This window comes from Sminthopsis crassicaudata, chromosome 2 (genome assembly GCF_048593235.1).
Source record: "Sminthopsis crassicaudata isolate SCR6 chromosome 2, ASM4859323v1, whole genome shotgun sequence".
In the NCBI taxonomy this organism is placed as follows: domain Eukaryota; kingdom Metazoa; phylum Chordata; class Mammalia; order Dasyuromorphia; family Dasyuridae; genus Sminthopsis; species Sminthopsis crassicaudata.
The window spans coordinates 7,565,969-7,638,057 of record NC_133618.1 but is presented as its reverse complement, the minus strand read 5'-3'; positions in this window follow the sequence as shown (position 1 = coordinate 7,638,057).

Here is a 72,089-nt window from a genome sequence, read left to right as displayed (position 1 = left end):
GTCTTCAGCCATATTCTTTTCTTTCTATATATTATTCACTTGATAATTAAATCAGCTCCCATGGATTTAAATAGCTCTACATACATGATTTTCAGATCAATGTAGCTAGCACTAATCTCTCTACTGATTTCCAGTTCTACATCCCTAATGGCTGATTGGATGTCTTAAACTAGATGTCTCCTAGACATCTGAAATGCAACATATTCATAACTGGCTTCATTACCTTTCCATAAATCTTCCCCTTCCAAATTACTTTATTATTATTGAAGGTACCATCAAACTCCTAGTCACCTAATCTCACAATCTGGTTGTCATCCTCAATTCCTTCTCATCCCACTACATGTCCCATTTGTTGTCCAAGCCCTACTTTTTCTACCTTTGTGGCAATAATAGTCTATTCCTCCCTTCTCTTCTGATTCAATTATCACCAAAGATCATCGATCTAGTGACATCACACATCCAGAGTCCAGCATTTTCATTAACTGATCTTCATACCTTCAACTCTCTCCTTCCTCATCTCTGTCTCCTACGTTCCCTGGCTTTCTTCAAAATTCAACCAAAGCCCTACCTTCTACAGGAAACCTTTCCTATTCCTGTTTACTTCTAGGAACTTCTCTCTCTTGAACATTCCCATTTTATTTTGTGTTGTTTTTTTTTTTATTTATCAGTTACTTGTTCCCAACCACTAACAAATAGATATAAGATCCTCAAGATCAGAGACTGTCTTTTGCTTTTCATTGTATCACAGGGCATAGCACAGTTCTTGGAACATAGTAGATGCTTAATAAATGTTTTTTGAATGACTAACATAAGAATCAAAAATTAAGAATTCAGTGATATCTGGTAACTTACACAAACTCAAACCAAATAAAGTCAATAGAATCAGGATGCAAATAACAAATAATTGCCATAATAGTCATGTAAAAAAGAAAAACAAATTATACTGAATGCTTGGTCTTAAAGAAGAATTGCAAAAAAAATATATAGATATAGATATAGATATAGATATAGATATATATTTCCTTCCCTTCATTGCAGAGATGGGGGCTCCAGTTTGGGGTACTGCATATAGTTATTCATCATTGATATGTTTGATTTTATTGAATTGATAGTTTTCCCAATATTTCTTTTGTCATCTTGGTCACAATGGATTTCATTATGGGGAGGGGAGGGCAATGAAATATATTAAGAAATGAATATATTTTCAAAACTCAAGGCATCCATAAAAATGAAATACAAACAATCTAGTCCATTCCACTGCTGAAATACTGTACTTTGCAAAATGGAGGTTAAAAGGAGATTTAAGAAAAAAAATAACAACAAACAGCATTCTACCATTCAGTTTCCCAGATGTGTTCCAGCCCTTTCTCCTCCTCCTATTTAAGCAGAGGCCCAGCTCATTGTACATCAACAGCTGCAGGAAGCTGGGACACATTACTGAACAGACTGAAAACTGCCCACTTAGTGGCTATAGTTCCACCTCCCCCAATCTCTCCTGAAAGCATCTTCTTTGCTTTGATAAAAGCGTGGCCAACGGGCCAGCCCTGTCAAGAGATTAAGGGAAATTAGAAAAGCACATTTTCTGAGGTTCCCTTTCTCTGTCAGCTCAGTTCAGCCTTTGTTTGTGAACCTTTTTGCCTATGTGGACAGCTCTGTGCTGGGCCCTGGAAAAGCAAAGATGCAGATGATGATACTGACTTTCCTCTGAGGATGCTAAATGAATAAACAAGTGAACTTAGGATCCCAATAGAAGACAGTCTTAACAAAAAAGAATATTTAAATGAGGATCAAGTAGAAAACACGACCCACATGGCACACAAGGATCTCAGATAATAGCTAGCATTACTAGTCCAGCATCAGACAAATTTCTTTTTTTTTTTAATAGTTTTTATTTACCAGATATATGCATGGGTAATTTTACAACATTGACAACTGTCAAACCTTTTGGTCTAATTTCCCCCTTCTCTCCCCCACCCAATGGCAGGTTGACCAATACATGTTAAAGTATAAATTAAATACAATATATGTATACATGTCGGACAAATTTCTTAACCTCTCTGGGCCTCAGTTTGCTCCTTGGTAAAATGATGGGTCTCTTTTGTCTATTCTAGCTCTATATCTATAATCATATACTTGAATTGAAGATAAATAAATTAATGGGTTTATCATAAGGTGAACTTTTTTCTATCATCAATATCAACAATCTGATCATAAATCGAAAGATCTTTCCTATTTTATAGAATAAGGAGATAATCTAAATTTGAATTTCCAAATCATACCACTTATGGAGTATTATTTTCTTGGCTGGATACATTTAGGAAGAACATTTACTCAACAAAGTGAATAAATGCCCAGAAAAGAGTAACTAAGTGGTTGCAAAGTCCATGTCATATGATATTCAACTGATGGAAAGATTTACCTTGCAGAAGAAAAGATGCAGGGGAATCATGAGAGTTGTCTTCAAATACTTGGACACTGTACTTCTTTATCTGGGCTCATGTTTCCTCATTCATAAAATGAAGCGGCTGGATTGGAAGTCTCTAAAGTCACTGCCAGCTCTGAATCACTGATTCTATGATTTAGGGAAAAGATTCAAAATGAACAACTTTCCTCCAGTTTTTTGGAAGAGATGATGAAATGGCAGCTCCCAGACTAAGAGGAACCATAGAGTCCCAGATACATAATCATTAAACCTGTGTCTGAATGAGAATTCTCTGTACAACATCAATAAGAAGTCATCATTCAGCATTCAATTGAAGGACACCAGCTCAGTGGGATCCACTGCCTCCCTGAGAGGTCGATTTCACTTTGGAATAGTTCTGAATGCTAAGAACATTGTTTGGGTGCTTGATTTTTGTTCCCCTTTCCTCTGGCCCCCAGTCCACATATATACATTAAATATAAATTTCACTGCTCTCCATTATCCCTTCTATTCAATACATTTTTTTCTTACCTACCTGCCCAAAACCGAGCATAATAGTCCATATATGTTCTGAGTGGGGAAGAATAGAGTGGGATGGTCACCTCCAATTTCCTAGACACTAGGATTCTGTTAATGAAGCTTAAGTTTTCACTCTCTTTCTTAGCTGCCAAATCACACCACTGACAAACATCGAGTTTGTGGTCCACCAGTCCCACCAGATCATGGTCTTAATTAAAAGAAAAAAAAAAGATTTGCAAACTAAACATCTTCCTTCAACTAATTAGCACAGGTCATGAAATTTAATCCTCTCGCTATCCTGATTAATCTCTACTGGATGTTATATGACTTATTAGTAATTCCTCAACTGAACATTGTTATTCAGTCATTTTTTTCAGTCATCTTAGACCTTTTGTGAACCCTTTTAGGATTTTTTTAGTAAAGATTCTAAATTAGTTTGCCATTTTCCTTCTCTAGCTCATTCTACCAATGAGGAACGAAGGTAAATAGGGATTTTACCCTATTTTAGTCGTTTTAGACTTGCCCGGGGTTCACCCAGATCTGTCTGAGGTCATATTTGAACTTGTGAGGATGAGTCTTCCTAATTCCAAGTCCCAGTGCTCTATCCACTGCCCACCTACCTGCCCAAAGCCAAGCATAATAGTCCATATATATTCTGAGTGGGGAAGAATAGAGTGGGATAGTCGCCTCCAATTTCCTAGACACTAGGATTCTGTTAATGAAGCTTAAGTTTTCACTCTCTTTCTTAGCTGCCAAATCACACCACTGACAAACATTGAGTTTGTGGCCCACCAGTCCCACCAGATCATGGTCTTATTTAAAAAAAAAAAGATTTTGTGACTCATAGATGGAAGATACTTTATGGCTCTTCTACCCTAAACCTATACTTTTCTTTAAAAAAAATTGAAGATAATAAAGAATAAATTCCTTGACCCAGAACCATTCAGGTTACAAGAAAGAGAGGCAGTATTAAAATGCATTCCTCTTGACTCCAATCCTAGAACTTGGTATTAATATGTTGCATCTGGTACCCTGGTGTGATTTGTTGGTAGATGAATCCTTTGGACCTTGAGTCTTTGACTATTGTATCCAAGAGAGGACTAAGAACGATCTGATTTTTCATGAGAAATTAATTACCCATTAATTACCTCTTTGGGGAATATCATGGAGACTTCTTGTCTTATCAGGACATCAACACTATTAATAAAGGGAAAGGAAAATGGTCCCAGGAAATCAATGGGCCCAGTCACACTCTGTAAGGAACTTCCCAACAGTCTCCTTGGCCGTGCCTTTTATTGATTGCGATTGACATGTCCTGACCTCACCTGTGGTTTCTAGTCTGGGAGTGTGTTCATTGATCCAAAGCTGTGTTTCTGGGGTGGGGGTGGGGAGGTGGGAAGGAAGAATGCTACAGGTTTGAGATAGAACTGTCCAGGAACTCAGGCAGACTGATGGTTCGTTACACAAGTGCATTTGCGTCAAATGTGTAAAAGGAAGGGGAAATGGAAAATTAATAATGGGCTTACATATCCTAGGAAGTGAGGCTGACTGGAAAGACAAAAAATATGTAAATATAATATAATAATATAATAAATGTTATATAATATTGATTTAATTTTTATATAGAATTAATATAATTTTATTATATTATATTCAACCTCAGATGTCCTGAGTCTTAGCTCTGCTACATAAATCACCTTCACCACCTTGGGCTTTTCCCAGAGAAATGTCCCTTTTTGCAGCCTCAGTTTCCTCTTCATTAAAAGAAAGGAGTGGTCTACATGGCCTCTAAGGTCCCTGCTAGCTCTGCATCCAACTTACACTGGATCTTGCCCAGAGAGAACAGAAAAGATCAGCTTCGTCTAGTTAATACAACAGAAACAGCATGAAAAAATGCCAGCATGAAGAAAGAACAAACAGGAAGTAACCTGGACTGGGGATGAGAATAATGACGACTATTATTATCCAATAGCCTTCCATGCATTCATTTGAAGGAAAACAAGCCTGGTATCATCACCTTTTGTGGACAGCTAGATGGTGCAGTAGATAAAAAATTGATCCTTGAATCAGAAATCCAGAAGTTCATACATCGCCTCAGATGCCTACTCACTATGTAATACTAAAAAAAAGGTACTTATTCTCCTTTTACCTCAGTTTCCCCAACTGTAAAATGAGAATAATATTGGCACCAGTTTTGCTGTCATTGTTTAGTAATTTCAGTCATATCCAACTCGTCATGACCCCATTTGGGGTTTGCTTGGCAAAGTGGAGTGGTAGGCCATTTCCTCCTCCAGCCCATTTTACAGATGTGGAAACAGGCTAATAGGATTGTGACATAGCTAGTAAAGTGTCTGAGGCTGGATTTGAACTCAGAGTTCTTGACTCTGAGTACCACCTAGCTGCCTTTAATAATAGCCTCTATCTCCTAGGATTGCTGACTGAGGCCCAAGGCATTTCTCCTCCTCCCTTCCCCGGCCTCCAACTATTCACTGACCTGGATTGAGCTGAGACATTCTCTTCTCTCCATGCATTTACCTGTCCAGTTCTGAACTCGCCACCTGACCCATTTCCTCAGTCAATTCGGACATACTTCCTTTATTACTTCAAGAATGTTTTCAGTATTTATTCCATAACCTGTGATTGAGACCCGGCAGCTAGTCAGCTGGCATGATTATGCTCCCACTGTGTACCAGCAATTATGCTATGTGCTGGGGATACAACAGAAACAAGCTCTTAAGGAGCTTGAGTCTAAAAGAAAAGACCACATGAAAACCACCGAAATACGGGCAGGAGACATTGGGGCTAGTCTTAGAGGGAAGCCACAAAGATTACAGAGGACAGGGAAAGACTTCTTGCAGGAGGCAAAATTTTAACTGAGAACTGAAGGAAACCAGGAAAGTGGGAGGAAGAGGAGAAGGAGGAGGAAGAAAAAGAAGAGGAGAAGAAGGAGGAAAAAGAGGAGAAGGAAGAGGAAGAGAAAGGGGAGGAGGAGGAGAAGGAGGAAAAAGAAGAGGAGGAGGAAGAGAAGGAAGAGGAGGAGGAGAAGTATTTAATATGTGCAAGACAAGGGACTAAAAACTGAGGATTAAAAAAAACTGGTTCCTATTCTTGAGTTTTCCCTCGAATAAAGGAAGAAAAAACATAAAAGGAAGGTTAAAAGGGAGGAGGGAAGATAGAAGGTTTTCTAAAGGGGAGCCAGGAAGCTGTTGTGGGAGTAACATGGCTGAGACTGAGTGGGAAGTAGAGAATAAAATTTGGTAGACGTGAAGAAACAGAGAGAAAGGGAGGGTTGGGTAGAGAGGGAAAGAGGGAGAGAATAGAAAGTGGAAAAAGTTAATACTTTCTTTTATATATGTGTATATGTATATGTACATATGTGTATATTATATGGATGTGTTTCCATTTTATATCTATTTATAAACTTGTTGTGCACATACTGTTTCCCCAAGAGAATGTCAAAACCTCGTGGGCAGACTGTTTAAAATGCTTCTATCTTTGAAAACCCAGCAGTTTCTTTCCCAAAGAACCTTTCCGATGTCATTTTGCGTCAACAAATGAATAAATAAACATCAAGCATCTAATATGTTTCTTACACTGCGTTAAGAGCTGAAGATGCAAAAAGAGGCACAAGACCGCCCCTGCCCTCCAAGAGCTTCCCATCTAATGGGGAAGACAACATGCAAAGAAATATATCCAAAGGCAGTTCTAGACAGGATAACTAGGAAATAATTAGCAGAGGGGAAGATGCTGGCGTGAAGAGTATTTGGAAAGGCTTCCTGTAGAAAGTGAACTTGCAGTTGGGACTCGACAGACAGAAGGGAGGTCAGTAGTTGGAGCAGAAGCCAGTGTCCAGGGGGACAGTGGGAGAAATGCTCTGGGCAGAAAAATGGACGGTCTTGTTTGTAGAATGCTCCTCTTCCCACACTCTATGGTCTGATGTCACCAGACTTCTCCCTGTTGATCACTCCAATGTTACCTACTTCCCATAATGGTTAGTATCTTCCCTTCCAGATAGCACTCTATCTAACTATATTGAAATTAAATTAGTTATTTTGTGTAAATTTATTCTGCATACATTGATAGAAGAACACATCGTGTCCCCTACTAGAATGTAAGTTCATGGAGGGCAGGGATTTTCTTCTTTCTTACTGCTCTTGTTTTTTGTTTGTTTGTTTGTTTGTTTGTTTTTGTATTCCCAAAGCATAACTATGTTGGTCCAGAAAAGGTGCTTAATCTTAACCAGTGCTTTTTGATTGATTGAGTAAATGAAGCATCGGCTGTTTGGGTCTTTTCTGCAAGAGCAGCCCACTAACCTGGAAGAGCTGGGGTGCTTGTGGGCCGGAGGGCCAGGCCTGTGGCTACGTGGCTGTGGCTCGTAGGTCTGTGTCATCCTCCTCTTACTTCAGGGACGCCCACAGGACCACTGGACCATGGCTGTGAGTCACCGATGCTACTCCCCCAGCGCGATGCTCTACTGGAGTCATCGTCTCACTTGTGACTTGTGAATGGACACAGCGCAGCAGGCCCCAGGAAGGCTTAGCTTGGAGTCATACCCCTGACATACACTGGCTGTGTGACCTTAGGCAACTCACTGACTTTCCCAAGGAAATCTTCTATAATTTTAAACTTCAGGAACGGTATCAACCTGCCCAGGCAGAGGGAGTTACTTCACTTGGGAGTTCCCCATACTGACAAAATCTCAGGGTCCATCACCAGCTAAGAAGCATTAAAAGCAAAACTTGCCCCAAGTGGGCACAAGTGGGCACATCCCATCGTACCCCCCTGCCTCTCCTGTCAATCTCAGCCTCTCCCCCTCCTGATCTCTAAATGGCCCCTGTCCCCGGGGTAGATGGTTGAGTCAGGGACTCTTGGACAGAGCCTTGGCCTTCAGTCTACCTTTTCCTCCCTCACCAGTTTCCATGGCAATCCCCCAGGACTCCGGCGTCCATGGAAACAGCCATGCTGGGTACCACAAATATCCCTTGGGCCCCAACCTTCTCCAGCGGCGACTGGGGGTGTGCTAGAGTGAGGGGGAGGAAATGAAGTAACAACATGCAGACAGCCCAAGTCAGCCAGGAAGTAGTGAGACATTTCACAAAGGCCACTTCCCTCCCAGAGGGTTTTCTCCATGACGGTGATGACCCCCACCCCGGGTTTTTTTTTTACTTATAGGAACAAGAATCCCCACACATCCTCAGTGCTACTGGGATTTATTTTTACTTCAGAAAACTCTTGGCATTTGCATCCCTGCAAACATTGCACAATCTTAATTGGTTACATAAGCAAACTTTGGCCAACTCATTCAGGTGGCTCAGCTTCCTTAGCAAAAGGACACCCCCTTCCAAAAGCCGGATTTAGTCTCTCCTTTTGTCACTGAAGTGCTCAATCAACCCAACTAAACTGCTACTTTTCCATTCCCAAGAAAGGGAAGTCGGAGCTTATCCCGTTCCTCCTTGGAGGAAAATCTCCTTGTATAAGTAGCATTGACCCACTCACAGAGGAGAACATTAGTCTTGCATAAAAGCATCCAGAGCTGCAGGGGGAAAGGGACCAGGCCCAAACCCAGGACTTCTGAGCCAGCAATCAGCATGATATATAAACACTACAAAGCTGGTGATCCTTGTTTAAGTCATTAACTTACCTTGACTTCCCATCTTGGACCAATCCCATCATACCTCTCTGGGTCTCAGTTTATTGGGGAAAAAAGGGATATTAATAGATCCTATCTCAGAAGATAGCTGAAGAACCAAATGAGATAATAAACACAGAACACCGAAAACTATAAACCTGCTTGATGTGCTAAAGAAATTTTAGTTCCTATTAGTCATCATCCATGGGACCAGTCCTTCATCACTCCCTGGGAAGTCAATGACCTTTAATATTTCTTCCAGCTCTAAAACTATGATCCTGGGATCCCATACTTTAATCTCTGAAGTTGTCAACAACCAGGAGAAAATATTTTGTGGACCAACATTCTTAGTGCAACGTCGAGCTGATGAAAACTGCATCGAGACTTTTAGTCTGCCCAGCATATCCTGAATTGTAGCTCTAAAAATGAAATCCTTCAGAAAGTTTATGCTTATATAAGTGGGGTCGTGTTAGTAGTTATGTTACATTCTCAAAGAGAACAGAAATGACATCATTATGTTGGGGACAAGGTACAGCAGCGTGTCTGACTGTGGCTGAGCAGATCGATACAAGCTCAGAATGCTCTGCCACAGAAATCGTTCCTGTGGAAATTGGGGAGGGGGGTCCTCTAACTTCGCTCATCTCATGTTTCTTCTGAACTACTTCAATTCTGTTTTCCTCCCATAGCACAGTCCCTTCTCTGAGAAGGACACGCCATCCTGGACAGGCCTGTGCCAGGGTCTCCTGTGTCATGAAATCAATTCTAAACTTTTTAAGAGAGACCTTGAAAGTGTCCTTGTAGCAGGGGCAGCTGGGTGGTGCAGTGCATAGAGCACCAGCCCTGAAGTCAGGAGGACCCAAGTTCAAATCTGGTCTCAGACACTTAACACTTCCTAGCTGTGTGACCCTGGGCAAGTCACTTAACCCCAGTCTCAGGGGGAAAAAAAAATGTCCTTGTAGCATTTTTTCTGACAACCACTTGCTCTGTGGGAGTTCTTTTGAACAAGTGTAGCAAGGTCATCCCGAAGGAGTTGTGCTCTCTGAATGCTTGACAACTTAGTTCCAGAAAGGACCTTCATATCTGGTACCTTGTCCTTCCTGGAGATCTTCAGCATCTTCCTAACACAATGTAAATGGAAACCATGAGTTTGCTGGAAGGCAATGGAATACTGTCCAGGTTTCCCAGGTATACAACAAGGAGGTCAACACAACGGCTCTGTAGACTTTCACACACACACACATATATATATATATATGTGTGTGTGTGTGTGTGTGTGTGTGTGTGTGTGTGTGTGTGTGTGTATGTATGTGTATATATATATATATATATATATATTATATATATATATATATATATATATGACAATACTACCATATAATAAGATGGTCCTTGTCCTTGCCAAAGCAAATGCCTTTGTGTGCACAAATTTATTCCATCTGATTTTCTCCAGCTCATTGCCCACCCTCATCATCACCTATCTTCAGTCTCTTTCCATCCTCCTCGTTACTTCCTTCAAACCCCATTAGATCTCTCTTATTCTAATAAAGCTCTCACTTGATTCATCGATCCCTACGAGCTACCACCAGACATCCCTCCTCCTTTTTGTGACTAACTTCTTTGAGAAGGCTATTTCTGAATGGTATCTCTGCTTCGTCTCCCTCACTCAGTTCTTAACTCTCTGCATTCTGGCTTCCAAGCTTATCAAGCAACTGAAATGTTTCTCTCCAGAATTGCTAATGATCTCTTTTTTATCATAGTTTTTTTTTTTCAAAATACATGCAAAGATAAGTTTTCAACATTCACCCTCGGAAAAGCTTGTATTTCCTATCTTTCTCCCTCCCTCCCTACAACTCCCCTCCTCTAGACAGCAAGCAATCCAATAGAGGTTAAACACGTGCAATTCTTCTAGACACATTTCCACGTTTCACATGCTGCACAAGAAAAACTAGATTTAAAAGGAAGAAAAATGAGACAAAATAAAACAAGCAAGCAAGCAAGAACAAAGGTAAAAAAACAACACTATATTGTGATCTACATTCAGTTCCCTTAGTTCTTTCTCTGGATGCAGCTGACTCTCCATCACCAATCTATTGCAACTGGACTGAATCACCTCATTGTTGAAAAGAGCCAGATCCATCACTGTTGATCGTCACATAATCTTATTGTTGCCATGTACAATGTTCTGCTGGTTGTGACATCACTCACTTAACAACACTCAGTTCATGTAAATCTCTCCAGACTTTCCAAAATCATTCTACTGATATAATATTCTATTATAATCATATACCGTTAACTTATTCAACCATTCCCCAACTGATGGGCATCCACTCAGTTTCCAGTTCATTACCATTATAAAAAGAGCTACTACCAATATTTTTGCACATGTGGGTCTTTTTTCTCTTTTATGATCTCTTTTAGTTATAGTCCCAATAAAAACACTTCTGGATCAAAGGGTGTGCACAGTTTGATAGCCCTTTGAGCATACTTGTCCTCCATACTTGTCATACTTTGAGCAAATTGTCCTCCAGAATGATTGAATCAGTTCACAACTCCACCAACAATGCCCAAGTGTTTCAATTTTCCCACATCCCCTCTGGTATTTATCATTATCTTTTGCTCTTGTCTCAGTCAATCTGAAAGATAGGAAATGATACCTCAGACTTGTCTTAATTTACATTTCCCTAATCAATACTGAGTTAGAGCATTTTTATATAATTAGAAATGGCTTTCATTTCTTGATCTGAAAATTCTTTGTTCCTATCCTTTGACCATTTATCAATTGGAGAATGGCTTATATTCTTATAAATTTGAGTCAATTCTCCTAATGTTTTTAAAATGAGGCCTTTTTCAGAACCCTTGGATGTAATTTTTTTCCAAATTGTCTGCTTCCCTTCTAATTTTGTCTGGATTGTTTTTTTTTTTTTTTTTTTTGTACAAAAACTCTTTAATTTAATATAAAAATTACCCATTTTGCATTTCATAACGTTCTCTAGCTCTTCTTTGGTCATAAATTCTTTCCTTTTCCATAGATCTGAAAGGCAGACCATCCCTTTTTCTTCTAATTTGCTTATAATGTCATCCTTGATGTCTAAATCATGAATCTATTTCAACCTTATCTTGGTATAGAGTATTAAGTGTGGGTCAATGCCTCATTTCTGCCATACTGTTTTCCAATTTTCTCAGCATTTTTGTCACATAGTAAGTCTTATCTCAAGAGCTGGAGCCTTTTGGGTTTATCAAACACTAGATTAATATAGTGATCGACTATTGCATTTTGTGTATCTAAACTATTCCACTGATCCCCTATTCTTAGCCAATACCAAATGGTTTTGATTCCTGCTGCTTTGTAATGTGGTTTTAAGTCTGCTACAGCTAGCATTTTTCATTAATTCTCTTGAAATTTCTGACCTTTTGTTCTTTAGATCAATTGTGATAGTTTTTTTCCTAATTCTATAAAGTAATTTCTTAGCAATTTGATTGGTTTGACACTGAATAAGTAGATTAATTTAGCTACAGGACAGATTATAATGTATGTGTTTGTATATATATATATGTGTGTGTAAATAAACATATATACATATGTGTGTATATGTTATATATTGTAATAGCACCTATTGTTTTCCCCTGATAGGACATAAATTTCTTGAGAGAAGGCTTTATTTGTAATTAATCTTTTTCGTCTCACTCCTAGAAGTGCACGTAGTACATAATTGACATTTTATTTATTAAATGAATGCGGGAGAGTCTAGCCAATATCTCTTCTTGCTCCTTGAAGATTCTTGACTATACTCAGTATTTGTGTAAGTTAGGTTTCAGAAGGGGGAAGATGGCTATATTTGGACTAAGACGGGACAGCCTTGTGTGGTATCTCAAAAAGCACAAAAACATGAACTTTGAGAGGAGCTGCGCACAGATGGCAGGTCTTCTGCAGAAAGTCCCACCCATTTCTCTGATCTTCTCTTCATCTCTGTTGTCTCCTCTGGGAAACTGGATGGTTTGGACCAGATGCGCTCACAGCACATTTTTTTTTTTTTGCTTTCAATTAGATATTAATAAGTCTTTGGAACCATATACCAATGGGTTTGGGGTACCCAATAGTACCGTGAGGAGTGTTCTAATATCACTAGAAGATGAGAATCAAGATAATATTAATGATGAAAGCAATGTTGGCTAATTTCTACTTAAACTTAAATTTTCCTTTTCTAATAAGGAAAACTCTAGTTGATGTTTAGATAACTCTATTTTAAGTTTTACAGAACTCTTAACATTATATAAAATATATGTATATATACATGTACATACATATTCTATATTTATTGTTATAGTATATAGTACACATTATCAATGTACTATATTAACTATATTCTATTTGTGCAAATATGTTGCTCAGTCATTCACTCGTGTCCAATTCTTTGTGACCCCATTGGGAATTTTCTTGGCAAAGATACCGGAGGCCTTTGCCATTATTTTCTCTAGCTTATTTTACAGATGAGGAAACTGAGACAAACAGGTTAACTACCTAAAGTCACACAGCTAGCAATTATCTGAGGCTAATTTTGAACTCAGATCTTCTTTATTCCAAGTCCATTGTTTCATCCGCTGCAGCGGCACCTAGCTGGATATATGGAGAGACAAACGAAGTTAACAAGAATTTAAGTTCATATATGTTTCCTGACAAAAACTGGGGATGTGAATATGACAAAGAGTGATGAAGAAGGAAGTCTTTAGGAGAGACCAGACCAGAGAAGGAAATTGGAGATCAGTTCTGATTTTCACAGATCAGTTAATATTTCCCTGTCATAGCTGAGTTTGTGCTAACATTCAAAGTCAGCGACATTACATCTCAAAGCCAGAGTAGAATACAAAGGGAAATCACAGAAGTGCACATAGTACGGGAGTTTGGGTTTTCCCAATGGAGAAAATGACAATTTCTGACTAACAGGGGTGTGTTTGAAAGCCTGCATGTGTATGTTTATGCATGAGTAGATGTGTATGGGTACGTCCTCACGTATCATAAACCTGTATGCCTTTACTAAGTGTGTACCATGTACTTACAAGCATCTGTAACACAGCAAAGGCCGCCCAAGTTGGACAAACCCGGAGGGTTAGGTCACAAATAGAAATGACTTAGGAGGAAGAGGGAGAGATCACAACTGCTGAGTTTCATTCCAAGAAGGATGAGTGCCTGGTCAAAGATTACTCCCCAGCCAGATAACAAAGGCCTGGGCTACATGGACCACAACCATCCATCTTTCTGTGGATTTCCTTTCAAAGTAAAACTCAAGGAGCTCTATCAGGTCTTTTCCACAAGTTAAAAGGTATTTCCTATTTAAGTCACATATGGAAATTTGTTACAACCAAGAGGCGATGTAGGAAGATGTATGGTGTAACGACAAAAAATGTAGTTTGGGAATTGGAAACAATAGATTTAAATATTCCATCTTTTTAAGAGATTTGAGAAAGAGTGACACTGAGAGAAAGAGATAGAGATGGAGAGACAAAAAGAGAGAGAAGAGAAACAGAGAAAAAGACCGACAAAGACAGGCAGAAAAAGAAAGAGACAGAGAAATGGAGAGAAAGAGACTGGGAGAAAGATGAGATACAAAGACAGGGAAGAGACAGAGAGGGGTAGGAGGGAGAGAGAAAAGGGAAGAGGGAGACAGATGGACAGAGAAGGCCAGAGAGAGGCAGAGACAGAGAGAGACAGAGAATCAGGATAATCCTGTTACCACTTATAAAGACATTGTGAGGCTCAAGTTAAAACATGTTTAGAAAGTGCCTACCCTGAACAGAAGGCCGTCCTCACTACTGGCTCTGCCAAATGGGCATCCTTGGATAAGACACTTTCTCCCCCTCTGGGTCTCAGTTTGCTCATCCATAAAATACTAACTTGTCTAACGCAGCCTGTGTTGGAGCCCCGTTGGAGCCCGCGCTCAGAGCCACCTCCCCGATTCTCTGCCCAGTACTACATGCTTTATAGCAGACATAAATCATTCTTCTGATGAGTCACAAGTGAACGAGCTATCAAGACCTCCAGCATCTGGGATGGCTGCCAGCAGCACTGGGCACTCGTGATGTGTGGCAGGCTGAGAACAGGACCGTCAACCCTTATTCTGAGGGATGTACAGTCAATTATCATCTCGGCAGGCACATTATCTCCGGCGTAGGCTTGCTCCCCACCACCTTTCCATTCAATTCAACGGGCGACTTCTTAGTCACCTACTACATGAGACCTTATGCTAAGTGATGGGGCTGCGAGGACCCACTGGGAAGCACGCTGCGTCCTCAGAGAGCTCACAATCTACTGGGGAAAGAGAGATACAACATGTCCCACCTGTATGTAATCATGGGAAAAAAAATCAACCAATGAGCATCTATTGTCTACTCTGCCCCAAACTCTGCTCTGTGCCTGGAAACTAGCCTTGCCTTTCGATTCTATAGGGAAGACAATAGATGCAAAGGTCTGCTGTCTATGTGTATGTGAGTGTGTATACAAGTGTGTGCCCACATTGCTCTATATACACGCACGTGTGTGCATCTATATATAGCTATATTCAGGATTCACCATAAAGCGGGTTTTGTCTGTGTGTATGTCTGCATACACACACACACACACACACACATTTATGAATTATTCCTTGCACAACAGTGTCAGATCTCCTGGGAGTCGCTGCCTTCTAATAAAAAAGGAATAAAAAAAAAAAAGTCCATTACCAATAGAACTCATTACTGGGTGGGCTTCCTTTTGTTACATAGAGCTTGCTCTCTGGGACTGATAAACTATTATTGAGGGGAAAGGCTCATTAGGAGTCAAACCCTGGAGGAAACAAAACAGCAGAATTTTCTGGTGAACCTAGGACAAGAATATGGGTACGTACTTTCTAAATAAAGCAAAACAAAAGAAAAAAATTTGTGAAAAGCCAATCATTTCTGAGAGCCACTTTTTGAAATACCTTTACATTGATTTAATTGTGCTCTTTAGCTGATGATTAATGATAAAGATGCCAAGGGGGGCTCATGAACTCTACTTTTAGAGGATGGAGACTGACAGATGCCTTAAAATTGGGGAAGGATCTTGTCTGGGGGCCTGCCCAATGAATGCATGGGGTGTGTTCCCCTACTGTTCCACATAAGGGAGTCAGAGAGGCAATGGAAAGAGCCCTAAATCTCAGGTGAGAATGGGATTGTTTTCCTGCCTCTCTCAGGAGGGCCCTTCCCCTCCTCTGGAACAGAGGAGCTATAATTCCAGTACTTCTGGCCCAAATGTTGTGTAAATGTATTCCAGCTCGAAAGCCTTCGATTCTAATAACTTCTGACCCAGACTTGGTTTAGTGACAAAGCAACAAAGACGATAGACTTTGGTTCCAGGTGCCTCACTACAATTGTGCGACATCTTGGAAAAAGTCTAAATGAAGTAACAATGATTTTGTGAGTTGAGGGGGCAAGGGAAGAAAGAATCAACTTTAATTATTCTGAAAGAGACAATTTAGTTAATCACTTCCTACAGCAGAGGAGATTTTTTTCCACAAAGACTTGACTCAGGAAATGCAGAATGAAGGTCAGATCAGTGTCACCTGCAGAGACGATATGCTCTCAGCCGTTCTTTTGTTTTCCCAGAGAAATCACACTAACACCCCCTCACATCGACTCACAAAGAACAGAGTGAACATCCAGTGAGGAATCACAGAACTGAACTTGGAGGGGGATGCTGGAAAAGGCCCTTTGGAAGGAACCATCATCATCCCCTCCCTATCCCAACTCCAGATTCACACAAGGCTCCCCGCTGGGGCCCAATCCTGTTCTCTTTACATGGGACCCCACTGTGGTCTGTCCATGTACAGTCCTGAGGACCACCATTCCATTTCCACCACTCCCAGAGACATCCCCCGCCAATAAAGCTCTAACTATTAAAACTGTACTTTATGATCCCTCATTAGCGTGATTATATTTTATAGGTACAATCATAAGTAGATGCTCCCCCTTTTCCTCTTCCTTCTCCTAATAATAACAATAGCAAAAACAATAATAATAATCATGATGCTATTATCATACTATAATATATTATATATAGATTAGAATTATTATAATTCTAGCCAGCATTTATTTGAAGCTTAATATGTACCAGGCATTGTGCCATTTTTTTACAATTATTATTTCGTTTAATCCAGAACAACCATGAGAGGTAAATGGCATTAATCTGCTCGTTTTATGGCTGAGGGAATTGAGGCAAAGTTTGAGTGATTTTTCCCAGGTGACCCATTTAGTAAGTGTCAGAGGTCAGATTTAAAGTCAGCTTTCCTGACTGAGGCATAGAGCTCTATCACAGGGGCACCTGGCTGCCTGAGAGTTCTCTTCCAACGCTAAATGTTAGACTCGTTCCCACATCCAAAAGGGATGGACCAGTGGCTTTTCCATCTCTTCTCTCTCTTTAACAATCCCACCAGGTGGACTAGAACATATGTTGTTTGAAGGAGCAAGAACTGGCCATGTACAATACTTCTAGTACCATGACGCTAATATGCTCTTACTGTTTATTCTTCTATGGCACGTGAAGGTCCACTGAGCCTTGTTTTTCAGTCACTTCAGACACATCCAACTCTCATGACCCTTTAGAGTTTTCTTGGCAAAGGTGCTAGAGTGGTTTGCCATTTCCTTCCACAGTCTGTTTTATAGATGACGACACCGAAACGGACAAAATGAAGTGATTGTCCAAGGTCATACAACTAGAAGTGAATGAGGAAATATTTGAACCCTGGAGAATGAGTCTTCTTGACATAAGACTAGGAGTTCCTGCACTACGGACTGAGCCTTAAAATGGACAGAACTTAAGAGAACTGGCTTGTATTACCAGAAGATACACATTACAAGTTGTTTGGACCATACAGAGCTGAGATCAAAATGTAAAGTGTCTCATTAGCAATCTCACAAATTGTTTTAGGTTTTAATAAGGGTTAAGTATTAACTCTCCAAAAGCTCTTAAAAGTCAATGTATACTTGTTAAGAGTTTATTTATATATGCTTGTTGGGTATACAGGAAATAAATTGTTCCAAACCTGATTTTCATTTTTTTACTCTTCTTTTTGTGAAGACCTAGACATGGCCTAACCACAAAAGTCTAAAATAAAATATACACATGTGTGTGCATCTATATGTATATACATATTCCATATATGCACATATATTCACATACATACATACATAGATGTTCATACATGTGTGTATACGCAATTCCCTGGACCACAGAGTGAGGGGCCTAATGAGCCAAAATGGAAAATGAGGAAAATAATAAAAGCAGCCTAGCTCCTCCTTTCACAAGAGGCCTCCATGACTCCATTTGATCCTGATTGAATACTTAGAGGCTTCTCAAAGAAATATCATTTTAGAGAAGAGAGTCCAGTCCCCCAGTCCCTCTGCACTCAGCAGTGTAAAGCATTCCAGGAATAAATGACTTAAAACTTAGGTTCCAGCTCATGGCTAGATCTCCCAAAAAGGGACATGAGGAGTTTTAAAAAGTACCTTTGGTGATAAAATGAGATATGAGACAGGACTTTATTTCTTAGACACAAAAGAAATGATCCTCAAAAGTATGTATTGACACAACGGCTTAAAACAAGATACTCTAACTCCATTTTTAACTATTGTTATAATCTCTTAAGACCTTGGCACTTAAATCTTTTTTTTTTTATTATTTTATTTTTTTATTTAGAATTTTTTTCCAAAGTATATACGCATGAGTAATTTTTTTATAATATTATCCCTTGTATTCATTTTTCCAAATTATCCCCCCTTCCCTCCGCTCCCTTCCCCTGATGACAGGCAATCCCATACATTTTACATGTGTTACGATATAACCCAGATACAATATATGTGACACTTAAATCTTAACAAAACACAAATCAGTTTGGGAGATCCCAGTTGAGTCAAGTTAATATTTGACCTTGGCTTTATGTTGTCTAAACAAAATAGACCCCATTCTCTGTTGGGTCATTGTCTTCTCCAATGAGAAAATTTGATTTGCCCATAACCAGCTCTACTTAATTGGATCTTTCAAACTTGTCTCTGAGCCTTTACCTGAAAATAAAATTCTATCCCTTATGTAGGAAAGGAAATACATAAAAGAATATGTGTCAGGGGCCCAGGTATCAACTCACCTAGTGATGTCCCCCTCCTGTGTCTGACATTTGTCGCCATGATACTACAATCCACACTGGAAAGCTCAGAATAGATTACATCCCCTGGAGGGCCTATGGGAAAGTGCATGCAAGGATGATGTGTCTTTTGGACAGATGCAGCTCCTAACTTATACCATGAGATGTAACACTCATGGTTTTCTTTATCATACCAAATTGGTCATCCTTACTAGGCCAGCATATGGATGGAAGCAGCCCAGAATTTCTTCATTCTCCCAAACACCCAGTTCTTGTGCCCCTGGAGACTCTGGGAATTTCCAGGAAAACTCCTTAGGATGGCCCCTCTAGCTCAATTTAACTTATGTTAAAGAAAATCAAATGTCAAAGATCTAAAGGGCTTTGGAGCATGTTTATAGGAGACATACGAGAATTGTGAGGGACCTTAGAACATGGAAAAGGAAATATTAGATCTAGGAGATTCCTTAGCTCTTAGAACATAGACTGGTAGAGAAGTGAAAGTTCTTAGAATACAGAACAGAAAATGCAAGAAAATGCTTGATAAAGACACGTATCTTCAGCCACATGGACCACCATTATCTTCTCTGGCAAATAAGAAAACATCTAGGTCATTCATTTGATCTATGGGTCTTTGTGTAGTGATTTAGATTGCAATTTTTCTGATAGGCTCAAACTTTTTCTAAACACCTCATCAGTCTATCAATCAAAAAACTGTTTTTGATTGATTGGCCTCATGAGCCTAAATTGTAAGTTTTTCTGTTTTCTTGAGATCATGAAGGGAAAAAGGAAACAATGAGATAAGGCCCAGCTAGTCTACTCCCTCCATCAATGTAAATTATCTGAGACACCTAAGGCTATATCTCATTCATGGAAGTGACTGAGCTCAAGCCTTTTCCTGCATCATTTCTTGCTTTTTTTCAACATTATTTCTTGTTTATAATCAAATCTTTTTTTTTCCCAAAACACATTCCAAATCCAAGAAAGACTCAAGTCTAAAATGAAATGTCTGTGCTTGAAAGAAGCCTAAGTATTTTTTTTTTTCTGAAATGGAAAAGGGGGATAGAAATTCAGCAAGTCTACTTCTTTGCATGTGGAAAATGTGTCTAGTTTCTCAAAACAATAATGTTTCTACTAGAAGTAGGAGACTCTGGATGAATCCTGGATCCAAAAAACATTTTGGTCCACTGTTCTTTAGTTAGGGACCTCTCTGATAGAAGGAGGGTAGCTACAAACCCTTTTCTAGGGAAGCAAAAGGACCCCCCCTCTTTAAACATCTCAGAAAACCAAGAAAATGTATAAATGAGGAAACTGAGGTAAGCAAGTGCTAAGTGACTTAACCAGGGACACACAGCTTATAAGTGTACAGGGGTAGAATTCTGGCCCCCTCTACATAGGGGACCACATTTGAACTCAGGTTTTCCTCAGTTTAATCCCGATGCTCTAATTACTTAGGTACTCTGTAAGAACCTTGGGGACAGAGACTGAATCTTAGGGGACTTAGCCTCTCTTCCAATATTAAAGACTGCAATTGCACATAGTAGGTGCTTAATAAACATTTTTAGTATTATTGTATTATTTAAATTTCCTTTTGTTTAAGTTGTTTAAGACTTTCCAATTAATCACAGTTCCCAGAGAGTACTGGTAATTGGGAGTCTAGCATTTATAAAGTGCTTTCTGGTCAACTAAGTGCCGCACTTATGCTTTCTTATTTGATCCTCACAACAACTCTGGAAGGTGGATGATATTATCATCCTGATTTTTCAGATGAGGAATCGAAGGTAGGCAAACTTGAAGTGACTTACCCAGGGTAATACAGTGAACAAGCATCCGAGACAGTATTCAAACTTGTCTCCAAGTCCAGTGTTCTCTTCAGTGACTGTGACTGTGGTTCCTGGGCTCTTATTGTTATTTCGTATTTTGTAAAGGGCTTGAATGGCATTGAGAGCTTCTCCAACCTTTCTTCAACTCCCAGTTCTGGGCCAAGGTCCTGTGTGGCCCCCAGGCAAGCATTTCCCTTCACATTGCTTCAAATGCCTCTAAAATTACAGCTTGCCCAGGACGTCTGAGTGCTTCCTTCCTGGAGAAAAGCACAAACAACAACAAAACAAATAATCAACTTTTAAAAATGTATATCATATTTACATTGTTCTTGCTTTGCCATTAATAGTTTATGTTTACATATCCTAAAGCTGCAAAGCATTTAAAAATACATTTCCTCTTTTGACCTTCAGAGCAACTCTGTGAGATATGCAATACAGGTCTTACCCTCATTTGAATGTAAGAAATGAAAGGAAGAGAAGAAAACTTGTAAGTTAAAGAAAATGTAAGTTGCCCAATGCCATACCAAGAGCAACTATTGAAGGCAGGATTTGAACTCAGGTCTTCTTAACTGCAAGTTCACTCTTTCCACTATAGTCCTCCAAGTGTTCACTGCCAATATTAGACTTTGGAGAGAAAAAATCAACTCTAGACTTGTTAGAAACTCAAACAGTAAGCCTAATAAACTGGGCATATTGGGGAAAATGTGTTACTGGGATGGGAGTTATTGCTAGTATGGATTTTACATACTATGATCACTATTGGCAGCCCCCAAAGTGTCTAGAAGTTATAATCTCCATTCATAGCTTGGGGAGAAAACTAAAACATCTCAATGAAGTAAATTCAACCACCATTTGTTTTTTTTCTAAAAAAAATAATCTTTTTATTAAAGCTTTTTATTTTCAAAACATATGCACAGCTAATTTTCAACATTCACCCTTGCAAAACCTTCTGTTCCAATTTTTTCTCCCTTCCTTCCCTCCCACCCTGTCTGTCACCTAAATGGGAAGTAATCCAATATATGTTAAACATGTGCAATTCTTCTCTATAGAGTTCCACAATTATCATGCTGCATGAGAAGAAAAATCAACAAAAAAAGGAAAAAATGAAAAAGAAAACAAAATGTAAGCAAAGAACAAAAAAGTGAAAATACTATATTGTTATCCACAAATAGTTCCCACAGTCCTCCCTCTGGATGCAGATGGCTCTCTCCATCACAAGACCATTGGAACTGGCCTGAATTGTCTCATTGTTGAAAAGAGCTACGTCCATCAGAATTGATCATTGGATGATCTTGCTGTTGTCGTGCACAATGTTCACCTACTCTATTCAGCATCAATTCTGGTAAATCTTTCCCGGCCTCTCTGAAATCATCTTTCAGCCATTTGTTAAGAGTCCTACCATTGTGCTCTGCTCAGGGAATAAATATACTGCATAGGAGGTGTGACATCAAGATTGCATCCAACACAGCCTCCACTCTCATGGAGCTCTCAACATAGCAGAGAAGATAGGAGAACCATGTCGCTCAGAGGGAAAAAAAGTCATTGATTCATTCAACAAACATTGTTTAAGTGTGAAGAACTCTGTCCAAGGTGCTAGGGGAGCAACCAAGTTTTGAAACCAATTTCCTGGCCTCCCGAAGTCCCCAATCAGTTCGGATCACAATTATCCATTCAAATCTTACTCATAAAGGGCAAGTCACTTAACCTTTCAGAGACTCAGTTTCCCCACCTACAAGATAGGGGGAAGGATAGCATCTATCTTAAAGAGATGTTGTGAAAATGAAATGGGATAGTATATAGGTTCAGATGACTATAGTGTTGGATCTGGAGTCAGGAAGACCTAATAAGGCCTAGTTTCAATACCTGCCTCAGAAAATTAGTTGTGTGACCCAGTGCAAGTCACTTCACCAAGCCAAGCTTTAGCTTCTTCTTCTGAAAATGCAAATAAGAATCACCCAGGATTGTTGAAGGATAAAATAAAAACCTATTTGTAAAGTACATTGTCAATCTTAAAACACATATAAATATAAGCTATTATTATATAATTACGGAAAACATTGAAAACTTTCTATGATTGTTACTATTTGTTGTTGGCTGGCTCTGGGAGGGAAGGGTTCCTCCTCACTAGGAGACTTTCTGACAATCCTCTTCTCTAGTGGGGAAGGGTGGAGAAGGAAGAAAGATTTTCGTTTCTACTTTTGACCTCTATGTGTTTTTTTTCCAGTGATGAGATTTTGAGCCATGTTGAAACCAAAGCTATCTCACTTACAAATTGCTTACCAGGTGTTTGTGGATTAAATCAGTGAATGATCAAACACACATGTGTCTGCCTTTGAAGCCAGTTGGGATGATTTCTGTCCTCAGCATTTTCTCGTGGCTAGGGAGGGGTGTCTGGGAAGGGGTGTGCAGCAGTTTCTATTTCAGATAGACCCCCAATGCATCATAATAGTGGTGTTCTCAAATAGAAATTGGTTCAAAGTTCTGAGCAAGCTTCCCTCAGCCCCAGCCCTGGAGAGTCACCTGATTTATTTCTGCTCACAGACATTTTATGGCTTCTCCAACTCCATGCCTGGGCTTCCAAGATATGCTTCTTATCAGATCCCCAAAGCTGGCGTGGACACATTTCAGTGGAAAGTTTCTCAGTGGCTGTTTGTCTCTCCCTTCGGTGATGACAACCTTATGATAAATCTGACCCGAGGCTAGTCCAGGCTGGGCCCAGCAGAGAGAGGAAGACGAAGGTTGTCGGCGGCTGTAATTGCATCCTTGCTCAGATCCAAGTGCCCGGCTCTGCCACCAGGCAGCTGGACTGGGACTTGGCAAGAAAACTAAAGGAGAAAAGCAAAGATGTATCAAAGGGTCACCCTCTCCACCCCACACTCCCACCTCCAGCAGTGGCTCAACCCAGAGAGCTTCCCAAGCCTAATGAAAAGGATGGAAATCTATAGCCCCTCATTTCCTTCCCTGGTGAATGAAGAGAACAAATATGCTAATCAATTCCAATAATTGATAGGCTAATGGGAAACAGCTTTTTAGAGCCCTCAGCAAGGACTATCTCTTGTAAAATTCCCCCAAAGGGAGGAGGAAGCTTGCATAGAAAACTGACTTCAGAGAATTTGTGAAATGGCTTTTTAGAAATTAGAGCATCATAGAACATCAGTCTCACAATCTAGGTATCATCCCTGACTCCTCACTCTCTCTCATCCCCCATAATCCTTTTCTTATCAAATCCTACCATTTCCAGCTCACCAATCCATCTTGTATATGCCCTTCCTTCTCTCCCCCAACATTGACAATCCTCTGGGGCAAGCCCCCATCACCTCTGGTCCATACAATTACAAACCTGGCTGGATGACTTCACCTCCACCTGCGGGAATTTTCTCAGGCACCCACCATAGCTGCAATCCTCCTCCCTCCTCCTCCTCCTCCTCCTCTTCCTCCTCCTCTTCCTCCTCCTCTTCCTCCTCCTCCTCCTCCTCCTCCTCCTCTTCCTCCTCCTCCTCCTTCTCCTCCTCCTCCTCCTCCTCTTCCTCTCCTCTTCCTCCTCCTCTTCTTCTCCTCTTCCTCCTCCTCTTCTTATTCTCTTCCTCCTCCTCTTCCTCCCCTCTTCCTCCTCCTCTTCCTCCCCTCTTCCTCTCCTCTTCCTCCCCTCTTCCTCCTCCTCCTCTTCAACCCATCTGCAACTTCTCAGGATTCCTTCAAATTTCAGCTAAATTTCTACCTTCTGAATAAAGACCTTCCTAGTCCTTAAGGATAGTATCTTTTCTCTTCAGCTGCCTCCAGTTTATCCTGCTTTTGGTTAACTGTACTTAGTTGTCTGAATATTGTCTCCCTCATTGTGAGCTCCTTGAGGTTTTTCGCTTTTCTTTGTGGCCCCAGTACTAAGCACAGGCCTTACCACAGGTGGCCACTTACAACTTCTAACTGACTGAAGGATTGACGGAGATTCAGAACTTGAAGGAACCTGAGAATGCAAAGTCTCTGAAACGTTTGAAGATCTTAGTACATAATACATATATTGGATTTAAGATATTTTATCATAATTAACATGTACTGGACTATCTGCCATCTAGGGGAGAGGGTGGGGGGAAGGAAGGGAAAATTTGGAACAGAAGGTTTTGCAAGGGTCATTGTTGGAAAAATTACCCATGCATATGTTTTGTGAATAAAAGGCTATAATAAAATAAAATTTTAAAAAAATTAAAAAGAGAGAAAATCTTAGAAGCACTGGGCCAGCGGAAGAATAAAAAAATTAGGATTTTGCTTTAAGATTCAATGGTCCAATAACAATAGTAACTTTAACTTGAATATATGTATACATATATTATTTATATATGTTATTATATTTATTATATTAATATATAGTATATATATTATTTTTGATTTAATATATTTAATTAATTTTGATTTAATAATATATGTTTAACATATATTGGACTACTTGCCATCTGGTGGGAGGGGAAAATGGAAAAAATTGGAACACAGGGTTTTGCAAGGGCTAATGTTAACGAATTCTCCATGTATATGTTTTGAAAAATAAAAAGCTTTAATAAAAAAAGACCTTAGTACATAGAATGTGAGAAATGGCCAGGATCTTAAAACACTAAATTTTGGAACTTGGAGGAATCTTAAGACATAGAATAAAAAACTGTCAAAGCTGGAGAAATATAGAATTTTCTCACCTTTTTGTGTGTGTCCTGGATTTCTTTAGCAGTCTTTGGTCAACCCTAAAGACCCCTGTTCTTAAACACAAAAATCATCTAAATTATGGAATATAAAGGAAACCAATTGTATTGAAATATTGACTTTCATCCTTTCAAATTCACAGACCACACGAAATCTTTCTATTGCCTTTTTTTGGCTTCTGTGGAACCTTGATTAAGAACTCCTTAGAATAGAGAATAGAAAATATCAAAGATAAACGGGGCCCTAGATCATAGAGTATGGGATATAAAAGGGAAATCAATACACAGCAGGACTGGGAGGATCCTTAGAACACTTTCTAAGGTGAGACATAGAACAAATCTTGGAACAAAATGGTGAGACAGGAAACCTTAGGACACACAACACAATATTGGCAATGATGAACAGACCTTAGCATAAGGCAAAATATTGTCACCTTGAGAAAGGTTCTCTTCAAGCCTTATTGTTTATAGATGATTATATGGAGACAGATGGAAATTAAACATTGACTTGTTCATCACAGATTTATGTGTCAGAGTCAGGACTGTAATATAGATCTTATACTTTCAAATGGAAGATTCTATCCATTGGTCCAGGACCAGAGACATTGTGCTAGCTTTGGATTAATTGTTTCAATTTGAAAATTTCATGTACATATATACATATATTCAGGAATATATACATATATATGCATGTATATATATAATATATATGTATATATACATATATATTCAGGAATGTGAAAATAGATATAACATACATGCATAGATAAATACATAACTAAATATATTCTAGATACTTAATTTTTTTTCCCAAAGCAAGAGATTCCTTCTTTTCTAACCAATCATCCATATTAGTAATTAAGATATAGAGCTGAAAGGATCCTCTCTAGGACTCAGTTTCCAGATCTTTAAAATGGGAGCATAGATGACTCTGAGGATTAGAATGAGCAAAATCTGAATTTGAATTTTGCTTCGGATCCCAGCTGCCACAGATGACCTAAAGCAAGTCACTTAACCCCATTCTCTGTTGACACAAAATCCATGGGACTGAAATATTTAGTCCCATTCAGTTTGAAATCCTTAAAGTCCCATTAAGTCACAATCAAGTTGTGAACTGAATGAGTAGAATGAGTTTCCCCCATCACTAATAAAGAACAGATCCTTTGGCCTCCATAGCAGTTTCTAGGGCTTCCTCCTGGAAATGCTTTGGAAACCTTCAAACCCTGAAGAAGTGGGAACTCTCTTTGCTCCCAAAGTGCTAATCCTTCATAGAACACACTGTCTCTGCACCCTATGATTCTTAAGTACAGACCCATAATCCTTCTGTAATTGCACCAAGGCACAATTACATCTGTAGCCTCAGGGACATAATTGGGCCATTTCAATTTCCAAACCACAAATTACAATGTTCAGGATGCTTCAGCAAATTCTAAAAGTACAATGTTTGACCCCAAATTACTCAGACTGGAGAGTTAAACTGAAATAGCCATGTGGTCCCTAACTCTGCTAACAAAATTAATAAATTTCAGGCCTTTTTGAATTTTGACTTCTCTTTAAGGAAGTGAGTTTGTGTATGGAGAAGCCTCTCACCTTAAGGAACCAATTTACTGTGAAAGTCCCTAAAGTGAAAAATAAATGGGAGCCTAACCTTGACTTCTTTCACAGACATTTATTTTATTTAAAAAAAAAAATATGAAATTTTCCAGGAACCTTGTCCCCAATTTAGGATACAGAATGTCAGGATTAAAAGGCCCTTATAATGTCAGAGAGGAGAATGCATGGCCTTAAGAGGCAAAATTCAAAATGACAGAGCTAAGAGGCAACTGAGAATACAAAATGTCAGAGCTGGGAGGGAACCTAGAACCAAAAATATAAATTATATGACCTCTGAGCTTCCCAAAATATAAAGATAATGCCAAAATCATCAGAAATTTGGAAAATAGACAAACAGAATGACAACTCATAGCTTACCTATATGTATTCCTTGAATAAAATGTAAGTTTGAGAAAAAGAATGATTCCATTTTCGTTGTTGTATTCCCAGTGCCTTGCACAGTAGTGGACACAATAGGTGTTTAAAATAAATGTTGTGGGGGGTTTTCTTTTTTAATTGTAAATTATTACAACTATATAATTGTAATTATAGGATTATAAAATTATAAGAGACCTGAGAACATAGAGCAGAGGCTGTTTAGTGGGATCCTCAAAAGAAAGAAAGTAGTTGTTCATAAATAAGCATTTATTAAGCAAGTGCCAGGATATTGCTCTCAATGGTAGTGATAAAAAAAGAAAGACCAAGTAGGTCCTCTCTAAAGAAATAAAATGGGGAAGACAACATGCAAACAACTATACATGGACAAGATACATAAAGATGAAGCAGAGATGACCCATCGAAGAAAGGGATCAAGGGAAATCAGGAAGGTTTCTGTAGAAGGTGGAATTGTATCTGAGACTTGAAGGAAAATAGAAGGTGGAGATGAGGAGAAATAGCATCCCAGGCATAGCATATAGCCCGTAAAAACATGTACTGAGTTGGGAGATGTGGTAGCTTGTGTGAGGAACAAGAAGGAGCCCAATATCATTGAACTGAGGAGTGTGGAAGGCAGGAAAGATGGAAGCAGACTTGGAAAGTCCCTAGATTATAAAAGGCATTGAACATCAAACAGAGGACTTTATAATTGATCCTGGAAGTAATAGAGAAATCACTGAGTCAGAGCTGACCTACTTTAGAAAGATCACTTGTTCAGTAGAGCAAAGGATCAAGTAGAAGGGCGAAAGATTTAACAAAGGCTGACCAAAGAACAGACTATTACAATAGTCCAGACTTGACCCTGAACCGGGGTTGTGGCAGGCAATATCAGAAGAGAAAAATGAGATATATTCAAGAGGTGCTACAAAGATACCCTGAAAGGTCTTGGATGTGGGGATAGGGTCAGAGAGAGCATGAGGGGTGAAGGATTACACTTGGGTTGGGAGCCTGTGCATCTGCCATGATGATGGTGTCCTCTGTAGTAATAGGGAAGTTAGGAAGATGGGAGACTGGTTTTTTGGGTGGGATAAGTTTGGTTTCGAACATAATGAACTTAAGATATCTGCAGAACTCTAGTTTGAGATGTTCATTCAATAATTGTCGATTTGATACTTAAAATCAGCAGAAAGGCTATGTTGGATCCATTTATCCGAAAGTCAAAAGAGTAGAGATGATCATTAAATCCATGGAACTGAGGAGATCATTAAGTGAGAAAAGAAAGACCAAGACAAAGTCCTATGAGTTAGCAAGTCTGACCCAGGAAAGGCAAATGAGAAGGACTTATCGGTTGGTAGAAGGAGAAGTAGTACCCCAAAAACTTAGAGAAAAGAGAGAGGACAAGAAGAATGAGTATCAGAAAATTTGGCTGAATTTGACACCTGGGAGAGCAATGGTAATTTTAAAGCTAGCAGTTTCAGTGGAATAATGAATGAAACCAGACTGCAGAGAGAGAAGAAGAAAGTCAAAGTTCCTGTTGTGGAAGGTCTTCTCAGAAAGCTTAGCACCAAAGGGAAGGAGAAATATGGAAACTTAGCACAGGTGGGCTGATTAATTGAAGCGTTTTTTGGTTTGTTTGTTTATTTGTTTGTTTGTTTTTATGAGGGAAACATGGGTATGTTTGTAAGCAGCGGGCAAGTAGCCAGTAGAAATGATGGATTAACAGAGGTGATGACAGAAAAGGAAGAATGTCCTGGAGTGGATGGGGCAGAATGAGATTCCTTGTGCACGGCGGCTTTGACCAGAAGAGCCCCTCATTGTGGGAGATGAAGTGAAGGAGGAGGAAATAGCATAAGGTATATTCTGCCATTATCTCCACCTTCTTGGCAAAATAATAATAATAATAATAATAATAATAATAATAATAATAATAATAATAATAATAATAATAATAAATAATAATAATAAAAAGTGAAGAAAAAGAGAAAAAAGGGAGCTCTTGGGCAAGGATTTCACTTTTTTCAGTGAAATGTAAGGCAAAGTTCTCAGCTGAATGGATTGGGAGGAAAGCTATGTGAAGTTTGAGGAAAAAATAAAAAAAGGTTTATGAGAGCAACTGTCATTGGTGGGTTACTTAATTATAGAATTAGTTACAAAAAAAATTGCCTAGTAGCAATGAGGTCCCAGTTGGAGTTGTATAAGATAAATTTATAGTAGATTTTCTCCTAATTTTCTCCTGACATTCTCCACTTTCATTCAATAGCCCATGTAAAGGACAAAAGAAGTGAATGGTCAAAGCGATCTACAACTGAGCCTTGGCAGGGAACAAGTGCCATCTTGCCAATCGGACATGGAGGGGTTAAAGCCTTGCCCAGTATGATGCAGACAAAACGTGCTCATACGCTATACCTTGAACCCAGGGCTTCTGAAGCGACTCTGTGGACCAGAGGATAGTGTATTAGACTTGGAGTAAAAAAGATCTAAATTCAAATCTTGTCCCAGACATTTCCTAGATATATGAACCTGGGGGAGTCACGTGACATTTCAGGCTCAATTTCCTCATTTGTATGATGGAAATAATAATAATACTATTTCACAGAGTTGTTGTGTCAACTGAGATAAAATGTGTCAAGGGCTTTGAAAACCTTAAAATGTCATCTAAAAGCCAGTTGTCATTATTAGCATCACTATTATCATCATTATTCCTGCTTCTGAGGCTGGCTTTCTATGAAATGCCCCATGCTGCCTTTCTCATCATGTGGAAGAATTTCAAAATAGATTGAGGGATTTATCGAGTAAATCAGGGAACGAATTATTTGTTATTGAAAAACAGCTTCCCGAAATACCAAAGCTTCAGGTCCCAGTGTTAGGGCCTGGTTTCATGCTGTTGAGAGGCTTTATTCTATTAAGTCAATTTTGTGTTATTTAACTGCCAAAGGAAGATCTGGAGATGAAATGAACAGAGCTCCAAACATATGGCATTCAGCACCTGCCAATCACTTTAATCTGAATTCTGTCGATTCAGTGTGGGATGAACAGAAGAGACAGTGTGGCGAAGTTGGCAATGGGGTGGGTTGTTGTTCGATCGTGTCCAATTCTTCAGGGCCCTGTGGGCCATATCATCCACGGGCTTCTCTTGGCAAAGATGCGAGAACAGTTCGCCATTTTCTTCTCCAGTGGATTGAGGCAGACTGAGAGTAAATGATTTTCCCAGAGTCATGCAGCTGGTCAATGACTGAGGATGGATTTGAACTGAGACCAGGTCTAGTGCTCTACCCACTGAGCCACCTAGAACTAGAAGATGTGATCACCATGTAAAGAACAACTCCAAAGGCCATTTGAAGCGTGCTTAGGTAGATTATCAGCCAAAACACTGCTAATGTTGAAATCTTTAAAGGAAACCAGTGACAGGTTTTTAAAGGATCTTGACCATACTCCCTTATGTGGCTTCCCTTACTATTCTTTCTCAAGGCCTGATAACTTTGTTTATTGCTTGTAATCCACCACGGATCCTTCTGTAAACTCTAGAATTGCTCCAGATAAACTCAAAGGTTTCTCCTAACTCTGATCATCTCTGTGCCATCTTCTAAAGTTCCTTCCAGCTCTAAAATTCTCATATTTTATGTGTTTAGATCTTTCTCAGATTTAACATTCTATGTTCCAAGACACTTTTAAACTCTTACCTTGTATGCTCTGTGTTCTAAAGTTTCTTCACGTTCTTTCTCCTATTAGCTCTGATATTCTATGGTCTATAGCAGGGTTTCTCAAACTATGGCCCACGGGCCAGATGCAGCCCGCTGAGGACGTTTATGCGGCCCGCCAGGTTATGGCAAATGGGATGAGGGGCAGAGACAAAGTTGAGCTTTTGTTTTTATTATAGCCCGGCCATCCCACAGTCTGAGGGACAGTGAACACCATGGCCCCCTGTTTAAAAAGTTTGAGGACTACTGGTCTACGGCATCTTTTAGTTCAGATTTTCTGTTTTCTAAAATTCCTTCCACTTCTCATATTCTATTTTTGTGTTCTTAGGCACCTCTCACCTTTCATACTTTGGAATGACTTTATAGTTTATCCATTTATAGTTCAACTCTCTCCAGATCTGAAATGTTCTAGTCTATATTCTAACATATCCCTAGCTCTGACATTTTATATTATATGTTATGAAATGCTTCTGGCTCTGGTATTCTATATTCTATGGCAAGAGAGTATGCTGCCTTAGAATTCTCAAGTTCCATATTGTAAGGTCTCTCCCAGCTCTGCCATCGTGTACTATGTTTGAAGACCTCGCCCAGCTCCAACATCCCATGTTCTAAGTTTCTTCCAGCTGACATCTTAGTAGATTTGTTCTAATGTCCCTGTCCACTCCGATAGACTATGTTCTATGTTCTGTTTTCCGATGTCCTTCCCCACCTCATCCTTATGCACTCTGTATTCTCAGCTGCCTTCAAACTCTGGCAATTCGAGAATTCTTAGTTCCACATCTTCACACTATCCCTAATAATAACTCTTGTCCCCAAGTAGATCAACTGTCATTTCCAGGATTGAATTTCCAAATTTGTGACAAATTCATCGGCAGTCATCATCCCTTTGACCCCTTTTCACAAAGCTCTTTATTTCTTCCTTGTGTCTTCTCCTTAATCCCCTTGCCACTCTGGCTCCTCTCTCATCAATATCCTTTTTAAACTTGAGAAACTGGACTTGTAAGTAGGGCCCAAGTCAATTAGAGGCAAGGCTGGTGCTGTGCATCTTGGTTTTGATGGAGCCTGGAGCTGGAGACACTCACCTGATTACCATTGATTTTGCCGGCTGTCTGGAATCCTGCTGAAATTCTTGTGGTCACTGTAAATGAAGCTCCTCTCAAGGACAAAACCAGAAAAGGTAGCATCGCAGAGCTACGAGAGGCCCCAGAAGTCAGCCGGTCTGGCCTCTACCTCAAGTAGCCGTGCTGCTACATTTGTGAGCTGGAATATCTCAAGGGCAGGGAACTCACTATCTCCAAGAGTGGGAAGGGGGTGACTGAACTCCCTAATCCCCCAGGAAAACTATTCCATTCCCAGAAAATGCTAATGATTAGGAGTTTTCCTTTTAATGAGATGAACTGGCCTTCCCATAAATGCCTCCCATTCCTTCTAGCTCTTGTTCAAGGCTTAGTGGATCAGGGCTAATTTCAGATTTCAATCCAATAAACATTTGTTAAGCACTTACTACGTATCAAGCACTATTATGTACATGAAAAATTGTTTGAAATTGAGATTTTGTTCAAGCAGATTTTTTTCTCTTTATTTCCCTGCCCCACATTTTAGGAAGGACCTAGATAAGACACCAAGTGGGAAGCCATTGGAGATGATGGAGGGAACTGGCTTCAGGGCATAGGAGAATAAATGAAAGGAACTAGGGGCTTTTAGACTAAAAAGGAGAGATCCTTACATTGGACAGAAAGAGGCAAAAGGAACCCAGAGGCCATTCATTTTAGGGATGAGGAAAATATGGATCAACAATGGCTCATGATCTGTCTGAGTGCAGAATGTAAGACTGGAACCCAAAATCTCTGCTTTCAGAGCCAGTGCTCTGTGCCACACTATATAAACATAGGGGGAAGGAGCACTGTAGCTGACGTTCAGGACTTGAAAGTCTGTCATCTGGAAAAGAATTTAGTTTTGCTCTCTTTGACTCCAGAATGAGCAATGAACAAATAAATGGAAGGCAAAGAAGAAACAGAAAGACTAGAATTTCAGAAAAGTTCAAAGGATCAAAGAAATTTTTGTATTAATTGACATTAAATGCCCTTCTAGAGGCATGTGCCATGACAGAAGAAGCACTTATTAAACATATACTGTGTGTCGGGCCCATTGATGAGCACTGGAATTCTATTTTTTTAAATAGCATTTTATTTTTCCAAATACATAAAAACATAATTTTCAACATTCACCTTTTTGCAAAACCTTGTGTTCCAAATATTTTCCCTCTCTCCCTCCCTCCTCTTTCCCTAGTCAGCAAGCAATCTGATACAGATTAAAAATGTGCAGACATATAAACATGATAGAAAGAGGCAAAATCATTCCCTGTCCTCAGATAGCTCATATAGTGATGGAGAAAGCCACCTGTCTGGAAGGCGTCAGCTACAAGTCAGGCTGCATAGCTCCAGGGTCCTTAGGATGCGGCAGCAAAGGAGATTGTAATAAATCTTCTTTACTATCATTTCCATTGATAAAGCTATATCTTTGTTTGATGGGGAACCACTTGGCAGTGCCCAATCATTTGGCTTTAAGAACTTTATTTTTTGTGGCTTCAATGGCCGTGGCTGCTGAAGGAGGCAGGAGAGAGGTGGGAGCACATGCAGCCAGTTGAGTCTCTGTGAGAAATGCTCATCTGAATTTGGAACTGTCCCCAAAGGGCTATCAAACCCTTTTATTCAGCAGTGTCTCTATTTGCTCTCTATCCCAAAGAGATCATAAAAGAGAGAAAAGGACCACACGTGCAAAACTGTTTGTGGCAGCCCTTTTTGTAGTGGCAAGGAACTGGAAACTGAGTGGATGTCCATCAGTTGGAGAATGGCTGAATAAGTTATGGTACATGAATGTTATGGAATATTATTGTTTTATAAGAAATGATCAGCAGGATGATTTCAGAATAACCTAGAAAGATTTACATGAACTGATGCTGAGTGAAGTGAGCAGAACCAGGGACACAGTAACAACAAGATTGAATGAGGATCAACTGTGATGGACTTGGCTTTTTTTAATAGTGAGGTGATCCAAGAAAATTCCAATAGATTTATGATGGAAAGTACCATCAGTATCCAGAGAAAGAATCATGGAGATTGATAGAACGTTCACCTTGTTTATTTATTTGCTTGCTTGTTTTCTCTTCTTTCTCATATTTTTCCTTTTTGATCAAATTCTTCTGTGGAAATATGTTTAGAAGAATTGCCCATTTTAATCTACATCAGAATGCTTGTTGTCTTGGCGAGGGAGGGAGAGAGGGAGAAAAATTTGGAACACAAGGTTCTGCAAAGGTGAATGTTGAAAACTATCTTTTCTTATATTTGGAAAAATAAAACATGATTTAAAAAACAAAGAAATGCTCATCTGCACCGTAGCTGTGTAGTACAGCCAGTCAGACTCTTGGGCTTGCCTGCTTGTTGGTTCCAATCAGTCCGAAGTGGGGAGTAGCAGTGGTGGTAGCTGAGATCTTGTGTCCCAAGGACTCTTTCTCTCAATAGTTCCCAAGGAGACCAGGATGGAAATGTCATGGGTGATCTGAGGACACTACAGTTCCCTAGCTCTTGGACTCTGGGTTCTGGAATGTTCCTAGGATTTGGAGAGATGGTTTTCTTTTTTAGTTTTTTTTTTTTTTTAAATAAAAGCATATATACATATATATGTGTGTGTGTGTATACATATATATACATATTCATATATAACATATGAATATACATATTCATACATATGTATATATACATATACATACGTATATGTATACATATATACATACATATGTATACATAAAAGCTTTTAAATATATATATGTATATATATATATTTAAAAGCTTTTATTAGAAAAAGAAATATTTCATTTCATAGACATTTTCATCATTCACCCTTGCAAAACCTTGTGCTTCAAATTTTTTCTCCCTCCTTTCCCCCACCCCTCCCCTGGACACCAAGCAATCCAATATATGTTGAACATGTGAATTCTTCCACACATATTTCCACCATTATCATGTTGCGCAAGAAAAATCCGATCAAAAAGGGAAAAAATGAGAAAGAAAACAAAATGCAAGGAAACTACAACAAAACAAGTGCTATGCTGCAATCTACACTCAGTCTGCACCATCTGGAGAGATGGTTTTCAAAGTGGCGATGGCTTGATGTACCCATTAGATATCTCCTCCTGTCTCAGCCTCAGGGCACTTTACTATTTCAGCTAAGTCACCTTACCTGCCCCATGGATACCAGGATGAGAGTGGTAAGCATTGTTGTCACTTTCTCCACAAGTTTTGCTCACCTGGATGATGGACATCATCAACCTGAATCATCAACCAGGGGTCGGGATGTCAAACTGGTGGTCCAGAGGGCACTTCTATTCCTGGAGTTCTTGGGCTTACAACTCAGTGAGAATTGGCTAGAACTTACTACAGGGGATGTCAAGGAAGATGGACCCCTCTTGTAATAATCTTATCTTGTTGGGGTTTCCTTGGGTTCTCTGGAGGCAACCTTAGGTTTCACTTGAGTAATTATCTCCCCGACTTCCAAAGGTTTGTGCTTCAGCCTCCAGCCACAACAAAGGTGGAAGAGGGAATGAATCTGTTTCAGCCTCTGAGAGCTTCTAGTGGGCTTCTCCTCTCTGGGCCTGAGAGCTTCTCCTTATATGTTCCACACTGAGTATACACCAATCATTACATCACTAGGAAACCATTATTTGTTGTAGGATGAAATCGACGCTAAACTAGATTTAACCATTGTCTCCTCAATTCTACGTACTTAGAACCTTGTTTCAAGTTCTAGCCCATAATGCCCTCTTCCATCAGGATCCCTTTGCTCAATTTCTTTCTGGATATGGGAACTGGCCTGTCGATCTGAGTTGGGATTCAATCCGCTGTGCTAGATTACCATCTTTCCTCCAGTCCAGTCTTTCTGTTCTATGGAAGCCCTCCATTCTAGAAAAAAGGCTCCTCTCCTTCCAGATATCAACGCCATGCTCCTACATTGTAATATATTTGTCTTTTTATACTCTCACAGACAGACTTTTCATCTCCCTTTTGTACATCGTATATTGTATTTTGTATATTGCCTTCTATATATTATCTGTATATATGTATATATATTATGTATATATATATATATATTCTGTATATTATCTTCTAATAAGATTATTAGAATTAGATATTTATTATCTAATTATTATTAAATATTATTAGAAGCTCCATATGTTCTTTTTTTGTAATTATTTGTATTTTGGGGAGTTAACACAGTGCCTGGCACATAGGAAGTGCTTAATAAATGCAGATTGATTTACCCTCTGTTCTCTCTCATTCATGTCTCCTCATTTGATCAAAAAAAAAAAGCAATTTGAGAATTGAGAAACTCTACCTTCTTTCTATCATCAATCACTATTGTCTCCCCTTCTCTAAGCATTAGTTCTATTCCTTTTTTGCTCTTTATCTTTCCCCAACCTATTCTAAAACATTTTTTGTTTCCTTAGCTCCCTTTAGTAATCTCAACTCAGTCTAAGATACAAAGACCTTTATAATACTGTACCAAAATTTTGAATGACTTTTTAGTCACCTGCCCTTTCACCTTTTCTTTTTCGCACACTCTTTTAGAATCTAGATGGATTGTCTAGCTCTTTGGACTTCACTCTGGGTTCTTTGGACACCTCATTTTTCCTCCTCACATAAATTGTTTTTCTGTGTTTCTGCCATTCATTAAACATTCTAAGCTCTTGCTTTGTTCCGGGCAGGGTGTTGTGCTAGGGATACAAGAAAGGCAAAAGTGGACCCTGACCTCTGAAAGTAGATGTGCTAATATAGGAGAGAACTTGTAAATAATTACATATGTGCGAGATATATCCATAGTAAAAAAGATCTAATTTGAGAGGGGGATCCTTAACAACTTTGGGAACGGTAGGATTTGTACAGAAAGTAAATCTGATTCTTCAGTTTCATTCTTGAGAGTTTTCTTACTTCCTGGGTGAGAGACAGGAGACAGAGACGGGACTAGGAGGGAAGGAAGAAGGAAGAGACAGACAGAGAAAGAGAGACAGAGAAAGACAGAGACAGAGAAAGAGAGACAGAGAAAGACAGAGACAGAGAAAGAGAGATGATTTCATTGTTACTTATGAGGTATTGTGGTATATATTTGCAGCACACATATTCCACCTAGGCTTCCTTTGAACCCATTTGAATCTGTTTTCATGTTGGCCACATGTCAGATTATACTCAGATTTTCAATTTTGCTCCATTGAAAACTCTAAAAGAAAAATGGCTTGTACCATCAGATTTCCCAGGATTTCAAACTCACTAGCTCGTTCTTCCTCTTCCTGAGAATCTGATCCAGACCATGACGTTCCGAATTCTCTTGGTTCTTCCCAATTCTGAGGAAAGGAATTATCAGCCAGGTATACCTCTGAGTTATCAACTAGACTGTTTTGTTTGGGGCGGAGATGAAGAGGCAAATATGATGCTAATATAATGGCTAGAATATTGACTCTGTGGAACAGATTTCCAAATCCATCTTCTGCTTACCTAGATAAAAAAAAATAAAATAAATCTATTAACATCAATTAATTGACATAATTTCTCTAAGTATCAATGTTTTCATTTTAAAAAGAGAAGAGTTATACTGGGCATATTCTAATTAGAATTCCTTCCAGAGTCTGAATCTATGATCCTATGCCTGAATTATTTAATCCTCCCATCACTATAGCACCATTCCATAGCCTCAGGCTTGTAATCTGTTCGAGAACTTGTCATCTATTTTCTCTTTTTGTTCCAGGTGGTCTATAGTACAGTCTATTTACAAAGTCATAACTGTTTTTTTTTTTAATCCCACTGCTGTTTACCAATTGTTTGGTACCTGGAACACATACATCCATTTGCTGGATTTCCTGACATGAGTCTATCTACTTTATATAAAATTCTGTTAGATTTTTCTTTGTTATCCCAAGTCTATTGAATATACCTCTCCAGACATGAATTCTGTCCCACCCAATCTCAGTGACATCTCTGAGGATAGATTTGCCATCTTGCCTGAGGACTTTTAATTTCTCTTCTTTTTCAGCTTTAAGTTTTGGGAATTTGCAGTATGTAGGATTAAAGGATCATCAACATAGAGCCGGAAAGCAATTCTGAAGCCGTCTAGTCTCCGTGACTCATATGACATTTGAGGAACAAAAGACCTAGATATGTCAAGACTTGCCTAAATTCATACTTAAAGTAAATCAAAGACAAAATTTGAACCCCAGGACTCTGCCTCTGGACCAATTTCCCAGAAGTCTTTGGAATATTTCAGAGTACATGTCAATGGCCAATCATCCGAAGGACTGAGCAGGACAGGTAAGGCCTAGAGGGTCTGAAGACAGAGATGGAGTCAAGAGGCAGTGCTCAGGCTCCTGTATCCACCAGAAGGTTTCTGTGTAGTTGGTGACTCCTAGCTCATGGAAGCTAGCTGATTTTCCTTCATATTCTCCATCCCTTTTGAGGCTGCCCCCTAGATTTTTTCCACCATGCTCCAGAAATCCTGAGAAATAATCCCAGTCCTAGAACTCACACCTTAGGAGTTGCCAGTGCCCCTGCCAACTCTTTCTGTGACTGGCTGGGTCCTCCTAATCTTCACTGAAGGAGGGAGTCCAGCTTAGCCTATCTTCATTATTCTCAGGTCACATTCTGGACTTACTCTCCTGATATGAAGGCAAGGGGAAAATCAATAATTTAAGTTTTGAAGGTCTTCTATTTCCTTGGGGATAAGGAACACCCTGTGCCAGTTTTGATCAATTTATAACTTTTTACAGAAAATCTTAGATAATTGTCTACAGCACAGAGCCTAAATAACTTGCCCAGGGACACACAACTCATGAGAGAAGCAGATCTTCCTGACTCTAGGCCTGGTGCTTTATTAGGCTATTTTGTCTCTCTTTGATGCTGGGACCAACATTTAATATTCCACATTATAGATAAGAGGAGCACAGATTAAGGAAGTTGCCTGGGATCATGTTGTTGTGATAAGCAACAAGGTCCAGTTTTAGACCCAAGTGTAAAACTCTAAATGGACTTTGCCATTCATCAAACAAGCAACATGTCAACCTGGATTACCACAACACACATTACCAGATACCTGATACTGTTACCTGCATCAAGGGGGTGCAAAGAAAATGGAAGACCATTCTTAACAGGCGGGATCAGAGAAGAGTTCTTGAAGGAGATGTTGAGTGGGACTTTAAATTCTACAGATAAGCCTAAGAAAGGAGGATAGTCCAGACAAAGGGGAAGTTAGGAAGAAAGGTACAAAGTTCCAAAAGTCAGGGAAAGGTCCAACAGTGAGAATAACTTAATTTAGCAAAGTGTGGAAGGGACAGAGGTGAATATAGAGAGATCAAGCTGAAAATAAATTCTTTGCATGATGTTTAATAATACTAAAACATTCCCAATTCTGTCCCAGTTCAAAGGGGGGGGAAAGGATCCTTTTAAAGGTAAGTCAATTTATCTCATAGGATGATAAAATGGAGACTCATAAGAGTCCATAAGGATTATTTCATCCAACCTCTCTCTCATTTTCCAGGGCATGAAATTGACTTTGTAAATTCAACCTCCAAAAGAAGGGAATTTCAGAAAAAGAAGGAGGGAGAGAGGGATGAAGGAGAGAAGGAAGGAAGGAAGGGAGGAAAGGGAGGAAAGGGAGGAAAGAAAGAAAGAAAGAAAGAAAGAAAGAAAGAAAGAAAGAAAGAAAGAAAGAAAGAAAGAAAGAAAGAAAGAAAGAAAGAAAGAAAGAAAGAAAGAAAGAAAGAAAGAAAGAAAGAAAGAAAGAAAGAAAGAAAGAAAGAAAGAAAGAAAGAAAGAAAGAAAGAAAGAAAGAAAGAAAGAAAGAAAGAAAGAAAGAAAGAAAGAGAAGAAGGAGGGAAAAAGGGAAGGAGGGAAGAAGGGAAGAAGGGAAGAAGGAAGGAAGGAAAGAAGGGAGGAAGGAAGGAAGGAAAGAAGGGAGGGAGGAATCTGAGGAGAGGAGAGGAGAGAAAAGGGGAGGAGAGAAGAAGAGAAGAGGGGAGGGGAGGAAATTGAAATTTAAAAGCACCTACCTGGGTGTCATGTTGGAAAAGCACATCAGCTGTCCTCAGCCCCTCTCTCATTTCCTAGGACTGGGAGGTGTGCTGCGCTATCAAGTGCCTGGGAACTTGGGTGCCCAGAGCTCTGGAACTGAGCCAGTGGGTTAGGGGCTTCCTGATTTCCTCCAGACATCTGATGGACATCTAGAAGTCATGGGAGGAAAGATAAAAGCTCTAGGCTTTGATGAGTTTAGAGCTATTCATACACTCAATATTCACAGGGACTATGTGCCTGACCCGTGATAAAGCTCTCTGAGCTCATATCCATCTGATCAGTCACAAAGACATCGTGAACCCTCCAACCTTGTAATGTTGTTTTGATCCTCTTTGAGAATAAAGGCCCACAACCAGTACTACTAGTAGTGGAGAAGATACTGGCTCTAGGTTGGCCAATCTATCCTTAATGTAATGATCATTACAATTAATTAGCTCTATATTGATCAATTTATTATCATCATCAATAATATTAATTCTAGGTTGGCTAATGCAAAAAGGAGAAGGAGCAGAAACAAAGAAGAAGAAGAGAAGGAAGAAAAGAAAAAAATGAATGAATAAATGTATCCTAAGGTTGCGAGATATTTAAAATATGATATTATATTATTTTTAAATGTTATATAGGCTTTATTATTTAATATCATGGACTAATCTTTAAAAAACCACTTTTGAAGTCATCAGAGGAATAAATTTTCACAGGCCTTTCCATCTAGATCCCAAATTCTAAAATCTTCTAGCTTGTGAAAGCTAGACGTTATTTCTGTGGTTACTAAGTCCAATAATTAGCATACAAATAAACTAAATTAAATTAATTAATTAATAGATGAATAAACAAATAGGTTAATGAATTAATTTTTATTAAGGGCCCCAAAATGATTATCTAAAAAAAAGAAAAGAAAAGAATAAATTAATTAATGATTAACAAATAAATGTAAATGAACAAATGAATGAATGTTTTTAAAGGGCATAGATTGTGTCAGGCATTATACTGGGGCATAAAATAAACAAAATAAAATAAAAGTCACTGTCTTCAAAGATTTTGTTTTTATTAGGATAAATGGATAGAAATATGCACATATATACTATATATACATATGTTTGTGTATATTATATATATATATATATATTTATATTTACATTCATAAATACATGCAAGATAATTCCCAAAGAGCCAAATCCCTCCTGATCACCTAGTAATTAGCAGATTTGAAATGAAAACCTTATGAAACCACACATACTCTTGACCTTCTAGATTTCAAAGCCATGTCTCTACTGCTGTTCTGCCCCAGAACTTTCCTCTGTACCTGAAAGCAGAGAGCATCTTTGAAGTATTGTTGGGAGTATAAGGCATTGCTAGTTCCTAGAATAGGACACATTCCCCTAAAGATGGCACCGAGTGTGATGGACCCATTGGTCGGCCTTGGGAGATCGCTTCATGTAGCGGTCCTGAGTCTCTAGGAATCTGCACAAAAAGTTGCTGATGAAAAAAGGTGGATTCATTCTATAGCCTCTGCTTTTCCCTAGTTCTACCTTTATTCAAGAATCCCTCCATTTGTATCCAAAAGGATTATGCTCTTAAAGGCAAAATGTAGAAAAAGCACAGGACTGAGAGACAGGTCTGAACTTGAACTCCATCCCTGCTACATCCTAGCCATGTAACCTTGGACATATATTTCCTCTTCTGTAGTATGTTTCCTTGTCTGAAAAATGAGCATACTAACTCATGCACAGCCCACACTGCAGGGTTGTCAGCAAGTTCAACTGCAGTGATGGATATTAAAGGACTTTAGTAGAATATACAGGATGCAGAATGTAAGCCAGGGAGAAACAAGTTTGAATCCTGACTCTGATGTTTGCTAGTTGTGTCACCCCGGGAGAGCCATTGAAACCTCTCAGATTCAGTTTCTTCTATAAAACAGGAATAATAGCAGAACCAACCTTATAGGAGGGCTTTGTAAATCTTAAAGTATTTAAAAATGAATTTTTATTTATTATTATTATCTCACTTTTTCCTTCCCCCCAATGGAGATCAGATGGAAACAGTTCAGAGACAAGTTATTATTTTGCCATTTTTCTTTGATAGTGAATGTTCTGTAGATGAATCCAGAGATGAAACTGCTTTTTGCAATTAAGGAAGATGATGGAGGTGCTGGTGGTGCTGGTGCTGATGATGATGATGATGATGATGATGAAAAGTCAAGAGAACATTTCAACATCATCTGGTCAGCGAATGTCTTATCCTGGAGGACTGTGTATCTGTCCCATTTCTCAGTAGGGAAGGATTCTGTTCCTTAATTAGTTCAATCAGTTTCCTAGGGTTTCATCACCCTTCAGATATAAAATCACAGAAAAAAAAATCTTTCTTAAGTGATTTTGTTTGATGCTTCATAAAAGCACTGGCCTTCACTTGTTTTATTCACTCTCTTCAATGTCAGGACATCTGTTTGTCAGCTGGATCCTTGCAGGAAATGCCAATAATAAGATTGTAAACAGACAACCCTTGAAGAGCAGTCCCTGAATAAAAATAGATTGTATTGGTTATGGCTTCTCCCTACTGCCCACCCCCTACTTCATTCCTAGTCATCAAAAGGGGGACATTCAAGTTTGGAGTCCACATTTGTGCTAGGAGCACAAGAGTTCTGCTTGGTTTAGGGATTTTGTATGGAAATATTAGGGCACCACTTCAGGAAAAACTTTTCTTTCATATGAGGACACACGTATCCTATATTTATAGTTCTGATCTTATTGACATTGACTTCAATTTCTTCATTTTCCAAATAAGGAAACTGAGTCTCAGAGAAATTAAGGAACTTGCTTCTGGCCAAAAAAATTAGTATCTAAATTGGAATTTCACCAAGTTTTCCTTACTCCAAATCCATCACTTTCTCTGCTATGACTTCTTTGTGAATAAGTGAGCATAGGGAAAGGTCTGTACATATTCAAATAGACATGTTATCTCCTTTTTTTCTACAAATATATACACTCTTAAACTTTTCACATTTAAGTAGCATATTCCCATTTATGTTTCCAAAAAGGATGAGCATTCTACACTATGTCATCTGAGAATATATTTCCTTGATTTGTTATCTTGCAGCTGTTCTCTGACATCCTCATTCACTTGACAGACATTTACTGAATCATTTTCTAGAGCACAGGTTAAGAAATCTTCTTTGTCTCCTGGATTCCTTTAGCATTGATCTGGGAAAGTTTATGTCTCCCTTCTCAGAAGGGATAAAATTAAATATACACAATTATAAAGGAAACTAATTACACACACCCACACACACACACACACACACACACACACACACATATATATATATATATATACATTAAAAAAAAAACAAGTTCCAAGATCTCAGTCTAAGAACTCCTACTTTAGATGTCATGTCTTAGTTCAGTATAGCCTACCTCAAGATCTGGACAATTGGTGCAGATGTTTAAGTCAAAGAAAGACTAGCCCTCATAACTGATGCAGAAAGTACCAACAAATCTTGCTTGAAATGCTGAATAACAGTCATCCTTCTGTCTGTAACAATAGCTGGTCTCCATATCTTCTTAGGTACATACACATCTTGTTCTGCAGTGAGCTTCTACATCCCCTTATGGTTCTCTATTTAAATATTCCAGACATAAATTGTCTGTATCTAGTTAACTTTCACCCTCCAGCCTATCTTTTTATATGTGTACATCCTTTTAAGGTGCAAGAGGGAAAAAATCTCATACATTATTATTACTTTTAATAATAACATTGTTGTAAGGGATAGTAAGAAGCATCATTTCAGATGCCTTGTGACCCCATTGGGGGTTTTCTTGGCAGAGATTCTGGAGCGTTTGCCATTTTCTTTTCTAGCTTATTTTATAAATGAGGAAATTGAGGCAAACAGTTAAGTGACTTGCTGTGTCTGTGACAGATTGAATTTAGGGTGATGAGTCTTCCTGACCCTGGGCTTAGTGCTCTATACACTATGGCAGCACCTGGCTGCTAAGAAAATAATAATAAGTAGGGAACCATGTCTGCTTTCCCCTCCATCAGCAACAAAACATAAAAGACACCTAAGAACAATCTATGCATTGATCAAAGGCATCCTTCATGATATTATTAAGTGGCACCAGGCAGGCTTTAACACCAATATTCCACAATTAACCATATTGTTAACATTATACAATTGACTGAAAGATATAAACATAAGAGATCCTGCTCTGCTTCTAGTTTATTGATTATGGAGAAAGCTTTTGATTTGCTAAAGTAAAATGAAATTGTCAAATGTCTCTTCCATAATCAGAGTTATTTAAGATCCTTTGAAATATATAAAATATAACCTTGTTGGATAAACTCTTGGTCATGCATCATGAGTGAGGCATAAAATGGGAATAAGACTCACAATATGTACTTTTCAAGGTCTTTGGAGAAATCCAACACAAATTCCAGAAGATTTCTTCTAGATAATAAGGTCCTCTCAATTCTACTACTAGAAGATTCTGACAGCATCAAGCCTTGGAACAAATATAGAGCCTCCTAACTTAGAACTGTTGTCATTCAAAAAAGCTTAGCCTGTTCACAGAGGGAGGAGAAAGAGGAAAGAAAGTGATTGGAGAATTTCTACTGTACAGATAAGGATTTAACTATATAAGAGCTCATTAGTGTCAGAGAAAGTGAAAGACATACACACAGAGAGAAAAATGGATAGACAGACAGAAAGACAAAAAGAATTACAAATGGACAATGAGCTCAACCAAGAATTGAACTAGGGAAAGACAGTGGGCAGAATGGTTTTTGTTGGTTGTTATATTTTAATGATCTCAAGGATCTCCCTAACTTGGTCCATGTTTTTAATCTCAATATTCTATTGTTACTGTGTATCTGTGAGAAGCGAAACAGTAGTCTCCAAAAATCCAAAGTGTATATAAGCCAAAGTCCATGTTGAGCAGGCTGCAACATACTACAGATCAGGAAATATTCAAGAGGAGCAGAGTAAAGGATGTCATTTCAGAAATGTTCGATCAAGAAAGATGGGCAAATTCTCCAACTGATAAATGGTCAAAGAATATGAACAGACAATTTTCAGATAAAGAAATTGAAATATTTCTAGTCAAATAAAAGGTGCTTTAAATCAATATTGATCAGAGAAATGCAAATTAAGATAATTGACATATCACTAACCTCTAAGATGACAGGAAAAAATAATGACAAATGTTGGAGGGGATGTGAGAAAACTGGGATACTGATAAATTGTTGGTGGAGTTGTAAACTGATTCAACCATTCTGGAGAGCCATTTGGAACTCTGCTCAAAAAGTTATCAAACTGTGCAGACCCTTTGACCCAGGAGTGTCTCTATTGGGCTTATATCCCAAAAAGATGTTAAAGGAGGGAAAGGGACCCACATGTGCAAAAATGTTTGTGGCAGCCCTTTTTGTAGTGTCTAGAAGCTGGAAAGTGAATGGATTCCCATCAATGGGAGAATGGCTGAATAAGTTCTGGTATATGAATGTTATGGAATATTATGTTATATAAGGAACGATCAGCAGGATGATTTCAGAGAGGTCTGGAGAGACTTACAGGAGCTGATGCTGGATGTGATGTGGCTCACAACATAGTGTTTTCCCCTTTTTTGTCGTTTACTTGCTTTTTGTTTTATTTCTCATTTTTGATTCCTTTTTTATCTGATTTTCTTCAGATCTGATCTGATTAATATATGTAGAAGAATTTAACATATATTGGATTACTTGCTCTCTAGGAGAGGAGGTGCGGGAAGAAAGGGAAAAACTAGAACATAAGGTTTTACAAAGATGAATAATTTTCATTATGTTTTGAAAATTAAAAGCTTTAATGAAAAAAATAAAAATAAAAAAAAAAGAAAGATGGGCATATTTCATGGCAGAGCTATCTAGAATTTTTAGGTTTGTATAGCAATTTATATGCATTATCTTACTTGACCCCACCATAGCCCCTTTCTATGTCTTCTTGGGCTCATATAGCAAATATATATGAGTCCAGGTTTGAATTCAGGGCTTCCTGATTCCAAGTACTGATTCCTTCTTCACATGGACACAGAAATATATAATACAAATAAAATCTCAGGATAAAATAAATCTATGTGGATTCCAAGCACCATCATTTGGATAATGATAGCATATCAATAAAAATACACAATGTGAGCAAATGATGTTTGTACCAAATGGTTCATTTGCTCCTAATAGGAAAAAAATGGAAGCTTTTGTTTTGGGGGGTTTCTTTTGCTTTTGTTTTTGTTGTGATCTTTGCCTGTTTTCTAAGTCAATGAATATTTATAGTTCAATGGTTCCTGTGGGAACTGGTGGCAGGTCTGGAATTCTTTTAACATGTAAAAGCTATTCTTATTCTTGAAAGGTTTAGGAACTCTGGCCATAAGGCAAAGTCTCTCCACAGCAATTGGAGCAAATCTGCATCCTGAAAGAATGAACAGGCCTTGAAAGGGCAAAAAAAGGCAGTGATTTGGAATCAGTCAAGATTTGATTATAAGCTTTGGCTCCGCCACTTTCTAGGTGTGGGACGTTGAGAAGTCATTTTTCTTCTTAGAGCCTCAATTTTATCCTGAGTCAAAAGGGGGGAGAAATCCCTGCTATTCCTTCCTTATAGGGTTTTTGTAAGGAATAAAACATCTTCCATTTGACTATTCTTTGTGTACCAGGTGATAATGCTATTCAAAGCTGAAATACTATTATTATAATTGTCTAGGACAGTGGTCCTCAAGCATTTTGTTTTCATGACCACTTTCTACTCTTAAAAATGACTGAAAATCCTACCTCAAGGCATTTTATGTAGATTATATCTATCTATATTTATCTTATTAGAATTAAAATACATAAATATGAAAATAATTTTGACCTCACAAAACTCCTGAATGGCTCTGGGGTCCAGATATAAACCATGCTTTATGAACCACTGAAATAGGAGAACTATGTGAAGAAGGTAACAATTGGGGAAATTATATGATTCAGCAATAAAAGACAAAGGACAAAGTTTGGTTCAGAACAGAGTTTTAGTCCCAATTCTATCCCCTGGAACCTGTGTGAGAACCTGTGTGATCTTAGTCAAGTAATAATAAGCCCTCAGAACCTTAGTTTCCTTATCTGTAGAATGGGTAGATTCATACAGATGATCTAGCTTTCCAATTTCAAAGCCCATGTGGCTGGTTCTCAAAACTTCTCCTTGTGCTTCAATTCATACATCAGAAAATAAAATGTTTATTACAACTTCATAGGACTGAAGGAGAGGTTCTAAAGTGTTTGTGAACCTAAGACAGCTACAGAAAAGTAACCCAATATTATCCTATGATAATGGCCACTTTATATAAGGGAGGAGCTGATTTTTTTAAACGAAAGCCTTTTCAAAGAATTCACATTGCAAATGAAAAGGGAATGGACAATAATATCAGGAGAATTGAAGGAAAGTTTGGATGGCTTTCATAAAGGCATGTGCTTTCAAGATGCACACAGGTTGTTGAATGATGGCTTCAGATTCTACTCTAAGGGGAAGAAGGCGATTATTCCTGATGCAGAAACTCCCTGGTGAGTACCAAGGTCAGCACCCACTGCATAAGGTAATGCCATCCAATTCTTTTCTTTTAAAATGTGTATAGAATTATTTAACAGTAGAGCTGAAAGGCCCTTAGAACAGAGAATATCACAGATGTGAGGGTCCTTATAATGTAATTATCAGGGCTAAATTGAACTCTAGAGAATAGTATATCAGAGCTAGATAAATCCTTAAGTGTAAAGTCCGGGCTAGCTCCTCTAAAGGGCTCAGAATAAGTCCTTGCCCCACGTTGGGCGCCAAAATGTAAAATTCCTGTCGTCTCTTAGTTATCCTTCCAGACTGCCATCTGAACTCAATCTCCCAGCCAGACTGTTTTCCAGGCTCAATGTTGCCTCTTTTGTCCTCGAAGAGAATGGGCATGTGAGAACTCAAGGGGGCCTGGGGAAATACTTCAACCAATGAACTTGCTCCTCTTAAAGGTGCAAACTCCTTTAAACATGTAAACTCCCCCCCAGAAGTCCAAAGGTGTAAACTCTGAAGACTCAAACCAAAGGTGTGAATTCTGAGCTAGAGAATTGTTTAGACAACCTGAGTTCTCACCTTGTGATCCTAGCACTTAAGATGTAAAAAGTTAGACTTAGAAGAATCCCTCGAATACATATATGTATATTATACATGATTATGTACATACATATACATTTATGTACAGAGACATACACAGACACAAACACATATATCCTCAAGTTTGAAAAGATCATACAACATTCATCCGACTCAGATTTGGGAGAGAGTTAAAGAGTATCAGAAATGGAAGTGATTATAAAATCTAAAACAAACTGTCAGAGATCAGAAGGATCATTGCAGTCAGATGGCACAGCAGACAAAGTCAAGGCTGGAATCAGGAGTTCCTTCAAACACTTACTAGCTACATAGCCTGGAACAAGCCATTTACTTCTTTCGGCCTCAGTTTTCCCATTTGTAAAAATAGAGATAATAATACTTTTCTCTAGGATTGTTGTGAGAGTCAAATGAAAAATAATTATAAAGGGCTTAGCAAAGGCTCTGACACAAAATAAATGCTTTATAAGTATTAGCTAATAAAATATCACAATTCAGATGGTTTTTAGAACAAAGATCAGAGAATATTTAGAACATAGGTAAAAGACCCAGAAGGGATTTTTTTTATTTTTAAGCACTCAATAATATTTTTCCAATTACATAAAAAGATAGTTTTTAATATTCACCTTTGTAAGATTTTTATTTCCAAATTGGTCTCCCTCTTCCCTTCATTTTCTCCTCTGGGAAGAATCTTAGATCATAGAGTTGGGGCTCGAAGACACCTTAGAACATGGACCCATAAAGTTGTGAGAAATCCCAGAACATCAAGTGTCAGAGACAGGAAGGACTTTAGGTCATTGAGCAACCAAGTTAGGTGGGAATTAGCAATCTAAATCCCTGGGGAACAGAGCAGGAATTTCAAGAGCACATCTATCATCAGTTCTCAGAGGGAATACAATGCTAGAGATAAGAGGGGCTTCAGAACAAAAACTATTTAGACCTAACATAGAACATTAATGTACAACTTGTCAAAGGTGGAAAGAAACCTTAAACATAGCACAAAGAACCTTAAGTTGGGGAAGGAGTTTAATATTTAGGGAACTTTGCTCTCTCCTTTTTCAGAGAGAAAAAGGTAATTAAGGCTCTGGAAAAAGAAGCACCTAAAGTTATGCTAAATTAAAAGGACAATCTGGTCTTAGTTTTTAATAAATTACTCTGAAATTCCCCTTTTTTCCCTTTCAGTTAATTATAGCCTGCTCCTTTTATTAATTACAAAATTCTCTCTCTCTCTCTCTCTCTCTCTCTCTCTCTCTCTCTCTCTCTCTCTCTCTCTCTCTCTCTCTCTCTCTCTCTCTCTCTCTCTCCTATATTAGATTCAGGCAAATTGGAGTTCAGAAAGTTCTTGGATAAAGCTGCCCTTTGGTAGAAGTGTAAACACAAAAGAAATTGAAATCTCCTGGGGACAATAATCAAATTCTGGGATCTTACCGGGCTTATTACCTAATGAGCTGGATTGGAGCAGGATTTACATCTTAGATTTGCTAGGTTCGAATTTCTCCCCTGGCTGAGATTCCCAGATTCAATGTCTTCATTGGGATCTTCATTCCCCTCCCTTTCAGTCTCAAAGGAAAAAGATTCTAAGCCTGAAAGCCATCCTTCAGCACTCAGTGCCCTTCTTCTCCATGCAGATCTTCCTGAAGCAGCCTCCTCTGCTTACTTTCCTAGTCCTGATGTCCTTGCCAGTAACCCAGGCTAATTCTGACAACTTTGAGATCTCCTATTTCCTTATTATTTAAGTGCACAGCACATGAGTGAAGCTCCATATTTAGTCCTGGGTCTAACATGACAGCTACAAGTCATGGCAAGCCAATGGGTATTTATTAAGCATCTTGTATGTGAGAGGCACTGGTAAACACTGGGATATGCAGAGAGGGGAAAAAGGAGAAGGGAAGGGAAGAAGAAAGGAGAGCAGAGGAAAAGGAAAAGGAAGAGAGGAGAGGAGAAGGAAGAAGAAGAAAGGAGGACATGAGAGGGGAAGAAAGGAAAGGAAGTAAGAGGGGAGAGGATGGAATAGAAAAAAAAAAAAAAAAAAAGAATAGCCAGCAAAAGTACCAGTCTTGAGATAGAATATCTTGTGTGAGGAATAGGAAAAAAGCCAGTGTTATTCAGTCTTAGAGATAGAGGGGAAGACTGGAGAAGTAGAAAGGGGCTGGCTTTATAAGACAAACAGAGGTTTTTATATTTGATCCTGAAGGTAATAGGGAGCCACTAAAATTAACTGAATGGGGAGAGAGGAGGGTGTGGTAGGATCAGGTGTGCTTTAGGAACATAGATTTGCTGGAGGAGGGAGGGAGGGACAGATTGGAAAGGGGAGAGAAGACCAGGCAGATGCTGTTGTAAGAGGCCCTGGGTTTAAGTGATAAGAGACTACACCAGGGCGATGACAAAGTCCTAGGAGAAAAGGGCAAGTATACTGAGAAATATTCTAGACACAAATGACAAAACTTGACAATGAATGAGTTGCCTCCTCCAGGAGATTGCCAAGTAAGGAACAAACATCACTGTCCATCAGAAGATAGATGCAGAGCAGATCAAAGTTACGGTGAAGGGACTAGCATCTGGGGGAACTGTTCAGGCCTTAAATCAGCAGATGTAAACTGAGTCTGGAAGACTTTCCAAGGCAAATGTGAGGAGGGAACAAAAAGATGGGGACATCCATAGGAAAAGGAGATGCTGAAGAGGTTCTGAAGAACAGCCAATAGCTGCTGGCTTGTGAAAATCAAGCATTCAGGGCTAGAAGGGAGCCCAGAGGCCATGCAGTAAAATCTCCTTATTTTACAGGGAGGGAGCGGAGATCTAGAAGGGGAGAGACTTTTACAAGGTCACACAGGCTGGGATTTGAGCTCCAACTCTTCAGACTTGGTGCTCTTGAACCACACTGATCCTCAGCAGGTTTGGGGCCTGCTGAGCACTGACCAGAGAGCCACAAGTCCTTGTTCCAAATACTGTCACTTCCCAGCTGTAGGCAGTAACACTGGGGGTTCAGCCTTTGACAGTAAACTCTCATTTGATGTGTGAGATGGGTTTTTCAAAGCAGCTCCCACCCCAAGGTCAGGTTTTCCCTCAGATGAGTCCACAGTTTTACAACATCACACTTTGGCTCACTTCCCCCAAAACCCCACCCCAATACACATGACATCGGCCACAAGCTGCCAACCCTTACAGGAGCCAGGGCCCAAAAGGGATTGGAGATCGTCTTATCCAACGCTTTCGTTTAAAGCAGGGGTTCTCAAAACTACGGCCTGCGGTCCAGATGCACCGCTGAGGACGTTTATGCGGCCTGCGGGGTTATGGCAAATGGGCTGAGGGGCGGAGATAGTGTGAGCTTTTGTCCGGCCCTCCCACAGTCTGAGGGACAATGAACTGGCCCCCTTTTTAAAAAGTTTGAGGACCCCTGGTTTAAAGAAGCAAGATGAAGGGAAGAGACATGAAGGCTTGGCCAAGATCCCGCAACTACTGTGCATCTCCAAAACTTCCTAATGCACGGCTCAGCTCAACAGGAATGGTTCATGGTTCTCCCCTTGCTCAGATGATGAAGTACAAGTGTCTATTCTGGCATTCAAGGCTCTCCACAATCTATCTTCATCCTCCCTTAACTCCATGGACATGGGCTCTGGCCTATATGGATGGTACAATTCAGAAAAAAGTAAACGATATCTCTTTTTTGATGATTGTGGCGTACTTTTTAGGAATTATCCCATTTGATGCTCACAACCTGTAGAAGTCCTACAGGCCTCATTAGTATTATTTTGAAGCTAAAAACTGAGGTGTTTAAACATGAAAAAATAAACTCACCCAAAGCTTCACGACTACTAAGGGTCAGAGACAGGATCCAAACAAGTGTGGCTGGAGCCAAATGGTATTTTGGCTCAGAGGAGGAGAAGGTAGAGTAGATTCCATGCAGAGAGAACAGCATGAAGCAAAGTTCCGAGAACATCTGGAGATATTATTCATAAGCTACTTAGGTGGAGATGTTATTTCTGTCGGCCCAGATCTCAACCCTTCCACATTTTTCATCCTAGGTGACTCTCGTTAAATTAACTAATAAATCAATGACAATTTAGAAATTCTCCCAAAACGATGTATCCCCCATCCTCCCTGAGCTGTCTGATACTTTTAATATCTTAGGGTGCCAAAGGCTACTTGAGTCATCTTCCTGTGCTGTCACCCATATTGGCTAGAAGATCAGGCTTCTTCCGCTTTCAGTCCTGCTCAGGCCAGTCGTTCTCCCTTCCACATCACAGGGGTTAGGGACATGGCACCCCGGCGATCTGAAAAATCTACATAAAACTTCCCCCTTCATACTAGAAAAGAAATCCGAATTATTATGGTACATATTATAGTAAAATATACATATAATATGACACAATGTCATATTTTCTTTTAATATGATGATATTGTGTCAGACTGTATGTATATTTTATGCATTTCTGACTTTCTAAACTTTTTATATGTCATTTGCTATAGTATCTGTGGTTTCTGCAAAAATTCCTCCCAAATTCCCATCTAATTTCAGAGCTTTATCGAAACCAGGAGAGAGAAAGTTGCCGTGTGGAAGGGATCACTGTATAGGATAATCAGGTGAGGAAAACCTACATTTAACTCCTTCTTCCCACCCACAAACACACATCCACATGAGCTCACATTTCTAAAGTGAGGAAATGATCCCCTACTTCCTAGTTTTCTACAGATAGCAATTTAGTGTGCTAGACAGAAGGGTGGAAATGCCAGTTTAATGGGGTAGGTGCCAGTTTGGGAGTCGGGAAGAACTGAATTCAAATCCCACCATAGTCATTAACTAACTTTTCTCCCTCTAGTCAAGTCATCTACATTCTATACCTTAGTGTCCCTATATAATTATAATAGTTAATAAGATCTAACATCTTTAGGGAGTTCACTATGTATCAAACATAGTGTAAGTGCAAGAATTTTGCAATGATTATTTCATTTGACCTTCACAGCAACCTTGGGAGAGCGGTGCTATTATTATTCCCATTTTATGGGTCAAGAAACTGAGGCAAACAAAGATGATGGGAGGTGAAAGATTATAATAGCACCAAATCACAGAGTTGCCGCCAAAGGGCTTTGCAAACCTTAAAGGCTACAACAATTTTTATTCTTATTTTTTAAATTATTTTTAATTCTTTTAATTCTTATTTTTATTGATAGATCAACCTCATGAAATCCAAAAGGATCACGCAGACTGACCGGCATCCAACATACTTCTGCCTCCACTATATCATTAGAATGTTAGCATGGCATTCTGGGTAAGCTCGCCTAATGCCCTTGGTCTAAGGTTCCCCACCCTGCACCCCACTCTGCTCAGGCATTCTCTAGCTAAAGTTGTAAAGTCCTTCCCAGCTCTGGGGGAGCTGGCCATGTTATCCTCCAAAGGTTCGGCTCCTAAGGGTGCTTGGTGAGATCAAAAATCTGTGCAGATGGAATTCAGTATAATGCTCCTTGATGAAGTATCAGAGAGGATGAGAGAGGAAGTGAAGGGAGGAGATGGAGAGAAAGGTAGGAGAGAGGAAGGAGGGGATGGAAGACAGAGGGTGGAGGGGAAGAAGGGGAGGGAGGCGAGTGCGGCTCAGAATTCACAAGAGCTCTTCTGAGGGAAGGCTAATTTGGGACCAAAGCTGGAGGATGAGTCAGCTGAAGCATTCTCTTTCAGATAAATGGTGAAATCAGGACTTCAAACGAGCTCAGTGACTGGCTACGCTGTGGGCCTGTCTTAGCAAGGTCATGCTCCGGAGGAAGTGGGCAGAGACGGAGCTTGATTTTAAGCTAAGAACATTTTTGAATGGAATGAAAAATGGCCTTCTCCTTGTCTGAAGGAGACATGTAAAACCCGAGCAGGCAGAAGGAAAGGAAATGCTGTTCGTTTGGTGAAAAGCTGCACGCCTCCCCCAGAGCGGGAGAGCACAAAGAACTGGGGTGATCCGGTAAGGCTTCTTGTAGGAAGTGGCCCCTGGAGAAATTTGAAGGGAAGGCATTGGTTCTCCAAGCACAGGTGAGGGAGGGAGAGAATGCCAAATGTGGACATGTGTCCCAAGAGTTCAGAGATGGCTGTCATGGATGGAGAATAAACATTCTTGGAACAGGTTTTCTGGGGAGTGAAGAAATGAAAGAAAAATGGGCTAAGACCAAATGGACAGATAGGAATTATGTCCTAGAGCCCTTTCAGTGTCCCGTCTTGTACTTAAACAAGGTTAAGTGAGTTTGAAGGGAGGGAAAGAGGTAGAAGGAAGAAAGATAATGAGCCTAAATGCTGCTTGAGGAAGGGGACTTCCTTTGTACCCCTAATATTTAGTACAATAATAGCACATGACTTGATGTCAAGTCATTTCAATCATGTCTGACTCTTTGTTTCTCCATTTGAGATTCTCTTGCCAAAGATGCTGGACTGGTTATCTCATTTTACAGATGAGGAAACTGAGGCAAATGGTGTCAAGTGATCAGACAGCTAACAAGTGTCTGAAGCTAGATTTTAACTCAGCACATTTTAAGATGTGCTTTCCTGACTCAGTTTCCGCCTCTGTAAAATAGAGAAAGGGAAGATGAGATGATCAGGGATAACATCCTCTCATCCTTCATGAAGCCTGTTCTCACCTCATTGTACCAGTTGTCCTGGCAGAAAAAGGGAAGCTGACTTCCCTGAGATCCCCAAGGTAGTGAGTCACCAGCTGAAGCTAGACCCACACACAGGTTTCCTAATTTAAGTCTAGCACCCCTTTCCCAGATATTCCTATTCTGTACAACCATGAAATTAGAAAAAGGTAGGGAGTCAAAGAAGCAAATCATCAGCCATGTCAAAGGCCAAAGTGAGAAAATTCCAATGCCCTATAGTTCAATTGATCAGTAAGCACTTAGTAAGCACCTTTTATTTGCAAACTAAAGTGTTCCAGTTAAGGGATTCAAAGAAGACAAAGTTAACAATAACTTCCATCTTCTCTGAGATTTTACATATATATGTATATTTGTGTGTGTGTATATATATATATATATATATATATATATATATATATATATATATATATATATATATATATATATATATATATATATATATATATAAAGAGAGAGAGAGAAAGGGAGAGAGAGAGAGAAAAAAGGAAGGAAGGAAGAAGGAGAAAGAGAGAGAGAAAGAAAGAAAGAAAGAAAGAAAGAAAGAAAGAAAGAAAGAAAGAAAGAAAGAAAGAAAGAAAGAAAGAAAGAAAGAAAGAAAGAAAGAAAGAAAGAAAGAAAGAGAAAGAAAGAAAGAAAGAACAGAAAGAAAGAAAGGAAAGAAAGAAAGAAAGAAAGAAAGAAAGAAAGAAAGAAAGAAAGAAAGAAAGAAAGAAAGAAACTAAGAAAGAAAGAAAGAAAGAAAGAACAGAAAGAAAGAAAGAAAGAAAGGAAGAAAGAAAGAAAGAAAGAAAGAAAGAAAGAAAGAAAGAAAGAAAGAAAGAAAGAAAGAAAGAAAGAAAGAAAGAAAGAAAGAAAGAAAGAAAGAAAGAAAGAAAGAAAGAAAGAAAGAAAGAAAGAAAAAACAGAGAGAAAGAGAGAGAAAGAAAGAAAAAGAGAAAAAAGAAAGAAAGAAAGAAAATTGCTCTAATCATCTACTTGACAAAAAAAGCATCTCTTTGGTGCTTGCTGTTGTAAAGGGGGTGATCCCACCTGGCACAGAACAGCCCCATGAGACTCCTGAACCCTGGGACATGGCTCGCCTTGTCATCCCTGGTCCAGCTGCTCTCTCATGCGGCTGGCAGCGGCCTTTGGCCATGACCTGGGTAGCTGGAATTGTCCGTGGCTTCAAAGGGCCTGAGTCATCACCTTCCATGACTTCTCTTTGCTGATGCATTCAAGGTGACGTCTTCCCTCATGCTCAGAGAGCGCCACGCTGTGATAGAAAGGGGCATGGGGCCTCGCTCTCTCCCCAAAATAGTCAACTGGCCTCAGAGAAATAGGTCTGGGTCACCGGCCTTTTCAGCCATTCTTTGCTATTCTGGAATCATTGACCACAGGAATCTGGGGTCCAGGAATTCAGGCCCAGCCCAATAGTGAAGCCCTGCTAGTGAGGATCCAGAACTTCCAGATAACGGATTCTGACACAGAAAAAATAAAAAATGAAGATAGGGGAGCTAGAAATCAAGGAGAGGAACTAGAAAACAAAAAAGGAATCTTCTGGGTACAAGGGGGGAGACCAGCAGGAGAAAAAGGAATCCAAAAGATTCTAAATAGGAAAGGAGGCAAAGTGTGACAAGGGTCCTTCCAGAAAGGCTGGTCCAGGACGTCACTAATCAGGAGGAGAGATCATGAAGACAGATATTTCTGGGGTGGAGAAAAAGCGCTGGGGGAAGAGAAAGGAAAAGGAATTCATCTAGAGAGCTGGGGAAAAGAGAACTTACATGAGGTGATGAACAAAATGTGAATGTTGCTGATACTGTGCCTAGTTGGAAAGGCAGTGTCACGGGGGAGATTGAATGATTGACCCATAATTAGAAAAAACATGTGTTTGATTCCTGTCTCAGACACATTTTCCCAAGGAGAACACTTCAGTTCTCTCAACCTCAGTTTCCTAATCTGTATAAAGAGGATGCCATTGGCACCTGCCTCATATGGATCAAATGAGATGATATACACAAGATGATATGTGTATTTTCCATGTGATGATGATGATGGGATTGTTTTGACCCCAAAGGCTTCTCGAGATTCAAAACTTCACTTCAAGGTGTGCATTGATTGGACCAGATTTCTCAAATGTGGACTAGAATTCCCCCTTTATATATAGCTGCCAGATCTTGGCTAATCCCTCCCTGGATAAGGTCTCAGTTTCTCCCTCTGTCACAAGAGAGGGCTGCATACAATAAATGGGTAGCAATGACATCCCATAATCCCATATGGCTCAGGTCACGGATGCACCAGGACCCCAAGGACATGGTTCAAAGGCAGGGTATTAACAATCATCATGTGCCCACTAAAGGGGCTTTATGATGGAGCTCCCCTTAGTTTGGCTAAGGCCTCGGTTTCTGGAGGTATTGATTTTCCATTGTGACCCTGACCTCCCTGCCCTTCAGGAGCCACAGGCTCCCGCTTCTACTCCTAAAGCTCTGGTATCTTTGAGACCCCAAGAGCCTGAGAGCCGAAAGCTGGTCCCCATTTGTGTGACGAGGGAGGACCTGACCTGCCACCGTCTGCTCTTGGCATGAGCCTCCCCCCACTCCACACAACACACCAAGCTGAAATCAAGATCCATTATTTAGCAGCTGTCAGCAACAAGCCTCCGGGCTCCGAGGCTCAGCTCAGTGTCAGGGCTTCCTTGTCCACTGGGGCCCAGTGCAGAAAGGAAGTAATTCCACAGCTGTTAATGGGGAGGACAGTGATCAGCAACAGGAAAACAAAGAGACGACTTTGAGTGTTAGAATCCAGGCAGGGAGGCAAGCCAGGAAGTGCAGTTTGGTCTGCTAGGTGGTCCACTGGGTCTGCCAGGCGGTACGCCAGGTCTGCCAGGAAAGACCACGGGTTCAAATCCTGTCCTGGCTATTTCCTATCTGAATGCCCTAAGTAACACAAAGAAAAACTAGGAGAAAGTTCCCCATGAAAGAAGCAATGGGGAACATCTCTAAATACAACCGTGAACCAGCCTGGAAGCTGATCCTGTGCTTTCATCAGTGATTTCACTGAGCAAACTCCATCTACTAAAGCAGGTGAGCACTTCCTCTGCCATTTAAAGACATGAAGATTAGCCAAGAGCATCGACAATTAAAGGAACTTGCTTTGGTGACTCACTCAGTGAGCTCCCAAGGCAGGGCTTATCCCAAGTCTTAAGGGCTTCAAAGTCAGTCTTTGCCTCTCAGGCAGAAATTCTGAACTTGGGGCTCAAGAAATTAAAAATAAAAAATGAGATCTGTATTTTAATTATTTCATTTCCTTTGTACTTCTGTATATTTTGTGCATTTACAAACCATTAAAAAATGTTGAAGAGGGAAGGCTCCTTGCCTACTTTTCTGCTAGATTTTCAAAGGGATCTAAGACACAAAAAGGTTAAGGAACCCCGCTCCACAGGGATACAGCGATTCCTTTAAATAAAGCCAACCACACAAAGTCCTCCGGAGAGGAAAAAGGGCATGAGGGAGGATGGAGACAGGCCGTCGTGTTTTGTTCAGGGGCTTGATGAAAAAAAAGATCGTGAATGTTGGGTCATGGAGACCCCACAGTGTGCAGGTCCAAGGTCACAGACAGAGAGACTACTTGGTAATTTAGGGATGAAATAACTAGGAACTATAGAGAGGAAGGACCCAGAAATAGGAGGAAGCCCAAAGATAAATTATTCTTGAAACTGGGATTCAGAAAACTCCCCAGGATCTCCGTTGTTACAGTGTTTATCATATCATCATAGGGAGACTTTAATAATGATAATGAAAGCTCTGGCGTGGTACAGAACCCACTGTCCCCACAGCGTTCAGAACACAAAAGGACACATCCCTGATAATAAAAGTCTCTTCCTTTTTGCTGTTACTTATATCTTCAAAGTTGTATCCGAATGCCAGGATGTTTGGTACACAGCCTTCTGTAAAGGATAAATTGATGCACAAATAAGAGTAGTAATTATTCGGTTATAATGTGGATACTATCTCTCCATGGGCTCATCCCCTTCCAGTAGACTTCTCCTCATTCCCCCACACCAACACTCGTCATAGATATGTTACCCTCTCCGGGATATTGGACAAGTCACTCCCTTCCATGGATCTCCTCTATGGATCAAGGAGGACTAGATTGAAGATCTCTCAGTATTGCCACCAAACTCCTTAGAGTATTTGTAAAGCAATATGATATCTCGAAAGTACTATTTTCATTACATAAATACTATTTTTATTATGCTCATTCCACTCAATATTTTTATTTTGCATTCTGTAATCCCTCAAGCCGTGATTCTCTGTTCAGTGTTCTATGGTTCCTCACAAATCTCATAATTCTATGTTCAATTTGTCGATATTCCTGCCGATTTTCTGGGGCCCCAGTCACCTCTTCCCTTCTACGGTCTATGTTCCGGGTACCGCCCAGTTCTGAGATTCAATGTTCTATCTTCTAAGATCCCTATCAGATTTGAGATTCCAGGATTTATTATTAAAATAAGGTTTAAAAAACATCTCACTCCATAGGAAACCCTGGTGGTTTGTTGTACAGACACACGTATCCCATAGTGCTTCCTCAGACTTCCTGTTCCACTTGCCCCAGACATTAGCCCACCATTCTGGATTTGTCAAGCTACAATTCTGCCAAGTGTTCATGACACTGGTCTTCTGAAATGTTATTCCCCAGACTTTTCTTGCCTTTCCTAGAAAGTTTAGATACATGTGTTGACATCCCTTATGGGAAAAAAAATTCAGAAAAGTTTCTATTTTGTTCAACTGCATTTATTCTATTAAAACAAAGAGTTCTGGGAAAACTCTGCTTTGCTAAATAGCAAAAGGATTGAAACATTTAAAGAAACTGTTGCAGGGGAAAATTGGTTGGGAGAAAACTAGGAAACACCTTCTCCACACAAAAGGAAATGCAATAAAACAAGAGAAAGAAGGATAAAAAAGGAAATGCAGTAAAACAAGAGAAAGAAGGATAAAAAAGGAAATGCAGTAAAACAAGAGAAAGAAGGATAAATACAGATTTAAAATGTCATGCTAAGAGTATGTCAATGAAATATAAATGAATCCAAATCTTTCCAAAGGAAAGGATGATTTCATATATTCTTCACAACACCCTCTCCTTTTAGGTCATATCTCTTCCCTGTTGTTGTGGTGGTTTTAATTTTATTTTTATTTTTGCCTCTGACAAATACCAACAACCATGAATAGTTCCACATACAATGAAGACAAAAACAGATTACATTTGAAGCTTAAATTCTCCATCCCATCCAACTTATTTATTTTTCAAAAGTATATAATAAATTCAATGCATTGGTTGCAAAGTTGTCCTGCTTTTTTAAACTTCCATCCAAATTGCCTTATTCTTTTTGGTACATTTTAAATATTTCATTCACATTTTTTCCTTTTTCTTCCTTTCTTCTTTCTTTTTTCCTTATTTTTGATATCATGACTACTAATCTTCCACTCTCCCGAATTATTATCACCCTACCAAGAAATAATTTTCCCTTTAACAAAACTTTAAAATAGTATTTTTAAACAAAAGAAATCCATACCTTGGCTAAGTTCTAAAGGATATACTTTACTCTGTTTCTCCCAGTACATCACCTCTCCATTGTCATTTTCTCAAAACTGGTCAGAATTTATTGCATTGGTCAAAATTCTCAAGTAGTTTTTTTTTAATTGCTCAACATTTCAATTGTTTTGTCATTATATAATTTATTTTATTGTTTTTTTTTCACTTTATTGGATATCAGTTCATAAAGTCTTCATAATTTTTTTCTGAATCAGAAAAGCTGAGCATATTTTGCACTGCAATAATGTTCTTCTGTATGTATTACCATAATTACATCAATCCCCTCCTGATAGACATATCTTTATTTTTTAGCTCTTGCTATGGGAGAAATGGCCAATGAGAGTCTCCTCTTTTGAACATATACGGCATTCTGCCTGCTGCCTACCCACATGGGAGATTTGCAAGCCAGTTTTTAAGAATATTTAATTAAGGACCCTGGTCTCCACTTCACAGCAGGAGCACAGACTCCATGACTTTCTTTGTGACTTATTGTGCCATAAGGACAAACTTTTCAAATGTCTATTGAGCTGGAACCTAGAATGCATAAAATATTGCCAAAGTGACAACCACAACCTTACCTCTCTCTTGGCTCCATTCAAGTGAGGAGTACAAAATGCTCTGAGCTTTCAGGTGGGGAGGGGTCCCAAGACCCTGACACCAGGAAAGCATGATCTAAATAACTCTACTATTTTTTTTCTCTCTCTGTTGTTTCTATCTGCCCTGTCCTTATACGTTTGTGACTTTGTTTGCTTCACAAGATCCAGGAACTTGAGCTCATGCTAGAGCCAGAAGCTGAGAAAAGTAGAGATGGATGCCCGGGCATTTTGTAAGGTAGCAAAGGATGGACTTGTTCAAAGGGCAAAGTGGGTTCTTAAATGAACTTTGTGGATTAAGGCAAGCATTGGGTATTAGAGCCTCCTCTCCCCAAGAAGGAAGAGAGAACAGGGAAGTTTGTGAACTTGTATTGAGGGAAATAGGTTTATGCTTTTGGTCCTTGCTACATCTTCTCAGTGAATGTCCCTTTGTAAAAAATATTAATCAAGCCTAACTTATAATATTGATTAGTTATTGGTTTATCATGTGATATAGGGAAGACATTGGGTGCTGGAAAGAATATGCTATTATGGAGGCTCAAACCAACGTCGTCAGGATGACTGGATCCCTCAGAGTAATCGTTAAGCCATAAGGGGAAGACATGGTGAACCAAATCACTGGGGGCACAGCTTTTTAGTGCAAGTGGTTACCTGGTCTGTATAGGCTGCAGCAAATATAAAAAGGGCTGCCAAAAAGATCTTCAAATAAGTGTCCTTGTCCTTTGGCTTGATCTTTCTGGATTATATGTATAACAGTGAAATCACTTGCTCACAAGGTACATACATAAGCACAACTTAATGATATTTGGGGTGTAATCTTCAAAATTATTTTCTAGAATTGTTGGACAAATTTTTCTCAAATCCCTCCCATATTCCCATCATTTTCCTTTTTTTTTTCAGCTTTGCCAATCAGATGGGTATGAGCTAGAAGAAAGAAATGTTTTTATTTGCATTTCTCTTATTCATGATTTAGAGGGGTTTTTTTTAAAGCTGCTGGCTGTTGAGCATTAGTTTTTCACCTTTTAAAAACTGCCTGTTCATATCTTCTGATTATTTGTCAGCTTGGTGTGAGATCTACAGAATCCTATTCCACCTAGAATTGCCCTTCCAAGCCCTTTTGGCTGCCCTCCCTAGAGAAACAGAGACCCGCAGGTTTCAGATGCTCCTAGAGCACAGCTTGCCAGAGTTGTGCAGAAATAAGTATCTGTTAACCACAGTTAATATCTATTATCTCCAGACTTTTGATTCCTTTTCTAAAATCCTGGAACATTATTTTTGGAGTGTTCTTGATCACCATTTGACCAGTTGTTTTCTTAGATTTTCATTGGAACAAACATGGAAGAACTGAGCACCTGTAAGGGTCCTCTCTTCTCTCCCTAAATTCTTTCCCTACTCTATCTCTATCTCTGTCTCTCTCTTTTTCTTTGTCTCTCTGTTTTTCTTTCTCTCTGTGTCTCTCTATCTCTGTCTCTCTCTCTCGTTGATCTTGTTATATCCTAAAGATTCAATTAGCATCTTTATAGAGCTGATTCCTACATTTATATATTAATCCATCTCTCTCTTGAGCTCCAATACCTTGTTGTCTGCTTTACAATTCTACATGCACACAGGCTTGTACAGAGATAATCATAGGGCTAAAACTTTCAAATGACAGAGTTGGAAGACATTTAAAAATAAAGACCATAAAATGTAAGATTTAGAAAGGACCTTTGGACCAATGGGTTGTAACTGGGAGGTATCTTTTAACAAAGAACGTCGGTGCAGGGAAGGGAAGAGCCCTCAAATCATAGGATATAAAAATAGAAAGGAACAAATCATCCTTCCCAATCCACACCCTTTCAGTGGTTATAGTTTTATATATATTATATAGATCATAGTAAATAGTTATATATATTATATAGACCATAGTAAATAGTTATATATTATATAGATCATAGTAAATAGTTTTATATATATATTATATAGATCATAGTAAATAGTTATATATATTATATAGATCATAGTAAATAGTTATATATTATATAGATCATAGTAAATAGTTTTATATATATATTATATAGATCATAGTAAATAGTTATATATATATATTATATAGATCATAGTAAATAGCTATATATATTATATAGATCATAGTAAATAGTTATATATTATATAGATCATAGTAAATAGTTTTATATATATATATTATATAGATCATAGTAAATAGTTATATATTATATAGATCATAGTAAATAGTTTTATATATATATATTATATAGATCATAGTAAATAGTTTTATATATATATATTATATAGATCATAGTAAATAGTTATATATATATTATATAGATCATAGTAAATAGTTTTATATATATATATAATATAGATAATAGTAAATAGTTATATATATATATATATATATATATATATATATGAAATATATTGATCAGAAGTCTCAAGTCGCCGTCCTGACCTTTCTTTTCATTTCTCTTTATATTTTCTTTAGTTAACATCAGCATCTACTATGATTAAAAAAAATCTCTGCTCAGATTATCCCCAGATCACAGTCTCCTTAGCCCCAGTCCCACATCTTTAACCTTCCCTTGTGTATCTTGGCACTTTAAACTCCCCATATCCAAAACAAACTCATCATCTTTTCCCCTCAACCCTTCATACTCCCTAATTCCCTTATCTCTGTCCCGTTATATCAACTCTCTACTGGATTGTTACAGATCATTTTCATATATTGTGTATATAGTTTGTATTTAACTAAGAATTACAGAAGATCCCTGAAGGCAGGCACATTAAATCAGGATCTCTGTACTCTCGGTGTCTAATATAACATTTGGCATGGATTAGGTTCTTAACAAATGCTTGTCAAATTATATTAAGGTAGATTACCTTTAAGGTTCTCTCCCCCTCCGTAATTAAATGATTTTGTGATTCCAAAATACTATAGATGTCTGTTATTCCAAATTTCTATGTGTCTGGAGCTCTAAGGAACCAAGCGTCCATAGATCTGACTGCTGTAGAATGTTTCTAAAAGCCAGTCCAGCTATCATTCGAAGTACGGCAGGGATGGCTGGGGTATTATTGATTACTAGATCACAACCCCACTTTCCCTAAGATTTAGATGTTTAAAGCCTCTAGCATTCTGGACTTTTGGGTTCTATGCTTCAAAGTTTTTATAACAATACTGGTTTGTATCAACAGAGAGCTTTAACATTTACAGAGCCCTTTGTTCATATCATCTCATTTGGTCCTCAAAATAACCCTCTAAGTTATGGTTTCCATTATCCCCATTTTACAGAAGTAAAAACGGAAACTGATAGAGATGAAGTGGTTGCCCTGGGTGAGAGTGTCCCAGACAAGTTTCAAACTCAGTTCTTCCAGACTCTGAATCCAGGATGCAATCTACTGTGCAGCCAAGTGGCCCACAGAATAATCTTATTCAGTGATTATAGAACCCTGTTGTTCTAAGAGTCTTTAAAAGTGAAGTTATGATAAGGCTTGGAAAAAGTCCCATGTATTTTTACCATCTGCCGACAAATGACAATAAGAACTCTAATCAGCTGTGGCTTCTGTCCAACTGCAGACCAGATCCAGCTGTGGCCTCTGCACAGCTGCAGACCATATCTAAGCTGCTTCTTAGCTGCTTGGTGGGTCTCTTTTGCAGCTTTCACAGGTGGTTTGGGCCTTTCACCTGTTCATCTGAGAGCCACGTGATGGGTGATCAATAGAGAAGGAAAGAATCATTTTCCACTCGATTCCAGACCTAACAATGTGCCGGCTGAATGGTGAGCTTTAGGAACATCTTTGATTTCAGAATCCAAAAAGTGTAGGGAAGGGAGAAATGGAGTTTGATTTGGTGAAAGGGGAGGAGGAAGAAAAGGGGAAGAGAAAGGGCAAAAGAAGGAGAAAAGAGGAGAAGAGGGGAGAAGAGAGGGGAAAAGGGAGGGAGAAAAATAGAATAGGAAAAAGGAGAGAAGGAAGGGAAGATGAAAGAGAAAAGGAGAAAAAGATTAAGGAAGAAAGGAGGAAATGGAAAAGGAAAGGCAAGAAGCTCAGAAGAGATATTTTAATCTTTACAATTTCCCTTTACAACAGATTTTAAGTAGGCTTACAAGTCACCAATCACTGCATCCTCAAACTGTGTCTAGTGGAAGCTTAGAATACAGACAAGTCATCCCAGCAAAAAAAAAAATCTCATAGAAATAAAAGCCATCATATTTAATGCAATTCAATTCAATTCAACAAATCAACATACAATAAACATGAGCTGTGGGTAGGAAGATATAAATGCAGCTCTTGCCCTCAGAAAGCATATATTATCAGGGAGGAACTCAGAGATAAAATATGCATAAATAATCCAAGAAAAAGGATACAATGCATTTAATCTGTTCATTTTTATCTATTATTTGTTGTTTTTGGTTTAGAGAAAGGATAAAAAAGGCATTGAGTTTAGATAGAAAAGATTCTATGATTTACTTTGTAGATATTCTTTCATATTTAATGTTTTGAATTCTATTCTTACAAAATAAAAGCAACCAAAAAGTATATTCCTATAGACAGAGCATCCATAAGTAAGGATAGGACAACCCAAGTAACTTGTGGTTAGAGGAAAAGAAAAAGGAGGAGAAGGAGAAGGAAAAGGAAAAGAAAAAGGAGGAGAAAGAAAAAGAAAAAAGGAGAAGAAAAAGGAGGGAAAGGAGATAAAGGAGAGAAGGAAAAGGAAAAGAAGAAGGAAGACAAGGAAAAGAAGAAGAAAAAGGAAGAAAAGGAGAAGATGAAGGAGGAGGAGAAGAAGGAGAAGAAATAACAGCTTGTCCCAACTTTGCTGAAATTGGCAGATTGGGTCCTCTGAGTGCAGTTACTACTTTTCAGTTCTAAAGATAATTCTCAAACTCTGGGCTTCTCCTATAGTAGGTCCCAGGTGCCAATTACAGTCATTTCCACTGATAATTATCCAATAGTTTCCATTAGTTTTTACCAAAAAATATTTGTTCGGATAACATAGTAAAGACAGTTAAAATGTTGTCCTAAAAACCTGTTTTATTCCTTCCCACAAATACACACAGAATTCGTAGGAATAAGCTTTAAAGTTAGACCAAAATAGTAGTGAGACATTTGTATAGGAAATATGTGCGACAAAAGTTTGACTCACTGCTTTGGATGTCCTTCTCTCTGTATAGAAACCTCATGCAAAACCCATGTTATTCTTGCTTATCCTTCCTTCTTAAAAAGGACCAATCACAACAATAAAAACACATGTTAATACAACTGGACAAAAAAAATCTACTCTTATTAGCTGAATAAAATTATTAGTACACACACTCATTTCCTATATTCTCACAGAAAGTATCTCTGGTATAACTCCAAAGCAAAAGAAGACAGATGATATATTCCTCACCCTGTGAAAAACACAGGGATTTTGTGCTAGATCTCTGCTTACCAAAAGTTTTTCATTACAGATAGTTGGAAGATTTTGTATATTTAGTAGACTGATGTGAATTTTTTAAAAAAATGCTCCTAAGTTTTATTGATCAATATTTTGTCTTGATGATTATGGACATTTTTTTTAAATCGGGAAAAGGAATAAAAAGAAAGGAAAGTTGAAAAGCATTTATTAAGCTCTTACTGTGTGCCAGGCACTGTAGTAGGTGCTGATATTTATTTGGTAGATTTTTTTTTTCAAATGAAAGTAGCTTGTTGCATAGCTTATGCTATTTCTCTGAATAATCCTCATTGATCATTGTTATCCAGTTCCTTACGTATAACCCTATGTAATTTCTAATGGTAATGACTTGTTCTTTACTTATTATCAGACACTCCTGTTTGCATGGATAAATCTAAAGGACAGTCATTTGTTGGTTGCTTCTTTGTCAATATGTTGTAGCCTGATTTCATGTGTATGTTGATCATGGAGGGACTTTTAATTCAACTCCTGTATTTTAACCATTTCATAAACTCCAGAGGTAAAGTGGTTTTGGTTCTCTTAGGACAAGTCCGTTGTGGTCATACTTAGTAATATTTGAAAATTCAAGTGAGATAATATTTATGAAAAATTTTGCAAATCTCAAATAAAATGTTCTATAAATACTACTTAATATTAACATTATTATTATTCATTATTAGCCCATAGTAACTAGTTCAGTCTGGCTAAAAACTTTATCCCTTGTGAGCTTTGTGCTACATTCAGGCTGAATTAAAGAAATTTGTTATAGAGGGATACAGGTATTCTCTAATAATATTAACAATCAGGAATACACTTTTAATTTTAATCTTCATTATTAACACCATCTTAACTTTAGATAAATCAAAATGACATAAGTAAAGTCCTACATGTATACATATGTTGTATTTAATTTATACTTTAACATATGTAACATGTATTGGTCAACCTGCCATCTGGGGGAAGGGGTGGGGGGAAGGAGGGGAAAAGTTGGAACAAAAGGCTTGGCAATAGTCAATGCTGTAAAATTACCCATATGTATATCTTGTAAATAAAAAGCTATAATAAATAAATAAATAAATGAATAAATTAATGGATGAATAAATATATAAATAAATAAATAGATGAATAAATAGATAGCTAGATAGATGAACAAATAAACAAATAAATAAGTAAATAGATAGATAGATAAATGAATGAATGAATGAATAAACAAGGAAAGAAAGAAAGAAAGAAAGAAAGAAAGAAAGAAAGAAAGAAAGAAAGAAAGAAAGAAAGAAAGAAAGAAAGAAAGAAAGAAAGAAAGAAAGAAAGAAAGAAAGAAAGAAAGAAAGAAAGAAAGAAAGAAAGAAAGAAAGAAAGAAAGAAAGAAAGAAAGAAAGAAAGAAAGAAAGAAGGAAAGAAGGAAAGAAGAAAGGAAGGAAGAAAGGAAGGAAGGAAGGAAGGAAGGAAGGAAGGAAGGAAGGAAGGAAGGAAGGAAGGAAGGAAGGAAGGAAGGAAGGAAGGAAGGAAGGAAGGAAGGAAGGAAGGAAGGAAGGAAGGAAGGAAGGAAGGAAGGAAGGAAGGAAGGAAGGAAGGAAGGAAGGAAGGAAGTCCTAATTTGTAGATTGCTGATTTCTGACATGAAAATATTTACCCTGAAAATTTAACAAAAAACTTAAGATAGAGCTAATTCCACTACTCCTCATCCATTACCAATATACTGTTGTTGTTGTTCATTTGTTGTACTTGAAGAGACCCAGTGACATTACGGGGTAATGTCTTAACTTGCATGTAAAGTAAATTTAAATGAGGCAGAGCTGGTCAAAGTTATCAATCTCACTCTCTCCTCCAGTCATTAAGTCCAGTGGCAAGACAAAAGTCAAGAATATTGATGATGGCCCAGAATGCAGTAGATACCCTGCTTTTCTAAATTCAGGTCTTTCTCAGACCCCAGCAGCCTCATTTACCATTATAAAAATATCAGTCTAAGAAGGGAAAATCCTAAAATCCTTACAGTTTCTGACCAGAGCAGAAGACAATTGCTATTTATACTCCTTCTGAGCTATCAAAACCTAAACAATTAGCTGGAAAAACTTGGGTTGGGGTTATTATTGGTTATTATTATCACAGAGTGATTTAGGTTTAAAGACTTAGTCAAGAAGTTCCATTTGAAACACAATGGGCTAGTTCAGAAGGTCTTTTAAACACTCTTAAAAGCCTGTTTTTTTCTGAGCTATATTTCAAGAAATCTTAAATAAACACTGCCCAGGTGGTTATCGTTGTGTCATTGCAATTGTATCTGACTCTCTGTGATCCCAATTTAAAGTTTTCTTGGCAAAGATACTGAAATGATTTGGAGAGATTTACTTCTCCAGCTCATTTTACAGATCAGGAACTGAGACAAACAGGATTAAGTGACTTGCCTAGGTTCACACAGCTGGTGAGTGTCTGAGGTCATATTTGTTTATTTATTTTTTTTTTATTTTTTTATTTTTCTGAGGCTGGGGTTAAGTGACTTGCCCAGGGTCACACAGCTAAGAAGTGTTAAGTGTCTGAGACCAGATTTGAACTCGGGTCCTCCTGAATTCAGGGCTGGTGCTCTATTCACTGTGCCACCTAGCGCCCCCCTGAGGTGATATTTGAACTCATAAAGATAAATCTTCTTGATTCCAGTTCCTGGGCTCTACCCACTGCACCACCACATAGCTGCCCAATTATACCAGCTTTTAGAAAGAAATCTAACTTTTAAAGCCCTACATATCTTAAAAAATACAAGCAATCAAAAATCACATTTCTATGGACGGAGCACTCACATATAAGGAAATGGCATCCTAAGTGGAGAGTGGGACCACAAGTATTGGGAGGCTGTAAGTAATTATCTCTTCCGCTTTCCTTGCATCAATCCATTTTCATTTCTCAGCAATAAAACTAAGGATGACTTCCAAATTAAAGAGTGAGTAAAAGGACAACCTCAAATTAACACTTGGATGGTAACAAGCCAAATGACTCCATCTAAATTCATTAACCATCTCCTTTTTTTCTCAGGGAATCAGTCTCCAGTGACATCAAAATAGCATTTGTGCCTGATCAACATAACACTCCAGATATCCAGTAATCAATCCACAAATTCGAAGATGTGTGTCTGTTATCCTCTTTAACTATTGCTCAGTAAAGTGATAGTTTCTTATTAAAAAGTGAGTATTTTGGCCTTCTTATTTTGTTCTGAAAATATTTCTTTGTTCTCTTTCTCCTTTTGTGAAGAGAAGATGGAAATGTGTCTATTGCTGCCTTTGTATGATAGGGTCTGAGTTTATCTAAAATCACAATCATTTGGATCAGGAGACTTCAAGTCTTTTATACTCCATTGTATAGATCAGAAAGTGTATATTATGATCGGTATTAACTGGGTGTTAATTGCCTCAAGCCTTGATTTCAAGATTCCAATGGATCATTTTCAAAGTCTTCTCTTTGTTTTTATTATCAATGTTTCCAGACAGTTGTATGTATCACCCTTATACATTGGCTCAATTCGACTTCCTGAAAATCCTGTGTAAGTCAATCAAAAAAACAACAAATATTTACTAGATGCTTGCTATTAATTAATTAATTAATAAGGTCTTAAGTACCTACTAAGTGCAGAACTATGCTAAGCACCAGGAATACAAAGACAAGGCAAGAACATAGTCCCTATCCTTGATGAGCTCAAATTCTAACCGGAAAGTCAAACAACTATGTACACAAAAGGTAGACAGTCTAAGTGGAAAGTAATGTCAGAGAGAAAGTTTTAGCAGCTGGGAAAGGCTACCTGAAGAAGGTAGGATTGGATCTGAGTCTGATAGGAAGCCAAAGAACCCAGAGGTAAAGGTGAGGAAGAGGAGCGTTCCAGGTAGGAGAAAAGCCAGTGGCAAGTTGGGAAATTCTGGGTCCTCCGAGAGGAATAATGAGAAGTCCAGCATAGCTGGATTAGAGTACTTGGAGTGAAAATAAATCAAAAACTGAAAAGATAGGAAAGGATCAAGTTGCTCAAAGCTTCAAATGCCAGGGAACTGTATGTTTATCACACGGTAATCAGTTTCCTTCCACCTTTGTACATGTTAATAATTTTGTAGTTATTGAATCCAAATAATATGTTAATCTCATTGGAGAAAGACTCCATGACCTGAATAGAGTCAGTTAATGTATTTTTGATGGAGTCTTATAACTTTATATCTTCCACAGATATAAAATAGTTAGTAAGGGCCTTTGGGTCAGTTCTAAGTAGGAGAATGGCCAGTGGATTTTATTTTGTGGTCATTTAAACCATTCTCCCATTCCCAGGACTGGCTCTTTGAGCCATTGATTTCTGCTGAAGCCGCTAAGTATGTTCACGGGTGCCACAATTCTTCTGACTTTAATCAAATAAATGGGAGCAAGTGCTGGTGCAGTGTTTAAAATGCCAGCCCTGGAATCAGGAAGGTTCATCTTCTGAGTTTAAATCTGGCCTCAGACTAAGTATGACCCTGGGAAAGTCACTTAACCCTGTTTACCTCAATTCCTCACCCATAAAATAAAATGAAGAAAATGACAAAATACTCATATTTTTGCCAAGAAAACCCCAAATGGGGTCACAAAGAGCCAAAATGACTAACTCAATTACACAGAAATAAATAAATAAATGCCGGCTTTCCGCTTAAATTTCCTTCCAAATCATCCCGTGTGGCACCAGGTTCATTAAAAAAAATTTAAGTCTATAGAACTATCCCTGGGAATTGTTCCCATATACACCTTTCTGACCCCATACAAAAGGAAACAGTCTGGCCTTTCTGTATTTCACTTTTAACTTTTGAATGACCTCAAAATACTGGACAGAAGCCTTCAGTTTAGTGCTCAAGGGAGCCAAACCGTGTATTGTCTTTTTAATAGGTTTTCCACAAAGAAGTCATAGTTCTTGTTTCTTTGCCAAGGACCCACATGTGGTTTATTAAGTTCAAGGTCCAATTCCATCTTAAGGAAAAAGCTAGAGAAAAAAAATGAGCCAATCATGATAAATCATAAGATTTAGAGTAGAAAGGGGGTCTTAAAACTCATCAAGTCCAAACATTTCATTTCATTGAGGAGAAAACTGAATCCCAGAGAGGGAAAGGAATTTCTTCAAACTCACACAGGCAGAAAATCTCACTTGAACACACATTCTGTTGCATCTAAAAACAAAAGAAAAAAGACAAAGGAAAGGACAAAAGATAAAAATAAAAACCCTAGCTTAGAAAAATCAGAGTGGCAACTTGGAAGAGTGCAACAGATAGCTCCCCAAGCCCTTCACCGCCATTTTAAACTCTCATTTTAAAATTTTAACTATTATTTGCTCACCTTAAGTTATCGCTATTTAGAGATTAAGTGGTTAAATGCTTCCACTGATATCCTGCAGTTGAACTTCACAACTCACTTACTTTCAGGGTACCAACTGATCGCCTCTTCTCTTGTTTGATAGTAATTAATATCTATACAGCCTCTCTCTGATAAGGTTGGGCTGTCAGTTCTTGATTTATACTAAAAAAAATATCTATACTGCATCTATATCTATACTTTATATCTATACTTTATCTATATCTATATCTATCTATAGATATCTATATATATTGATATTGATATCGATATAGATTTAGGTAGATAGATAAATACTACTCTAGACAAAAATTATGAAAAATAATCCAGGTCATCAGGATGACTACTGTTTTGAAGTCCACATCTTCCCACTGAGAGGAATTACCTGATTCAG